The 72,089-nt window shown below is 31.2% G+C and overlaps 2 protein-coding genes and 1 pseudogene across 2 annotated transcripts; 1 reads left to right on the top strand and 2 right to left on the bottom strand.

Annotated features, from left to right (window-relative positions):
* Positions 1 to 17,646: 17,646 nt before the first annotated feature.
* Positions 17,647 to 19,960, bottom strand: LOC134691606 (uncharacterized; annotated as a pseudogene).
* Positions 19,961 to 22,177: 2,217 nt separating this feature from the next.
* LOC134691682 (uncharacterized) lies at positions 22,178 to 36,014 on the top strand. Its single transcript, XM_063552243.1, has 5 exons — positions 22,178 to 22,549; positions 26,450 to 26,599; positions 27,693 to 27,840; positions 28,535 to 28,783; positions 35,405 to 36,014. The coding sequence occupies exons 1-5, from the start codon at positions 22,182 to 22,184 to the stop codon at positions 35,615 to 35,617; spliced, it is 1,128 nt and encodes a 375-aa protein (XP_063408313.1). The 5' UTR covers positions 22,178 to 22,181; the 3' UTR covers positions 35,618 to 36,014.
* A 965-nt stretch (positions 36,015 to 36,979) lies between these two features.
* On the bottom strand, positions 36,980 to 41,910 carry LOC134691681 (uncharacterized). The gene is made up of 5 exons (XM_063552242.1): positions 41,764 to 41,910; positions 39,723 to 39,853; positions 39,083 to 39,189; positions 37,629 to 37,718; positions 36,980 to 37,169 (listed from the first exon to the last, which is right to left on the bottom strand). The coding sequence occupies exons 1-5, from the start codon at positions 41,887 to 41,889 to the stop codon at positions 37,006 to 37,008; spliced, it is 618 nt and encodes a 205-aa protein (XP_063408312.1). The 5' UTR covers positions 41,890 to 41,910; the 3' UTR covers positions 36,980 to 37,005.
* Positions 41,911 to 72,089: the final 30,179 nt, after the last annotated feature.

The raw sequence follows: 72,089 nt of genomic DNA, 5'->3' as shown, positions 1-72,089 counted from the left end.
AATAATTAGGGGCCTTGGTTGGCGACTGGTCTAAGTAGTTACTACTGTAATCACTAGCCAGTCAACACTAAGGTTGTGAGTTCGGATCCGGCTCGTGCGGGTGCACTCGACTGCAATCTTAATTGACTACGATTGTCAGTTTTCCTATCGAAGTTCGGTGGTTTTCTCCAAGCTTTACAGCTTCCTCCGCCATTGAAAACTGACCGCCACGAAAAAGCTAAAATGCGGTGCTTACAAGTGACGTTATAACACCAAAAATCAAATCAACTTATAAATGATAAGTTTTGAAAAAAAACATGTACCCGAATATGTTAAACTTTTAAAACTAAACTGTGGTTAAATTCTGTGACAAAGGCATTCATGAACAATGCAAGCACCTGCTATACGTATGACTATTCTTGATGTATTTCTGCTAGATTAAACTCTCCGCTTGATAGTTTTGAAACAGTATAAAATTCATTTAATTGGAAACTGTGAATATTCCATTAGGAATCATTTAATCAGTATATGAAATCTATTTGATTTTAATTGCACAATTAACTGAAACATTCACGTGCGTATAAAACATTCAAACGACTTGTTAAAAGTATAGAACCTATTTTGTTAGTGCTATGTAATGAATACTGTTTACAAGTTACGTGCAACGCTTGTCGGAAAAGGACAAAAACATAACTACCTTTTGTGATGAGTCAATTGATTAACATGTACCGCTTGACATGTGTCCTAGTTATCACTTCTGTTTGGGCATTATGTGAAATAGTTGTTATAAAGAAACAAAAAGACCTAATTTACACAGGTCATGTGCTGTTTGAAGTAGAAATGCCGATGTGGTCTATATGTGCTCAGTACTGCTCGAGAGTTAAAGTTTGCAAGTCTGTCAACTTTATATCATTGAATAAAACTTGCCAGATAAATGATGCTGAACCCGGAATTGATGATTGCGAACTCCACGAGAGTGTTGGACACAGCTTTGTTGCGGCGTCGACTTTTTCACAGGTAAAATAAAATAAATTCGAAAAACTTTATTTAAATATTCCAAAAAACACAACATGAAAAATGTATAATTAATTTTTCCCATATTGTTCTCTAGAAACAGGAAGTTAAGCCTAAGATTGTGCAGAGATATATATTTAAAACTTTGAACTTTTTTTAAGTTATTGCAGCTCATTTAGACAAGTAGTTTTTCAAACGTTATTGTTGGGGAAAATTAACCAGTTAATTATTATTTTTGCAGACAAAGATGTGCTTATTGAATGCTTTGGTATACTGTCATTTAATAATTGATAAATAAATACCAAACACGTTAGATATACCTTATAGTTAATATCAAGTACGATTTACGGTATATTTTAAAACCTATAAACATTAAGTTCAATAGAACATCAGAGCATGAAATACGGCACTGAAATTAGTGTGACATAAACTTGCATACATTTAAGATTTAAGTTTCATTTTCATGTAAGTTTGGTATATCTACATTGCAGAAACTAGCTGGTCAATGCAATGATAATGATTGTGAACTAAATCAGGCATGTATGCCAAAAGGAATGGATTACTACTGTGTACCATTACCTATCCATGTATATAAAAGTACTTAAGTAGGTTTAATTTAGCTAATTTATCAAATCATGCTATGGATACATTAATATTCGTTGGATACCAATTTTCGTGGATTTTGTGAAAACAGGAGAATCACGAATTCAAATCTTCAACGAATTACAAATTTTCTGAAGGAATAAATGCAGACTTTGCCGAAACCACGAAATTAAATAGCCACGAATATGCAAGTTTTACTCAAACCAAAATAATTAGTATCTACGAAAAGAGATGAGTCCACAGTATAAGTTTATTCAATGAAATCTAATAATAATATGTTGTCATTCCCGACTTGAAATGTGTTTGTCCTAAATATTAAGTGAAATCCTGTATTCAAGATGCTGTATAGTCATGTTAATTTCTGCGAATAATGAAAAAATGAAATTACTTATAGTTTAAAAATTGTTCATTAACTATTTCAAATTACTGATACAAACACATATTAAACTTAATAATTATCTATCATATGTTTCGCTTGAAAAATATGACATTTCAAAATTTCAATCTTCATTTTTACGCCACTTTAACAACACGAAAAGATAAGGTCATATATAACGGAAGTATAAAACAGGTTATTTAGAACGAGTATATGAATAGGTCAAAAGTCTAGGAAATATGTGGCTCATATTGCCATGTAAAACATTGTTATCAGAAAGTATTATCGGTTATTCGTTCTTCGTGTACTCAATATGCCACAAAACAAGGTTCGACCCACTATTTGTTTCTTTAAATATCCGGTACCAAGTCAGGAAAATGACCATTGGCATATTATACATGTTATATAGCGTTTCTGTTTTTGTTACATTTTAGTGTTGCGTTTCTGTTGTGTCGTAGTTCTCCTCTTATATGTTATGCGCTTCAATCAGTTTAAGTTTTACAGTGCTGTACAACTTTGTACCTTTTTCACGTTCGATATTTTATATCTAGGCGTTATGTATTCAGGTTTAGTTTTCTGTAATTAGTAAATACTTCAGTTTCTTTGTGTATATCTCTTTCATATTCATTTGATAAAATTTACTGTTTGCAATAGCAGGAATTGTTCTATATAATAAGAATGGTCTTATCCCGGGCATAAAAACAATGCCGTATTTGGCGAAACCTTTTCAACTTTTGATCTTCAGTGCTGTACAACTTTGTACTTTTTTCACTTTCGATCTTTTATATCTGGTCGTCACTGGTGAGTCTTGTGTGGACAAGGCGCGTTTTTGGCGTATTGAATTTTAAACCTGATGCTTTTGGTTATCTATTAATCATATTTTTCTTTGTCTAATATGTTCTCGTATTTATTTATATTGTAGTGCTGTAATATTATGTTGTCATTTCAATGTTATATTTAACTTTGCCATTAAAGTGCGAGGTTTGGCATGCCATAAAACCAGGTTCAACCCACCACTTTTATTCCCCTTTAAAAGTGTCCTGTACCAAGTCAGGAAGATGGTCATTGTTATATTATTGTTCGTTTCTCTGTGTGTTGCATTTTAACGTTGAGTCGTTTGTGTTTTCTCTTATTTTTGAGATATTGAGATAAGACGTGGCACGGTACTTGTCTATCCCAAATTCATGTATTTGGTTTTCATGTTATATTTGTTATTCTCGTGGTGTTTTGTCTGATGCTTGGTCCGTTTCTGTGTGTGTTGCGTGTTGGTGTTGTGTCGTTGTTCTCCTCTTATATTTTATGCGTTTCGCTCGGTTTTGGTTTGTTACCCCGATTTTGTTTTTTGTCCATGGATTTATGAGTTTTGAACAGCTGTATACTACTGTTGCATTTATTTATTGTTATTTTTCTCAATCTATTTATGAATTCAGAACAGCGGTATACTACTGTAGCCTTTATTTATGTATATATCGCCTGATGGGTAAAATAAATAATAAGAACATGAAGGATGTTCTGCTCCTTTTGGGTTTGAACATTTGTCTGATATTCTGATTTATGCATGTAGTTCTAATAGAAACATTTGCCCACGAACCTATGTTTTTCATGTTCCAAATTTTATGACATATTGCAATTGTTTAAAAGCTGTTTATGAAAATCTGAAGAAAAAAAAATGCACAGTTAAGAAAGGAAAATGATTACAATGCTATTTATGAAAAGCGAGAGAAAATAATTTCCCACGAATTTTCTGCTTTTTTAGTTCTTTATCGAGGCATCAACTGTTTATTTATATCTAGTTAACAAAGGTACCAGAATTATAATTAAGTACGCCGGACGCGCGTTTTGTCTACATAAGACTCATCAGTGACGTATCGCTCGTGTTAAAATATTTATAAAGCCAAATAAGTTACAAAGTTGAAGATCATTGAGGATCCAAAATTCTAAAAAGTTGTGCCAAATACAGCTCAGGTAATCTATGCCTGGGATATGAAAATTCTTAGTTTTTCGAGAAAAAAAATAAAGTTTTGTAAACAGGAAATTTATAAATATGACCACATTATTGATATTTAGTACAAGGTTGAAAAAGTTGTAAAAGCGATTTCAGAAACTTTTTATTTTGTAAAAGATGAGCGAACATCCTTAGGTCATATACAAACACATATCCTCTTTTAATATTATCAGACATTCTACCACGTGACTGCAGTGATCTTCCAATAGGAAGCCAATCAGGAGTTTATACTATAAACCCAAAAAACAAGACGTTTGATGTTTACTGTGATGTGGATATAGCAGGATTTGGTTGGACTGTAAGTATAGTGGACACGAAGTATTTTATTAAACTATTAATGTAATTTATCACATATGTTGTACTGATGTGTACGTTTTTGCATGGCCATAGCCGGAAGTCAAGGTTGGTTATCAGCCTTCGGGGCCGATATCTATATCAGCCCTGGAAATCCATATCAAGCCCCGAGTTTAAATTCCGGTAACTTGTCAATCAAAGACTATTTGTAAACAAGTTGAACACAATGAAAAGAAATTGAGAAAGTTACGAATCTGCTGTAGAAGAAAAAAAAGTAGAAATCAAAGGGGAAATCACAAAAGTGTTCGTAAAATTTTGACGTCATAAAGAATTAAGAAATCATATGAAGCCACACTGGAATGAGTAGCGATATAGGATTCTTCTTATGCATTTTTTAACATTAGTAATGTAACATGTGTAACACTTTAAAGTTGTTTAATATTTGCAATTCTTCGAAATAATATATTTATTGTTAATAATTTCTTAAACTTTTCACAAAACGTTGTTTACCTTCTATGATACGAACTTTTTTTTAACTCACAGTGATGCATTAATTTTTTTATCGTTAAACATCTTTTTGATTTTTGAAGAAATATCAAACATAATTTGATGTAAGCTTTTTGTTTTCTCTTGCTTTAAAAAATGTGATAAATAAATTATTACATGTCATTTTCCATATGGTCCATGGTATCAGCCCACGACCCATATCAAGCCCTCTGGCTTGATATGGGAGTCTAGGGCTGATACCAGGGCCATATGAAAAATGCCATGTAATAATCTATAAATATCAGTTGATACGTCCAGAAAAAGCTTTATGTTTGGATAGGTTTTTTTCTGTGAGTGATATATTTTATTAATGTTTGACGTTTCTGTGGGTTTTTTTCTTTGTATATTTTGAAGGAAAAATACGAAATTTTTGATAGCTTTCTGTATTTTGAGGCTTTTCTTAGTCCTCTCAAATTCAACCATCTATACAAAGTATCGCTACATTTAATCATTAAAATCTAAAGTCATATTTATTGTTTTGACTTTCTTACAATTGCATTCATGTGTCAAAAAGAATAAAAAGAATAGAATATAAATCAATTGTTTAAAATAAATTGTTAACGGTCTTTCCCCTCCAAAACATGATTGCTTGATTGTTTGATTGATTAATTGATTGATTGATTGATTGATTGATAGATTGATTGACCTATTACACACGTGAGATATGGTAGCTTGAAACAAGCAAACACGAACAAATGAGATCCTGGACCCGTATTAAACACAAGGGACCACAACATGCATGTAATGGTTGGTTTGTTGGTTATTGGTTAAACACATGGACAACGCGAAAAGAGAATTGAGAGTCAAGTGTCCGTGTTTAAACACGGAACACGTGAATAGGGTATTGACAACCCACGTTTAAACACTGAGGACCTAGCCCCTAGGAATACGTGAAAAGCGCATTGAGAGCCTAGATCCCGTGTTTAAACAAAGGAGATCTAGCCTCAGGGGAACACGTGAAAGAGACATTAAGAGCATAGTGCCCGTGTTTAAACACAGGAGACCTAGCATCTGGGAACATGTGAAAGAGACATTGAGAGCCTAGTGTCCGTGTTTAAACACACGAGACCTAGTCTCTGGGAACACGTGAAAGAGGCATTGATAGCCTAGTGGTCGTGACGTGTTTAAACACGTGAGACCTAGACTCTAGAAATACGCGATAAAGGAATTGAGAGCCTAGTGGCTGTGTTTAAACACTTCGGACCTAGGCTGTAGCAGCACGCAAAAACGGGTCCGTGCAATATTTTAATTCTATTGAAATTATGTAGAAACATGCAAAGATATATTCATCATGTTCAGGCCTAACAAAAAATATCCTTGCATCTTCCTTTATAAATGTTTTTTATAGGTCTTCTCAGAATGTGTGTCGTGTCGTATTTGGGTGATTTTCAATAAAAGTGAAACTTTCAGACCTAAAAAAATGGAAAATCAACTTGTCTAAAATTTAATTTCAAGAGTTATATTGAATACCTCTATTATAGACCTGTTTGTAAACAAAAAGTGCAATCTTAAATATTCTTTGAAATGATATTATTTTCATAATTTGTGTACTGTTTCTTCTTCTAAACACACATATTTTTTGCAATTTTAAATGTTTCTTATAGACATTCCAGTTTGTTTACTTTAAATACTAGAACAATCTTATTTTTTTCTGAATTGGAAAACTATTTTTATCGATAAAGATTAGACAGTACTATACATATGAAGGTACAACTCATGTTACGTAGTGGACATTTTGATGCGTTTCGTAGTGGACAAATATATTTATATTTTCCACGGAAAAGTGGAAAGACCTAATTAATACACGTAACTCTTTATTATATCGAACTATACATATGACATGTATAAAATCAATTAATGTTTACCCTTATTTAACTTCATCGGGAATGCCAAAAGCCCACAAAAAAATAGCCCACAAAAAATAGCAAGATATGTTTGATAACGTACATACACCAATTAAAGATACCAGGATTAAATATGTGTACGCCATTCGTAACTCGCTGTAAATACAAGAAGTGGCCCTGATAAAACAAAACGCATACTACAACTAGTCAAACAATGAATTCATTTTTAAAAAAAAGACAAACACAAATCTTGTGAGGTGACGGGAATGTATTGTATTTAATTTTATAAAAAATATATTGATGTTATTTTACCAAAGGTTTTCCAGAACAGAATTAATGGAACTGTCGATTTTAACAAAGGATGGTGTGATTATGAAATTGGTTTTGGAAACTTGGAATCTGAGTTTTGGTTGGGTAATTTTCTTTATATTTAATAACCGAACACTTCTTTTAGTAAATTAACTTGGGTTTTAACGCGTTGACCGAAGGACATTTTAAATATGAAATCACTAAAATTAGCATTCAATACTTAAAATTGTATTTCTTCGCTATGAACGCGAAACACGAGAACTATCAAGTTTTTTTCATTTACCTGTGCTCTTTAAAGTGGAAACGTTTGTGAACATGTATGTTTTCATTTTTAAATGAAGAATAACGCGAGATTGATTATCGTCTAATAATGAAACCATACATGTAATTTGATTATAACCAATTGAAAAATAGGTTTTCCGTTCGACACAGCTATAGTTAATGCAGATTAGATAGGTGTTTTTTATCCAAATTTATACACATGTATCTCAGGTTTATAAAAAAAAAACATGATAGGAAAATGATTTCTAAGGATAAGAATTTCAACAAAAGCCTTATGTTTGGTGTGAAGATTAAGAGTTGAATGTAATACTAAATAGGCTTTTACTTTTGAAAAACATAAAAAGTTAACTTTTCTTTTTATTAAATATGTTGATCAGGTTAGATTTACAATACGGTGTGATCAAATCAAATTGTATTCAGAATGAAACATTAAGGATATATGTGATCATTCTCCACGAGATCGACTCACTTTACTTTTCTTTTTTTCAATAGAAAATAAAAAAATAAAAAAATGATACTTATATAATTAAATTTTATATGTCAAAGATTAAATCTGAATAATGATTTCAACATCAATCCAAAACAAGTGTGTTTTACAAAAAAAATACTCACTTCACAACATATGAAAACAGTAATTAACCAAGAAAGGTATTTTGGTGTGTTATTATTTGCTGTTGTGGTGTTGCCCTATGGTGTTTATTTTTGAGTAACTTTAACAAATGACCTCATCAAGTATAGACATTTTAAGGACAGTTTAATTTGGTTTTCACTGTTCGCAAATGTGACCTACAGAATTAAACTATTTACCAGATTTTTTTATAACATAAGTAACACGACGGGTGCCACATGTAAAGCAGGGCTTGCTTACATTATCGAGGCTAGTGAGATCACCCCGTGTACTTGTTGTGAGGTTCATGTTGCTTAGTCTTTAGTTTTCTATATTGTGTCTTGTTTACTATTATTTGTCTGTTTGTCTTTTTATTTTTAAGCCATGGCGTTGTCAGTTTATGTTCAATTTTTGAGTTTGACTGTCTCTCTGGTATCTTTTGCCTCTCTTTTTAAATTATAGAAATGAAGAAAAAATCATTTGATCAATTGGCCTTCTTCTGCTGATTTAAATAAAAACTTTTTCACAGGAAATAAATTCATTAATCTTCTGACGTCATCCGGAAACTACAAACTTTACATTCACCTTAAAGATTTTAACGGGAATTCGAGATATGCAGAGTATAACGAATTTATTGTCGGTGATGCCTCAACACACTATACTTTGAAAATAGATGGATTTAGCGGAAATGCAGGTAAACCTTTTGAGATTTTTTATCTAAAACAAAGTGTGAGATATTTTTCATACCGGTGTTTCGAAGCGCAAAATCATATATATATGAAATATATATTCATTTTAGCATCAGTAGAATGAAATTGATATTAAAGGCTATATTATGTTTGTTTTTAACATTTCCAACGTTTTGTAATCAACCCATGATACTATATAATGCATTATATATTATATGTAATTACGGTACTCAATTCCTAAATGATTCCTTTATGCTGACGTCTTTGTATTAGTTAAAACCATTTCTAGAACCATCATAATTGGAAACTAAATTTAAAAGTACTTTATTATTCTAGATTGGATTGTAACAGAACACATTACAAGTTGAAATTGAATATCTATATGAACATTTTGAGATAGAAATGTATTTCATTTAAATAATTCACAAGTCGACGACAAAACCACCATCCATGTCTCAAAACGGGATAACGACAAAAAGTGAATAACAGTCCATAGCAAATAAAAGATTCAGCAACATCAGTCCAACCAAAATATCGGTTGTGATCTTCGTTGATCCTGATGAGTACACAAGCAGATTACGTGCCGCTTATGACACTATTCTGTTATTTTGTTTGGTAGGCAAGCGCTGTTGGAAATGTTTGTTTAACAGAAATGAAACGTTCAGAACGTTTTTATTATCTCCTTTGTTACAAATAGCAACCGCACCTCATTTTCAATTACTCGATGCGAGTCAAGATATGAGGCAGAATATACTATATCTGTTATATACCTCATTTCAAGTTGCAGTCAACCTAGTCCTTGAGTTCTGAATAACACAGTGCAGGACATCATTTTATAGTAAATAGTGGTTGTGTTTCTTCTTAAAACAAGATAGATTTAGTATTTATGTTTGATTGTTTTGGTTTATGAAACAAAGTTAACCCAATTCTTTTAATTTGTCTAAAAGTTTATTTCATGAAATGCTAGTGTAAAGTTAAGAGGAGATGAAATTTGTTCAGTACTGCATAGGAAAAACGACTTTGATTGCATTTGAAGAATTACAACTTCAGAACTTTAAAGTATAAAAAATATCTAAGAATTAGCAATACCAAGCAAACAATAGTATTAAGTGATAGATGTTTTATTATGACTTTCATTTCAATGTAACTTCACCATGCAATTAAATGATCTCATTCCAAAACACAATTGGTCTCATTAACATACTTAATTACTATATATCGATATCCGAATTCAGGGAACAAAAACGTGATCTTTAATTACATTGTTGTGTTACTCTGTAATTGTGTAGATTTCCCTAACTCGATAAACTATATACCTTATGTGTATCTACAACATGTCCGTGTTTGTTTTATTTTGTATAGGAAATAGCATGATGGTTGCTGGTTATACAACCAACAACATGATGTTTTCTACCTCAGACAAGGATAACGACAAAAGTAGCACCTCATGCGCATTCCGGTATACCAGTGGATGGTGGTTTAATGCTTGTTTCACATCCAATTTGAATGGGGCATATTTAAAAGTCAGTGACGTGGTCTTCCCTGGAGGATCTGGAATCAATTGGTTAACAGTTACAGGAAATCATAAATCGCTGAAGTCGACTACAATGATGATAAAACAAAAATAAAATAAAAAACTCGTTTGTAGAAATGTTAAAGTTTATTTAACCCGAAACATTTAGTGGTTTTAAATAGTATATTATTCATTTACAAGCTAGAATTGATAATTCATTGGTGAAAAGTATTAAATAGTGAATGATAAATAATTGATTTCAAATGAGCGAAAGATACCAGTCTGAGCAAAAATAAACCCCATTAAAAACTGGCAGTGATCTCAGGTGCTTCGGAAGAATAAGCAGATCCTGCTCCTCATGTGGCACCCTTTGTGTTGTTCATTTCATTACAAAACCGGTAAATAGTCTAATTCAGCAAATATATTTACATGTTTGATCATCTATTGTCACTTTTTTACAAGTTTGGGACAACCAGCTAAACAGGGAACTGTTCGTCAAATGATTAATATTCTCTTATTTGAGTAATAATGGTAAAGTGCATAAAAAAAATCTGTTTTTCTGCTTACAATTGCACATATTCGTGAAAAATCCAGCATTTTTTTTAAAAAAAATGAATAGCCCGATTGTTATTAGCTGAGAAGGTACAATCCTATGTAATTTTGAAAAACTTACAATTTGCAAGGATTTTAATCCCATTATAAAAATATAGGGGATCTTTTTCAATGTTGGATTTTGAAGAAGCAGATAACAATTGTTTTAGATCTTCAATGAAATGATTTTAGTTTTGACCTTAACTAAAATCTATATTTAACATTTATTTCTTTGCTTTTTTTTTGGATAAAAAGTTAAATGGGTTAGAGTCATATTTTCAATTTAATTCAGATTAATTTTGATAATCATAAAAAAACCTTGTAATATGTTTTTTGTGTTTATAAAATATATGTTACATTGCTCTACATGTGAAAGCCAATATTTTTGTACATAAAATTTAAAAACATTAATACATGTTATATATGACGAAATTTTAGAAAATCCAAATTTACCTTTCTCCCCAACTTTGGGATAAATAAATGATATTAATGTAGCCAAATGGTTTCCAAATATATCTGTTGTACATATTAACTCCAAATGTTTGTTTCTGGCTATCTTCGTCTTTGTTTCTTTTTCTCATTTTTCAATTTTCAATATTTTTTTGTAAAATTTATGTTGTGTATACATGTATTATAACATCCATGCTCACATATAAATTTGTATTGTTATCTATGTATTGTATAAGTATGTTTTACTTGTATCTGTTAATTTTTACTTTGAGGGAATAAAATATATTATAACGTATGAAAGTTGTTGATTTCTGAACATCCTCAGTTTCTAGATGAAACTGTTGGGAGATAGGAGAAATATTTGTGATATATGAGGTTAATATTCTATCTTAACTACCAATGTCTTGATAGTCCATGAAATCTTAAATATTCTTTTTCCAACTGAGATAAACCCAACAATATTAGCAAAGGAAATGGTCACCAAAAGAAGGTAAATTTTGACAAATTTTGAAATAAAAATAGAGTCACAATTTCCTTATATTCTGCATGTTCTGATAACAAGTCGTTTTTCATATCTAAAAATATAACTTCAAATATGTCTGCTACTTAAATCTTCTATAAATATTAGAATACATCAATTCATCAATTGTTTATTATATATTGGTATTTGTTAATAATTGAAAGATGTATTTTTGCAATTTGACAATTTTTCATGGCATTAAGGGTATATATGTTAATTTAAAGAACAATCGTGAACAAAATATCTAAAAACCTGATAATATTTTGAAAGATAATAACCTGGGTTTTCATGTTCATGCATATGCTGTACTGTATGAGATAACCCCCAGTTTTTGGTGGGGTTCGTATTGCTTAGTCTTTAGTTTTCTGTTTTGTGTATTCTGTACTATTATTTGTCTGTTTGTCTTTTTTTATTTTTAGCCATGGCGTTTTCAGTTTATTTCGATCTCTGAGTTTTACTGTTCCTCTTGTATAGTCAGTCCCTCTTTTGTATAAAGAATGTTTTTTTGAAAATATGAAACAATTGTAAAGTACAGACGAATACACATTTCATTAAATATTTCTACATATAATATAATCTCTCAAAGTATCTTTTGTAAAGATAACGAACACGGATCCAATGTTAGAATGAAAGCAAGACTATTTCTCGAATGATGAAAAAAAAATAGTTCATCAGAAATAAATTCCTTTTCTGATATAAAAAAAATATTATTACAACATCAGTACATTCTGTTTGCAAGTATACATGGAACATATATAGAGCTTTTAAAGTACACGGATACCAACACATACGAATCGCCATTACACAAAGGAATCATGACCATTTAAAATGATGTAGCTTTGATGTTACCTTACTGTACAAATATCTTAATTATTATTTTTAATCTCCGAATCTTTAAATCCTTATTAACTGTACTTTATTAGTTTATATCAGTAATTTGCTGATCAGCAAAATGAGATATTTGAAAGAAAAAGAGTATGCAACATTTTATTTTACAAAGTCCGAAACATACGATCATGTAATTGAAAGGATTATTTTGTTTATCTGCAAGTTTTTTAACTGCAGAGACAATTACTTGTATCTGAATTATGAATATGATAAAAGCAGATGTGGTATGTGATACCCAATGAGACACTGATCATCCGAATGAAATTAAATCCGTGTATAAGGGAGAAACTATAAGTCGGCGCACGGCATTTAACAATGGACAAAATCCATACAGTATTGTCCTGTCTGAAGGGTCATGACATAACAAAATGTAAAATAATTAAAACAAGGAACTCAATTGTTTGAATGTGATAAAACAATAAATGAATACAAAATATGACAGACAGCTATCCATTGAAATACAAGCTCCTAATTTGAGACCAACACAGAATGTGTTAAGCTTGAAAATATTTTTCAGCGCTCAACTCTCACTTATCAAGGGACAGTGGCGTAAATGTAACAGCGCAACACAAAAAAAACATACTGTGCAGTTCCGATGGAAAGAAAAGACTCTCTAGATCGAAATGAAGTACAAACAATAACTAACAGAAAAAGTTACGTACACCCTTAAGTACTGATCAAAGAGTACTCGCAATTATTGAAAGCTATTCCAAAGCCAGTTAAAGCTAATTAGTAAATCATGATTTCCAAGACTAAAAACATAAGTATCCATTCAACGGATTTTATAGAGGAAAGACATCAGTAGCATGCAGAATGAGAAAATATCCTATGGCTGTGTGCAATGTCAAGTTATTAGTATCGACAGTGATTGATTAGTGTACTTTCATTATCACTGAGCTAGTATATATTTATTTAGGGGCCAGCTAAAGGACGCCTACAGGTGCGGGAATTTCTCGTTACATTGAAGACTTGTTGGTACCCTTCTGCTGTTGTTTTTTCTATGGTCGGGTTGTTGTCTCTGTTATACATTCCCATTTCCATTCTCAATTTTATTTAAATATCTTTATTTATAGTGGATTTGGAAACAAGTTATCGCACCTTATATTAATCCCATTCCACTTTGCGGGTGTGACTGCTTCCTTTCGAAATCTACAAGGGTGTCGTTTACGTGCAAGAAATATGACTCTCTCTTAACACAGGTCAGCCATTTAACGTCCCCTTCCAACTGACTACCATCAACTCCTCGAGACCATACGCGCAATTGGTGTGGTATAGCAACAAATTAAGCCAGAAACGGATTAGGACAATTTGTATTAGTAGTATGATGCCCTAACCATTACACCACGGCTCCCTTAATTGATTTAGTTCTAATTTAGTTCATAACGAGAAGAAAACATATTTGTGTTTGGATGTAATATTACAAAAATGTAGCAGATCTAAGAAATCAATTTTAGATCAGGTCAATTCAATGATCGTATTACATTGCTAAATTGACTTTTGTTTTAAATAATATTTTTCTAACTTTGAGCTTGAACAAGATATATGTTTAAGGATGTAATTAGGTGAGGTTATTGAATTTTTGTCAGACGTTCGAACTTATTGATTTTTTTCTGTGTCATTTGATCTCGTATTGAGAGATGTCTCATATACAATCATACCAAATATATATCTTGTGCATAGTAACTACATTTTTTGTTAGTCTAAGAGCATAATTGTACAATTAAATGAGACTTACCTTAAGTCGAAATTTGATTGTAATTTTGTTGAACCTATTTATGCTGAGAGTTAACATGAGATGCGCACGCAGATCGAAGAGGTCACTTTTCAGAGAATGTAACAGAGCACATAAGCACATGATACACCGAAAGAAAACTGGGTGGGAATACGAGTGATAGAGAGGGCATGTTAACTCTCAGCATAAATAGGTTCAACAAAATTACAATCAAATTTCGACTTAAGGTAAGTCTCATTTATTTGTACAATTTTATTGAGCCTATATGCTGAGAGTACCATGAGATTTCAGAGATATGTAATCTGTTACTCAAGTTCATTTACAGCCTTATCAATCATGATTTATTATAGGCTTAAAAAACACAAGATGTTGTATCAACTTTGTATTCTATCAAAGTACAAAAGTAAATTAAATCAAACCACATTGACATATAATGCACGTTATGCTAAATTTTAAAATGTCATTGATAGTAAATCTAACATATGTATTATCATAATTATGTTATACATGAGAATTATCAGCATTTGATAAAATATGACTTCTCAAAACCTTCACACTATAATTATCATTATAATTTAGTTTTTAGGTTTATCATAAAATTTTCTGAATGTTGATTCATTTGACCAACCTGCCGCTTTTACAATTGTATCAATTGAAGTAGCACACCGTAGTGCTGCAGGTGTACTTGCTGATCTAGTACTATGTGGTTAATATATAGTTATGTCTACACCAGCCGATTGCAATACAATTTTAACCCAACGTCCAAGCGTGTCTTTAGACACATGCGAGTATGGTTTTATACAGCTCAAAATTAACTTTTGAGTTTTCCGAAAACAAGATGTTCTAGCTAAATACTCTTTTAGAACAGTTACAATACACAGACTTTTATCCTCAACAAAAGCTGGCAACTCTATTGGTTGTAAATGCCTCCCTGGCTTTGAACATTTTAATTAACTTCTCACATCTATATATATGTTACTATCTGTAACAGTGATATCATCTAAATCTAAGCTATGAATTGTTTTTAACCTTTGACCTGTTAACAATAATAGCAGTGTAACTAGCTTATAGGTTAAAACACGCAAAGATAACATATAAACTGGTGATAATGTTTTCAAATATTTAAGCACTACTTCAACATCCCAGGTTCTTTGATATCTGGGTAATGATGGTTTCAGATTGAATATGCCTTTCAAAAATCGCTTAACCAATAGCCATTGTCCAACAGTTTTCTCTTGATTTACAGACATAAACGACGATAACATACTTCTGGCAGTATTAATAGCACTGTAACCTAAACCTATTTCATATAACGAAGTTAAAAATTCTAAAACATTTAACTCAGTGGCTTTAAATGAATTAATTTCCCGTTCACTGCAAAATAGCAACCATCTTTTGAAATATGTCCAATATTGTTGTCGAGTAGCTGGTTTCCAAGATGCAATGATGATTTCGGAAGATTCCTTTGATAATCCATAATTTTGCAAGATTTCCCCGATATCCTGAAAACTGCTAATCGCAATTTCACCAAATGATGCTCCTTTGTTGGAGTCTGGGGTTGATACAGAAGATTTTTTCGATTGTTTATGATGAATGACTGTGCCACAATCCGCTGAAGTATTTGTGGAAACCAATTCTGAGTGTTCCACAATGGTGCCACTAATGTCATGTCTGCTTGATCCTGGTCCACCTTTTGCAATATCTTCCCAATCAGACTGAAAGGTGAAAAACAATAACAATTAATATTTCTCCATTTTACAGAAAATGCATCTACTGCTTCAGCATATTTATCAGGCAAATAAGAGAAATAACGTGGTAATTGATGGTTGAATTTAGATGCAAAAAAATCCACATCATGTGGTCCAAATAAACAATCAATAATATTAAAAACATCATCATGCAATTTCCACTCAATATCCACATTTATTGATCTTGATAGCCTATCTGCTTCTAAATTAGCAACTCCTGGCAAATGACAAGCAGTAACCCAAATTTTCCTTTGTATACACCAAATCCACAATTCCTTTGTCAAATTGTTTAACTTTACAATGCGGCCACCCATTTTATTAATGTAATTCACTGCGACCATGTTATCTAAATACACGTTTACATGAATGTTGTTTCTTGACGAACAAAACCAAATTAAAGCTAAATATACTGCCTAAAGCTCTAGAAAATTAATATGGTTTTTCTGTTCTTTATTTGACCAAAACCCTTTGGTTTTGAACAATGTATCTTGCACAACTGCACCCCAACCAGTGTTTGAACTATCAGTGTTAAGAATAAATTGCGGATCTGTTAAAGTCATTGGCTTGAAACTACTATTTATATTATTAACCCACCAATTTAAATCTGAAATATTTCCATCTGACGAAGTCATTTTTGCATCAAAATTTCCATAATTTTGTTTTAACAACACATCTTTTGTAATTTCTAAAGACTTTATGTATAATGGTGCATACTGTACACCTGGTTCCGTTGCTACTAATTTTCCAATAACTTGTGCAAACTCTCTTATCGTAATCTCTTTCTTGAGAATTAACCGACTACATAATTTAATTATATTGTCTGCATTTTCTGTTGTTACTCTAATAAACATTGTAATTGAATTAATTACAAAACCCAAAAATACAATAATTTGAGTAGGTTGAAGTACAGATTTATCTGGGTGTATGGTAAACCCAAGATGATCTAATAATTGTACTGTGTCAATTATATTACTTTGACATCCAGAAAAGGTCTTGCTCACAATTAAACTATCATCAATATATGGTGTGTTGCAATGTCCTTTATTTCTCAGTTTGGAAAATACAACTTTTAAAATTTTTGTGAAAATTCGCGGTGCTGTTGTTAATCCATTTGGCAAACAAATGTATTTATACAGAACGTCATTCCAATAAAATCTAAGATATTTCCTATCTTTTTCATTGATGCTAACAGAATAATATGCATCTTTTAAATCAACAGAACCAAACCAGCAATCTTGTGTAATATTTGTTCAATATCAAGGTTTAACTGCTTTAAATTTAAAATTACTCGATAAGTACCATCTTTTTTGGGTCTCACAAAAATATTTGAAACATACTGATCCTTAATTGGAGTAACAGGTTGAATAATTGTTTTTGAAATAAACTTATCTATTTCTGTTTGTACATATTCATTATCTTCACTGCTGGATACAAGTAGGTATGGCATAATAAGCTGTGTAGGAATGTTTTCAAATTCTAACTGATAACCTTTAATAATATTTAAAATCCAATAGTCTGATGTTAATTCCTTCCATCGATGAAAAAACTTTGAAATTTTCCCCCCAATAAAATTATTAGGAAGATTTTGAAGTTTTAATGCAGTTTAATCAATCAAGTGATCATTTGTACTTACACCACTTTCAGAAATAACATGATCTACTTTTTGTCTTTGTTTTTCTTCTTGTTGAAGGTCTTGCTGCGGTCTAAAAAAACATCATCGTCATATTTTCTCGTTCTTTTGATTGGTTTTCCTCCATCAATTTGGCGTTTCCTTTTCCCAAACTTATGAGGAAATACACGCCCTCCATGGCCATGATGGCTACGTCCCCTGTTAGAAGACTGATATGAGTTCTTGGGATTATCATATGTATAATTATGGTCCTTCCCAACTTTTTTGCACACACTATGCTCTGCATCTAGTTCTTTGATTTTTTCCTTAATATCATCCCCAAACAGCATGTCAGTGACTGGTGTGGTTTCATCACATAGACCTTTATACTGGGGTTGAATGTCGTCTTTGATGAAACTCCTTCGCCTGAAGGTTATTTCACTATAACAAGCTTGAAATAGCTGGTACGTATCTCTGCACGTGACTGCATATGCTTGCAGTTCCTCTCTGGACATTCTTTCTTTCTTTGAAGATTTTTCCACAAACATATCCATCATATACATCAATGGACACGCTGTTTTAGACAAGAGATTCTGTAATCGTTGTAATTTTATATCCACATCTTTATTTCTTAGTGACATTTGTTTCCAAATACCTACAATTATAATATAAATTTAGTAAACATATTCACTAAAAAAAATATAGTGTGTATGTAAATGATTTTTACACAATATTCATACGTGTACACATTTCACATATTATTGCGAGTTTTTAATCATTTATAAAACTATATTATTTATAATAAATTGATTTGCACACTTGATTTTTCAAAAAATATAATTTTATTAAATTGCAATTTAATTGCATTTAAAATCCTCACCTATGTTGACTCGTGGAACTTTTAGACTACTCACATTGGCAGGCTTATCATATTTCTTTGTGAGGTCTTTGTATTTTCCTCATTGACTCGTGTCCTCAGTCCCTGGTTCATGTATGAGGCTAACCAGGATTAATTTTTGGACCGGTCTTTTCGTCTGCAATTCATTAACAATTGTTTGCTGACAACGTGACAAATTATCCATCACCAACTACATCGTAAGAATATTAATCCATCCAAAAACTATATCAAATCGTAAAGTTTGTATTCCAAATGTCACAATTATATTAAATTCCAGTTCAAAACAATTAAGATATCCATTATTTTCAAATAAACATTAGAGGGATAAATTCCATGACTTGACCTCATACGACCAAATACGCTAGTGACCTCTTCGATCTGCGTGCGCATCTCATGGTACTCTCAGCATATAGGTTCAATAAAATATCTCTGTGGCAGTTTCTTTCTCAAATGTCCTTTTTAGATATAGTTCAGTAACCTAGATGTATGTTGTTTATATAATATACAAAAGAGATGTGGTAGGATTGCTTATGAGACAACTTTCCTCAAGAGACCAAATGACACAGAAATTAACGACTATAAGTCACCGTACGGTATTGGACAAGTAGCAAAGCCCATACCGCATCATCAGCTATAAAAGGCACCAAAATGACAATGCTAATCAATTCAAACAAAAAACTAATGGCCTTATTTGTGTACAAAGAATAAACGAACACATATGGAAAGGATTGACTCTTCTGGTCTGCACGAAGCGTAGACAAATATTATTTATTAAATGTACCCAAATGGTTTCCAAATATATATGTTTAAATTTAAACGTATAAAAGTTGTTGATTTGTGATTATCTACAGTTTCATGTTGAAACTTTTGGGAGATAGGAGGAATGTCGACTTTTGTATTTTGATTGCTTCTTTGGAATGGTCTTTAATTTTTTCAATACAAGTAGATGAATGGTGTCTCAAACATTGATATTGCATTACAAAAATGTGTTTATTTCTCTGGACGTTTTGAACATTGGTATTATATTATGGACACGTGTTTATTAAATTCTTACATTTTGAAATATAGACGAATACTGTTTTAATCAAATATTTTTACATATAACATGTATAATAACTCAAAGTATCTTTTGAAAAGATAATGAACACGGATGTATGTGAATCCAATTTTAGATTCAAAGCAAGAACATTTCTAAAATAATGAAAAAAATAAATATGTCATTAAAAATAAATTCCTTATCTGATAGGAAAACAAATTACAGAGCTTTCAAAGTACACGGATACCAACTAATATGAATCGCCATTTAAACAGACGAATCATGACCATTTCTAATTACTATATAGCTTTGATGTTACCTTACGATACAACATATTTCAACCACTAGTACTTGATTTAATCGCCAAATCTCCAAATCCTCATATTGACTACATTTTATGGCATTTACCGGTATCTGATGCCAGCATTATCAGATAGTTTAGAGGGAAAACTAAAAAAAGGGAACTATTGTTAAATGTATAAAAATTATTTCCAGCCAACTATTCAATGGCTTCAATATCAAAACAAGAACACGGACCCTACAAGTTTTTTCTACTTTTTAGTCCCTAGTTTTTGCAATTGCAGGGGAAACTACCGATAAATGAGTGGTATGTGATTCCCAATGAGACAGCTATCTAATTGAGATAAAATTCCGTGGATGTAAGCAGCTATAGGTCAGTGCACATGCCTCAACAATATATGGATAGAACTCATATCGTATTGTCATGTATAACAGGCCCAGACATGTGGCAAATTGGAAAAAAAATGTTTGATTGTGATAAACCAATAAAAAAAATTAATACAAAATATGACAGACAGCTACTTACAACGTATCCACTGAAATACAAGCTTCTTACTTGGGACACACACATAATGTGGTAGCGCTAAAAATGTTTGTGTGCGCTCAACTCTCGATCCCTTAACCAGCTGGAACAATGGCCGGTGTAAATGTAGCAACACAATACGCCAAACACAGCCTGTTGTTCAGTTGGAAAGGATTGACTCTTCGGGCCGACACGAAGCATAGACAAAAACAAGATCCCTGATGGGGGTGTCCAACTTATCATGTAATCGCTAATTGTTTGCCAATTTAATCATATATTCATTACCATTTAAATAAAACAAGATAATCAAATTATTATAAAATGTTGAGTCTGGTAATAGAAAAATCACTATAAAAACAGCCACGTAAGCACAATTAACACAAACGACACCAGGAGGCTCACATGATAACAAACAGACAATATAAACCAAGTGTCGATCTAGAGTCGGAACTCATAGTTCAAAGCCATGCAGCTACTACAATGTACTACTAATAACTAAATCATGATTTTCAAGACTTACACATACATGACTATACCAAATAACTCATCATAGATACCAGGACTAGATTTAGTACATGTATATACGCCAGACGCACGTTTTGTCTACATAAGACTCATCAGTGACGCTCGAATTCAAAAAAGTTAAAAAGGCCAAAAAGAGTACAAAGTTGAAGAGCATTGGGAACCAAAATTCCTAAAGTTTTGCCAAATACAGCTAAGGTAATCTATGCCTGATGTAGAAAAGCCTTACTGGTATTTCAAAAAATTCAAAAAAATTGGTAAACAGTAAATTTGTAAATATAACCATATCAATGACAATTCATGTGACTGTCAGCACAAAAAGTGCTGACTACTGACTACTGGGCTTGTGATACCCTCGGGGAAATAAATCTTCACCAAGTACACATCCAATAAATTTAGAGGAAAGACATCACCAGCAGGCAGTATGAGGAAATATCCCATGGCTTTGTGCAAGGTTATGTTATTAGTATCGAAAGGATGTAGGAACAGAGGAGTTAATAACAGTATCATGTATACATGGTATATGAATAAAACATGCGTGTTTCTATTAGCATATCAATTAAAGTTCAAATTACAGAGGTCTTTTATGACGGTGCTAAATTGGCAAAGTTTAAAATCAGTGTACTAGTATAATTATAACTGTAATCAATAAGCTTTGATACAATTAAATTTAAATCTTGGACACGAGCTTGGACATAATATATTTTAGTATACTATTACCAGCTTTTAATAGTGATCAATACATCTTTGTTTTGTGGCTCTTTATTTGAGTCATGTTGTCTGGATTTATTGCATCAACCCTATCCTATTTGAGCAGCTTATGCACATTTCAAGATGACTGTCCTAACAAATAAATATGAAAGTTACGAACAAAACATCTAGGATATGCAGTAAACAAGTGAATAAACTTATGAAAGTATGTTACCTTCAGTATAAAATAATATTCACGATTCTGTTAGAATTGGTACCTTGGATACGCGGAACCCATGCCGTGTGTTATAGTGGAGTCCTTTATTTCTATATTCGTTATTTTTTATTTGCCATTTTTCTCTATTTAATTCTTTATTTGTTTTTGCCATTACTCTCTATTCTTTATTTTTTGTGTCAATTTTTTCTTTATTCGACATTTAATAATCTGGCTTTGTCAGTCGCTTGTTATTCCCTTTATAAGCCTTTTTAATAGAAGTGTTTAAACGACACTCACATGTCACGATGTGCACAAACGCGTGGAAAAATTTAACAAAATACAGAAGGGACGAGACGATTTGGGTACGAAAATAACTAAGTCGTCACAAAAAACAAAATGTCAGCCTCCATACGCAAAAGGATACGAAGAGAAAATCCAGACGATTCAGAAGATGAATGGACAAACGAATCTTTTAATTCAAGCCAGAAATGTATAGCTCATGACACGAATGAATGGACTGATACTACTCTTCGTGAACTTAACATAAGTTGGGACCAAACCATAATAAACAGTCCTAATGAGTTACTAGATTTAGTGAATGTTCCTCCCTTGTCGGAGGAATTGGAAAATACTTCTACGTATATTGAGAAGAAACTTGATTTCGACATGACATTTGATGATATTGATCTTGACTTCAAAGATGTGTATGATAAATTCTCAGACTTACAACAACTTCTGCGAAATTCTTCTGGAGAAACACCAAGGTTTACATTTATATAAATAAATGTCAAATTTATAAACATATTTCCACTTTTGGTAGTCCAAATAATTATGAGGTCTTGCAAGGCAAAACAGCCGTTCAGACGTCAGAGTAATCTCAGACTAACTGTATTGGTACAGATTTAATAATGTGAGCATTTGCCTATCCAGTGTCCAAGCCTGGCCGTGACGGGTCTTACTACCAGGAAGTTAACCTTCCCCAAAACAATAAGTACAATGTAATAAAGCATACGAACACACCCACTCACCTGACTCGCTCATCCTCAAAAATATAAAAAATGCACAATATAAAAAAACATTAAATACAAAATAAAGGATAAGGTCACTCCGGATGCCGCACAAATGCCTAGACAACAAACTGGAAACCAGAGAGGACATACTTGAAATCCAAACCGATACCGCTAAACGCCCAGCTGTATTCCTGGTAGAGGAAATACATATAAGTAAATAAATATTGTTTGAATAATCTCCCCTTAATTTTTACAAAAATTTACTTGTGAACACAAATAAAAAGATTATGCCAAATGATATAAATGATATAAAAGCCAGAGTATACAAGATAAATAAATAAACTGATCTACAGCTCATTGAGATCTGCAGGAGGAACACTGACATGAACTGCCCTCCCAATTACCAACCAAACTTTTAAACTGACACAACAGCATTTCTTCCCTCATTTTATTTGGCAGTTTGTTCCAGAGTTTGGCTCCTGCATATCTAAATGAGTGTAGCCCATGGGTAGTTGTCCTTACCCTGGGAACATCTGCTATGTTCTTATTTCTAAAAAAGTTATTACACTTTTTGATCTAAATAAGTTCATGTAGATATAATGGACATTGTTTATTAATTCTTTTGTATACATTTACCTGGATTGCTATCATTCTAATTCTTCTAGTTTCTAAGCTTGGTAATTTTGATTTAATTAATAGTTGTTGATAGGTACTCCTGTATTTTTTCTATTTTTCTGGGGTTCCAATCACCACAGAGGTGCCATAATACAGGACAATAATTAAAACTTGACATTATAAATGAATTTATAATATATATAGTAAGTCTACCTAAATTTGTTAAATGTTTACCAATACGTTTAACATGTTTAAGGTGGTATGGGTGTCTTTCGCCATCTTGGATTGTAAAAAACAGAGAATCTAAGGTCCATCTTTTCTATTAAATTAGCAAAATTTGATGCAGGAATGCAGATATTTAATGTGAATTTTCATTTAAAAGAACCAATTTATAGAATATCACTTATAAATATTGATATATATTTGCAAGTGTAGATTATTTTTGGTCGCTTTTGAATATTTTCAAATTGGCGATTTCAGGGGAGATAACTCTTAAACAGTGCATTTTCTGAAGGACTCTACATGAAATTTCCTAATTTGTCTTTTAGTCGGAAAAAAGGTACGGTGACCCTATCTTTTTTTTTTATAGTCTCAAAGCATTGTCTGAAAGCAATCTTTTCCTAATTTATTTTACAATTCTATCATTTTGTTTAGTTTCTATTCACAAAATGTAGTTTTTTCCTGCATAATGCATACAAAATTTGTCATTTTGTCACAACCTGTAGCTTGAGAAAATGCCCGGTGACCTATCATTTTTATAATATTTTTTAACATGTATCAATAGATACTACATTTTGACAAAGTATGAACAAATTCTATCATTTTTATTAGCTCACCTGGCCCGAAGGGCCAAGTGAGCTTTTCTCATCACTTTGCGTCCGGCGTCTGTCGTCGTCCGTCGTCGTCGTCCGTCGTCGTCCTGCGTCCGGCGTTAACTTTTACAAAAATCTTCTCCTCTGAAACTACTGGGCCAAATTTAACCAAACTTGGCCACAATCATCATTAATGTATCTAGTTTAAAATTTGTGTTTTTTTACCCGGCCAACAAACCAAGATGGCCGCCATGGCTATAAATAGAACATAGGGGTAAAATGCAGTTTTTGGCTTATAACTCAAAAACCAAAGCATTTAGAGCAAATCTGACATGGGGTAAAATTGTTTATCAGGTGAAGATCTATCTGCCCTGAAATTTTCAGATGAATCAGACAACCCGTTGTTGGGTTGCTGCCCCTGAATTGGTAATTTTAAGGAAATTTTACTGTTTTTGGTCATTATCTTGAATATTATTATAGATGGAGATAGACTGTAAACAGCAATAATGTTCAGCAAAGTAAGATTTACAAATAAGTCAACATGACCAAATTGGTCAGTTGACCCCTTTAGGAGTTATTGCCCTTTATAGTCAATTTTTAACCTTTTTTCGTAAATTTCCATATCTTTTACAAAAATCTTCTCCTCTGAAACTACTGGGCCAAATTAAACAAAAATCAGCGACAATCAACATTGATGTATCTAGTTTAAAATTTGTGTTTTTTTACCCGGCCAACCAACCAAGATGGCTGCCATGGCTAAAAATAGAACATAGGGGTAAAATGCAGTTTTTGGCTTATAACTCAAAAACCAAAGCATTTAGAGCAAATCTGACAAGGGGCAAAATTGTTTATCTGGTCAAAATCTATCTGCCCTGAAATTTTAAGTTGAATGGGTCAACTGGTTGTAAGGTTGCTGCCCCTAAATTGGTAATTTTAAGGAAATTTTGCTGTTTTGGGTTATTATCTTGAATATTATTATAGATAGAGATAAACTGTAAACAGCAATAATATACAGCAATTTAAGACTAAAAAATAGGTCAAAATGACCAAAATGGTCAATTGACCCCCTATGAAGTTATCCTCCTTTATAATCAATTTTTAACAATTTTCATAAAATTTGTGAATTTTTACTAACATTTTCCACTGAAACTACACGGACAAGTTCATTATAGATAGAGATGATTGTAAGCAGCAAGAATGTTTAGTAAAGTAAGATGTACAAACACATCAAAATCACCTAAACACAATTTTGTCATGAACTGTCTGCTTCCGTTGTTTAATTCACATATACCAAGGTGAGCGACACAGGCTCTTTAGAGCCTCTAGTTTTAGACTCCCATACCACCTTAAGTACATTTAATTGTCTTGATACCTTTTTACAAATGTTGGAAATATGGGCATCAAACTCAAGTTGATATAATCAATTGTTACACCCAATAATTTTACTTCTTTTTCACAATTTTTTTAACAGTTTTGGGTATTTGAATATGAGAAGATGTGGTATGAGTACCAATGAGACAACCCTTAATCCATGTCATAATTTGTGAAAGTAAACCATTGAAATAAAATTACAGTCTTTAAAACATTTGTTTAATGAAGCCTAGGCTCACACTGAATAGCAAGCTATACAGAGGGGCGTAAAGGGGGGTATCTGTATGAGAAAACACAATAAAAAGTTGCCATTTCATGATGAACGAACAATTAAAAATGTCTTGCACTTTGATCTTTTACCCATTTCATGAAAAATGGTGAATAACAAACCTTTTTCACAGCTGCATGTCAAATAAAAATGGCAAATAAAGTTGTGCGAAAATAACCATTTTCTGCCCACTATAAAGGGCCCCAACAAACAACTAGCATGACTAGTATAAAACCTATCAATTGGAGAACCAACAGCCTAATCTACATGTATGTAAAAATGAAGAAAAATATCATTGATATACATGCATGTGTACAAAATGGTGTATGTACATGTACTTCCATAATTTGACATGTTTAAGCTTGATTCCTATTATCTAACACAGACCAGACATGTACATGATTGTTAATTTACATGTAACAGTAAAATGTATGAATGAATTAATAAATGTTATCAGTAATGTTGATAATTTCATTTTAGGCCTGTGAATTACAAACTAGATGGACATTTGTATCATTGATAATGAGCTCAACTTCTATTTATTATTTTATAATGTCAAATGAAAAACAATTTGTATTTATTTTTCAGGTCATTTGAACAGGTTAGAACATATGGAATTGAATTTCTAGCAGCCTTAAAGAAACTTGTCGTCAGTAGGGCCTATGCCCTGAATAGTTATAAAGCATCCTTCCTGACCATTTTAGAGTCCTTCTGCAAGATGTGTCAGTTATTTGGAAGGTATGGAAGATATATACTGTTGTTTCATTATTATTCGTTGGATACTAATTTTTATGGATTTCGTAGTTACAGGCGCACCACAAAATCAAATGTTCAATGAATAACAAATTTTCTATAGGCTTGGATGCAGACTTTGGCAAAACCACGAAATTAAATATCCACGAACATGTAAGACATGTAAGATTTCCTTAAATCATGAAAAATGAAAATTGGTAATCACAAAAATAAACACAGACCCACTCAAGAAAAATATCAATCTTGTTGAGATGATCAAAGAATCTAGAAGTATATGAATTATACAGTGCAGAGTTTATGAAAGATAGGGAAGAATTTTATTGACCATGTAGGAGTCATATGGCATTTACTTTTGCCATCCGTCAGTGCATCAACAATTTTTAGGTAAAGATTGCATGCAATCTTAATACAATCAAAACCTTATGGGACTGACTTTATATCTAAATCTTCCAAACCTTATCACTACCTTTATTAATACACAAAATATATTGCATTGATCAAAACATTCTTACATTCTATCCATATAAAAAAGAAGATGTGGTATGATTGCCAAAGAGACAACTGTCCACAAGAGACCAAAATGACACAGACATTATCAACTATAGGTCACCGCACGGACTTCAACAATGAGCAAAGCCCATACAGCATAGTCAGCTATAAACATGATAAAAGGCCCTGACATGGCAATGTAAAACAATTCATACGAGAAAACTAACATACTTACGGTCTTATGAACATTTCAAGAAATTTATGGATGTAATATATGCTCAGATATTCAAGGCTAAAAATATTGTTACACTTGTCAAGAAATTACATAAATTTTGCAAGGTGCAGGAATCTGATATATGTTCTGCCATTGTTAAAATCCTCTATAAAAATCTACTCCAAAATGAATTTTTGTGTCAAAAATTGATTTCTGTGAACATTTTTGAAGGGTTAACATTGAAATTCATGAAATTGTAAGTAAAGCTTTGTTTTACAAGTTTATGGTTTATAAATAAATGGAAAAAAATTATACCCTGCAGTGTTTTGAATTTAATCATCAAGTGTGATAAAATTTCAATAATTTTTATTTCAGTAACGTTTATATGAAAAGAAGATGTAAGATTCATGGACAGGAGGTGAATTCCAAGCCTGACCTCGTTTTTGAGATTGACAATTCACCATTTGAGACAGCACACAAATTAGAGAATTTTAGTGGGGCATCTACATTATGTGTGGCAGAGGTAATTTATTCAAGATAATGGGTAAGGGTTGGGTAGGTATAGCCAATGTAGTGAGAAACTCCAGCACCAGGAGGTTGCTGCTTACAGTTCTGGTAATAAGTAGAATCCCTAATATCGTGTGATGTTTTTTGAAATACAGGAGGATTTGTCATAACAATTAGATTTGCAAACCTGTGACTCTTTTCACAAAAAATCTTATGAGTGAAAGTACTTTTAAGTCATACACATTTCAGTAAAACTTACGATCAATTTTAATTGTAACATTTTTTTTGTGAAAAGAGTTGCTGTGTTATAACATTTGACATCAGATAAGTGTATTACACCATACACCATACACCATGATGCATGGTGATAAAACATTCAAAGAATGACAAAGAAAGAAGCATTTAAAGACATGTCAGAATGCAAACCTACTTTGCTTTAGATACAGATTTTTAGTCCCTCTGTATGGCCTTGTCAATGAGAATCTGCATGAGATAACATGAAGAATTACCTAGAATATAAACATGATAAATATAAGGAGATGTTGTATGATTGCCAATGAGATAACTATCCACCAAAGTTCAAATAAATTAAATGTAAACAATTTAAGACAACCATATGGCCTTCAACAATGAAAAAAAATCAATTGAGAAAAGACAGCCTAATTTATAAACCTGTCAAACACTGGTAGAAGATATTGTATGTTTTACAGGTTAAAAAACACAATCATTCCAAAGTTCATAAAAAAAGAAGAGAAACCAGATATTCAGAAGCTTCAAGTGACAATTCAGAAGTGAACAAAGACTTACTGGAAACCGACGCAATAACAAAAGAACCATTAATACTGCCATATGAAATCAATGGTTCAGCTCAACATGCAGGACAACTGTTACTGGAAACTAAACATTCATTGTTTTTATTTTCCAAGGCCAGTATTGGAATAATGTTTACAGAAACAAAGGTACCATTAACAAATATTTTTTTTATATTTAGTGGATACATTGAAGTTGACATGAACCAACAGAAATCTGTATCCTATTATTGAGGTAGCATATTAAATGTATATCTTGTATTAGTAGATGTATGGACAACTTTCACATTAACCCACTTTCTCTTTTGGTGTTATTTGATGAAGTCATGGCAGTAATTCACTTTTTACAGAACTTTTATCATTTAAGAAATGACTGTAAAACATGAATATTATTATACGACTACAAAAATTGAAAAAAATTTCATCGTATATTGCTATCATGTTGGCTGCGTCGTCGTCGTCATTGTCGTTGTCGTCGTCTGAATACTTTTAGTTTTCGCACTCTTACTTAAGTAAAAGTTAATAGAAATCTATGAAATTTAAACACAAGGTTTATGACCACAAAAGGAAGGTTGGGATAGATTTTGGGAGTTTTGATCCCAACATTTTAGGAGTTAGGGGCCAAAAGGGGCCGAAATAAGCATTTTCTTGGTTTTTGCACAATAACTTTAGTTTAAGTTAATAGAAATCTATGAAATTTTAAACAAACAGTTTATGACCACAAAAGGAAGATTGGGATGGATTTTGGGAGTTTTGATCCCAACATTTTAGGAGTTAGGGACCAAAAGGGGCCCAAATAAGCATTTTCTTGGTTTTTGCACAATAACTTTAGTTTAAGTTAATAGAAATCAATGAAATTTAAACACAAGGTTTATGACCACAAAAGAAAGGTTGTTATTGATTTTGGGAGTTGAGGTCCCAACAGTTTAGGAATTAGGGGCAAAAAAGAGGCCCAAATAAGCATTTTTTTTTGGTTTTCGCACCATAACTTTAGTATAAGTATAAAGAAATCTATGAAATTTTAACAGAAGGTTTATGACCATAAAAGAAATGTTGGTATTGATTTTGAGAGTTTTGGTCCCAACAGTTTAGGAATAAGGGACCCAAACTTAAACTTTGTTTGATTTCATCAAAAATTGAATAATTGGGGTTCTTTGATATACCGAATCTAACTGTGTATGTAGATTCTTAATTTTTGGTCCCGTTTTCAAATTGGTCTACATTACAGTCCAAAGGGTCCAAAATTAAACTTAGTTTGATTTTAACAAAAAATGAATTCTTGGGGTTCTTTGATATGCTGAATCCAAACATGTACTTAGATTTTTTATTGTGGGCCCAGTTTTCAAGTTCGTCCAAATTAGGATCCAAAATTATTATATTAAGTATTGTGCAATAGCAAGAAATTTTCAATTGCACAGTACTCAGCAATAACAAGAAATTTTCAATTGCACAGTATTGCACAATAGCATGAAATCTTCAATTGCATAGTATTGTGCAATAGCAAGTATTTTCAATTGCACAGTATTGCACAAGAGCAAGAAATTTCTAATTGCACAATATTGTTCAAAAGCAAGAAATTTCAATTGGAGTTATCTTTCTTTTTCCAGAATAGTAGTTAAACAATCTTTACCATTCAGGATGTACACCACTAATTCATGGTCCCATTGCTTTCTTTGTTAAATTCCTCCGTTTTAAAAAGGCACACCTCTTTTATTTTAAGTTCAAATAAAGTGGCAATCATTGCATTTCAAAGCAACACTTTATCGTGTCTTGTACTGAAAAAATCAACATACCTTGCATGGCATATAAGAAAGAACTGGTTCCCGGAAGTTCAGATGTACCAAAACAGGTACTTCAGATCTGACAAACAGACAAAATGTACCCTCTTTTTAAAATTTGGTGCAGTTCTTTTAATATTCAAAACTAAAAGTCCAAAAGTGTTCTACAATAATCACCAGTCCTTCAGCTTTCATTTGATACCAAAAATACCTAAATATTCTACATATTTTAAAAGTTACACTCATGCGTAGGAACTATTTTGTGTTAAATATGTACTACTTTCTGGTATGTGCTTTCTGGCCGAGCCTGAATTAGTGGTGTTACACCTTCAGTTATAACAAGCACTTTTTATACATTTTAATATTTTATGATGTATTTAAATGAGTAATTTAATTGTTGCAAACTCCATTAGAAATTTGAATTGAGATCGGTTTTCAAAGTTACACTCATGCGTAGGAACTATTTTGTGTTAAATATGTACTACTTTCTGGTATGTGCTTTCTGGCTGGGCCTGAATTAGTGGTGTTTCACCTATAACAGAACCAAAGTTGCTATATTGACTTGAGCATTACTTTTTTTCATTCTATGATCTATTTCAAGCAATAAAAAACATATAAAGCTTTAGTCCAAAGACTATTTTATTACTTCAAAGCTCAAATTGGACTGGTAGTAACATATGGGTTATTCAAAGAAAACTGCATATGTATATTACCAGTGACCAATATACTTTTTTTATTCTCAATATCATTGTTTTATTTATTAATTTCTATTAGGAAAGCTATGCGCTTACTAATAGTCATATTTTTATCAGAATTTCTTCATTAAATAAAAATATATTAGTCCAAACTTAGGACATAGATGAGAAATTATCCCCCCTTTTTTCTTGAAATTCAAAAAAGGCTTTTTTTTGTATGAACCATAAATTCTGTGGGAAAACATAGATAAATAAGAGCAATTCATATATACCTCAGCTATATAACTTGCTAAACTGGTTCAAAATTGCATGCACAGTGAGATTTTAGAATTCTTATATGAGTATATACCATTTGCCTAGATTGTAAAAGGCTACCATAAGAAAAAAAATAATCTTGAAAATCAGAAAATTATTTTGACCAAGAGCTTTTCTGCTCCTTATACAAGTCATAAAATACATGTTTTATGGATTTCAATCAGAAAAAATGCAAAAATAAGAACTTGGAGTCAATTCCTGACTGCATGCATGTTGTATGACCATAAAAGGCTAACATACTTAAGTATGCCAATTTAAGAGCTTAAATTTCCCATAAGCAGGTTGGTTGACCAAAAAAAGATGATTAAACATGATAACTAACATCATATTGGACTTATTTTCATTGGAATAGGTACAACTTCTAAAAATTGGATTTCTGGTGATTCTCTGTAATAGGAAGTACACCACTAATTCATGGTCCCATTGCTTTCTATGTTAAATTCCTCCGTTTCAAAAAGGCACACCTCTTTTATTTTAAGTTCAAATAAAGTGGCAATCATTGCATTTCAAAGCAACACTTTATCGTGTCTTGTACTGAAAAAATCAACATACCTTGCATGGCATATAAGAAAGAACTGGTTCCCGGAAGTTCAGATGTACCAAAACAGGTACTTCAGATCTGACAAACAGACAAAATGTACCCTCTTTTTATACGACCGCAAATTTTAAAAAAAAATTTCGTCGTATATTGCTATCACGTTGGCGTCGTCGTCGTCGTCGTCGTCGTCGTCGTCGTCCGAATACTTTTAGTTTTCGCACTCTAACTTTAGTAAAAGTGAATAGAAATCTATGAAATTTTAACACAAGGTTTATGACCATAAAAGGAAGGCTGGTATTGATTTTGGGAGTTTTGGTCCCAATATTTTAGGAATTAGGGGCCAAAAAGGGCCCAAATAAGCATTTTCTTGGTTTTCGCACTATAACTTTAGTTTAAGTTAATAGAAATCTATGAAATTTTGACACAAGGTTTATGACCACAAAAGAAAGGTTGGGATTGATTTTGGGAGTTTTGGTTTCAACAGTTTAGGAATTAGGGGCCAAAAAAGGACCCAAATAAGCATTATTCTTGGTTTTCGCACAATAACTTTAGTTAAAGTATATAGAAATCAATGAAATTTAAACACAAGGTTTATGACCACAAAAGGAAGGTTGGTATTGATTTTGGGAGTTTCTGTCCCAACAGTTTAGGAATTAGGGGCCAAAAAGGGACCCAAATAAGAATTTTTCTTGGTTTTCGCACCATAGCGTTAGAATAAGTAAATAGAAATCTATGAAATTTAAACACAAGGTTTATGACTATAAAAGGAAGGTTGGTATTGATTTTGGGAGTTTTGGTTCCAACAGTTAAGGAAAAAGGGGCCCAAAGGGTCCAAAATTAAACTTTGTTTGATTTCATCAAAATTGAATAATTGGGGTTCTTTAATATGCCGAATCTAACTGTGTATGTAGATTCTTAATTTTTGGTCCCGTTTTCAAATTGGTCTACATTAAGGTCCAAAGGGTCCAAAATTAAACTTAGTTTGATTTGAACAAAAATTGAAACCTTGGGTTTCTTTGATATGCTGAATCTAAAAATGTACTTAGATTTTTGATTATTGGCCCAGTTTTCAAGTTGGCCCAAATTGAGGTCCAAAATTAAACATTGTTTGATTTCATCAAAAATTGAATAATTGGGATTCTTTGATATGCGAAATCTAACTGTGTATGTAGATTCTTAATTTTTGGTCCAGTTTTAAAATTGGTCTAAATTAAAGTGCAAAGGGTCCAAAATTAAACTAAGTTTGATTTTAACAAAAATTAAATTCTTGGGCCTCTTTGATATGCTGAATCTAAACATGTACTTAGATTTTTGATTATGGGCCCAGTTTTCAAGTTGGTCCAAATCAGGATCTAAAATTATTATATTAAGTATTGTGCAATAGCAAGTCTTTTCAATTGCACAGTATTGTGCAATGGCAAGAAATATCTAATTTCACAATATTGTGAAATAGCAAATTGTTTTTAATTAAGAGTTATCTTTCTTTGTCCAGTATAGTAAGCAAGAAATATCTGCAAGAATTTTTTTTAATTGGAGTTATCTTTCTTTGTCCAGAATCAACTTAAATCTTTGTTATATACAATATACAATGTATATTCACTATTTACTACCAACTGATAAATTTAAATAATCTTTACCATTCAGTGATAACAAGCAGTTTTTTACATCGTAATATTTTATGATGTATTTAAATGAGTAGTAATTGTTGCAAACTCCATTAGAATATTTTAATTGAAATTAGTTTTGGAATAAGGGAAAGGGGGATGTGATTAAAAAATTGGGTTCAATTTTTCTCATTTGAAATTTCATAAATAAAAAGAAAATTTCTTCAAACATTTTTTTGAGAGGATTAATATTCAACAGCATAGTGAATTGCTCTAAGAGAAAACAAAAATTTTAAGTTCATTTGAATACATTTATTCTGTGTCAGAAACCTATGCTGTGTCAACTATTTATTAATTTTTGGTCCAGTTTTCAAATTGGTCTACATTAAGGTCCAAAGGGTCCAAAATCATAATGTGACATAAACCTATGTTGTGTCAACTTTTTAATCACAATCCACATTTAAAGCTGTATCAAACTTAAAAGTTGTGTCCATACTTGTCCCATCTGTTCAGGGTTCTACATCTGCGGTCGTATAATGCTGCGCCCTGCGAAGCAACTGGTTAAAATTTGGTGCAGTTCTTTTAATATTCAAAACTAAAAGTCCAAAAGTGTTCTACAATGATCACCAGTCCTTCAGCTTTCATTTGATACCAAAAATACCTAAATATTCTACATATTTTAAAAGTTACACTCATGCGTAGGAACTATTTTGTGTTAAATATGTACTACTTTCTGGTATGTGCTTTCTGGCCGAGCCTGAATTAGTGGTGTTACACCTTCAGTTATAACAAGCACTTTTTATACATTTTAATATTTTATGATGTATTTAAATGAGTAATTTATTGTTGCAAACTCCATTAGAAATTTGAATTGAGATCGGTTTTGGAATAAAGGGGGATGTGAAAAAAAATTGGGGGAGGGGGTCAATTTTTCTAATTTGAAATTTCGTAAAAAAAAGAAAATTTCTTCAAACATTTTTTTGAGAGGATTATTATCCAACAGCATAGTGAATTGTTCAAAGGGGCAAAACAAAAATTTTAAGTTCATTAGACTACATTCATTCTGTGTCAGAAACCTATGCTGTGTCAACTATTTAATCACAATACAAATTTAGAGCTGAATCCAGCTTAAATGTTGTGTCCATACTTGCCCAAACCGTTCAGGGTTCAACCTCTGCGGTAGTATAAAGCTGCGCCCTGCGGAGCATCTGGTTTTCTCTATGAAGAAATGACATATATTTAAAGAATATGTTGCATAATCATATCATGAAAAAAGATTGTGATCTTTTAAAGATTTTCTTGGTTTGGGCCTTTTTATTTTATAAATATTTTTTCTGACACGTAAAATGTGTTCCACAACATTTTTTTTTTCAATTGGAAAAACATCAAAGGTCGCAGAAAAATAGTAAGGGCCATTCCAGAAAATGGTACCTCTAACTATCCCAAACTAGCCAAAGATATTATTAACTAAGGTGTTCAGATCAGGAATATTACAATATAAATGGGGGTGCCTTTTTTGTAGCAGGGTTTTGGGACGATTAAACAGTATGTTGTTTGACTGGATTTTTTTATAGATAAAATGAAGAATAATGGCTTTTTTTAACTTCAATTGTATATTCCTTCTTTCATGTCTTTAGTTAATTTTCTTTCAATTTTAAAATAAGAACAAAATTGTGAATAGATTTTGGATTTACTCCCTTTTTACAATTAGATTTACATTGCTGAATATGTTGTTATGTCTATTATCTTATACTTAAATATAATGGCATTGCCATGAAGACTGTGATACCAAAAGTCACCAGTATACTGTTTTGCAATAATTTATATATTTTTCTTATTAGATGATGATGACTTGCCTGAAACTCAGCCGTAACTTCCTCCTTCACATGGAGAAAGGATTAAATGAAACAGACAATGGTATTATATATTATACAAAGATGTATGACATTCTTAAAACTGAGGATAGAAGAGAACTCATTACTGCTTTATTAAGACTAAGCTGTTGTGCAGATGCTGTAAAGATAACAAAGACATCAACATTTTCTCAAGAATAGTTCTGGTATAAAAATGTTATACCTTTTCCTTTAATTTGTAAAATTCTTTGTTTAATACTTGGAAAATAAAAACCACAAAAGGGTCATTAATTTGATAAAAGAAAGGAAGTACTATTTATATCTGTATGTGAGTTGTGTCTGGTAGAAGTCGACCTTAAGCAAATGATTATCAGTACATTTGTTTACTTTTTAAGTGGACAAAAATCTTTATGCAAAGTTTGTAACTGTTTGAAAATTGAAACAATATACAGGATATAAGAACTTTATACAAAACATGCCAACAGTCATCTTTCATTTTGTATATAAATGTAAATGTATACATGAACTTGAATAAGGTTGTTTTCTATCCTACGCAGCTCATACATGTCATATGAAGAAAATCTAATTTTTAAAAACCCATTTTGTCATTAATACATGTATCATCTGAATTATATTAAATTATTGTGTGTGTTACATTTTAGTGTTGTGTCGTTGTTCTCCTCTTATATTTAATGCCTTTTCCCTCGGTTTTAGTTTGTTACCCCGATATTGTTTTTTGTCCATGGATTTATGAGTTTTGAACAGCGGTATACTACTGCTGCCTTTATTTATTGGCTTCTGTATATTTCAGAAGGTTAGAAGATATAGATATTTTATACTTTGTTTACAGATGAATTATGTTGTGAATTTTTCTACTTGCATATGTCAATTGCCCTAAACCCCATGTTCACAGCTTTTGCATTGCATAAAAAATTGTTTAAATTTATTGCCATTTGAATTTCTGATAGGTGAAATGTGTTCCAAAAATAACAGTTTACATTTACCAAATTCAAAGTAAATCCATGGCTGAAGAAATTTAAATAAATGACAGAAATTTAATACCAATAATCAAAAAAGGTTTGAACATATAATCTGAAATATACATAAATGGAAAAGAATTGATTAATGTTAAGGTTTATTTAATTTAAAGTTAACAGTTCTGTTTTCAGCTTTCTTTAAAACCATTTAATACATAATGTTGTCCCAGAATACTTCGTATAATTACAATTCAGTTGTATAAGTAACATAATACACAAAAAGATGATTTTATAACAAATCTACATTTAATCATATTAAAAAGAATATGCGATATGATTGCCAATGATACAACTATCCATAAAAGACAAAAATGACACAAACATTAACAATTATAGGTCACCGTACTGCTTCAACAATGAGCAAAGCCCATACTGCATAGTCAGCTAGAAAATGCCCCGATAAGACAATGCAAAACAATTTAAACCAGAAAACTAACGGCCTTATTTATGTTAAACAAAAATGCACGAAAAACAAATATGTAACACATAAACAAACGACAACCACTAAATTACAGGCTCATTTAATCTCAATCTATTATGTGATCATAGCTGTTACAGTTCTACTTTTTCTGTCTTTGCTTTACATGTTCCTTTACTCTGGTCGAATGAACTGAATTTATTAGCATTAACACCGTACTCGTCCAGTTTTCTTGACAGACGATTCTTGATATCTGAAGTCAGTTTATCTTGTTTTCGTGAATAAATGATAACAAACTCTGAAACATGAAAACAATATAAATTTATTAAGTAGTCGCCTATATTGAATTCATTTATAAAAAAAAATACTTGTCTACACTGGAAGTTAAAACAAGCTCGTCCGACTTTAGAGATTTGATGAATTTGATAATTTGCATTGACAAAATAAATTGTTAACACTTTTTAGTCTGTGATAATTCATATTTTTATTTCTTTACTTTCAAATATTCGATGACATACAACAAAGAGGATGTACAACTAAAAATGCTGATGCTGTCGGTCAAATTTAAAAATATTTGCGATGGAAACTGAAAAAAATCGCAATTAATAAACCTATCTGTATAATTAACCAACTGTAAAATATGTTGCAAAATTTAAAAACAAATCTCTGATTCTGATTTTATTCGTCCTTTCAAAAGACAATAACTTTAATTTTCAAGGAAATAAAGATTTAAGAAAACTCCTAATTGATTATTTACCTAAATTTGTTCCTGTTCTTTTAGGATGGGGAATACAAGTATACACGAGCATATATTCTTCATAATCAATATCAACAACTGTGAATGGAACTGTAAATAGAAATAACCAATAAAATTAATTAATAAAGAAAACCTGCATCAGAATAACGATAATCATGATAATACCTATGACTCACTTTGTTAATTTATCTGTTAGTCTGTCATAATAGTTAAATGAACGATTTATAAAAAAAAAGTTTACCACAAAGAACTATGAAAAGTTAAAAAAAAAATTGGGGGCAAAATGCCTGTGTATCAAAACAAAATGTTTTATAGGATGAATCACCAGAAATTAATTATGAAGAAATTGCCTTATGCCACCCTTCACTACAGGCCTTGTCACATAATGTGTCATCAATATAGATAAGCAATGTTAGAAGTAAGTGAACAAATAGAAGACTACCAATACACCCTCTCATCCGAAATTAATAAAGAGAAAAAGAAAGAACTTAGAAGAAAAACAACTATTTATGATTAGAGATCTTTCCTTTTTGAACTTACAACGGATTTCAATTTTTTTGTGATATTACTTGTTACGGGGGATAGGGCCAATTTCCCCTGATTTTTTTTCACAAAAGGATCAATTTCAAAAAAGTGCTGAAAAAAAAATACTATATAAAAAAAAAATGCTTTTGATCAATATCTCGATTTTCATAAATCCTGATATTTGTGATCAATAGTTAATTCAACCCTCCAAATGGATGAAAAACCATTTTTTTTACGAATATAATTAGTTATCAAAAGTACCAGGATTATAATTTTATACGCCAGACGCGCGTTTCGTCTACATAAGACTCATCAGTGACGCTCAGATCAAAATAGTTAAAAAGCCAAAAAAATACAAAGTTGAAGAGCATTGAGGACCCAAAATTCCAAAAAGTTGTGCCAAATACGGCTAAGGTAATCTACTCCTGGGGTAAGAAAATCCTTAGTTTTTCGAATAATTCAAAGTTTTATAAACAGAAAATTTATAAAAATGACCATATAATTGATATTCATGTCAACACCGAAGTGCTGACTACTGGGCTGGTGATACCCTCGGGGACGAAACGTCCACCAGCAGTGGCATCGACCCAGTGGTGTAAATAGTTATCAAAAGTACCAGGATTATAATTGTATACGCCAGACGCGCGTTTCGTCTACATAAGACTCATCAGTGACGCTCAGATCAAAATAGTTAAAAAGCCAAACAAATACAAAGTTGAAGAGCATTTCTAAGAACCATTTTTTTTGTGTGCAAAACATCCTACCAAACGAACTGTTCATGAAACTTGTTTTAGGCCTTTTTAGCTTTTTTGGATTCAAGCGTCACTGATAAGTCTTTTGTAGAAGAAACGCGCTTCTGGCGTATATATAAAATTTAGTCCTGGTATCTATGATGAGTTTATTTATAACATATTTAAAATATAACTTACAGTATAGATCTTTGGCTGGTCCACTAACAGCTTCAAATACTGCTCTTCCTGAATCAGTAGAACTGGGTGAATATACTCCATAAAAATGGTCATTAAACTCTTTGGACCTGTAAAAAAGGATGACTTAATGATTTCACACAGCAATACAAAGGTGAAGCAACTTTAAACATAATTTTTTGTTTCTACTCCAACAAATTTTTTTCATAGTTATTCTTATCAATTATTCTTGAAATCAAAAAGACTTCCATCAAAATTCCTATACAATGGCGATAAACACAAATAGACAATTACTGAAAATGCATAGTGTTAAAACATTTCGTTTATAGTTAACGATAATCAAAGACAATTCATTCCAGTGAATAGTAGGTTGAGGTTTGTCTACAATGAAATCGCAAGTCTGTCAATTGACAAGAAGCCAAATCTTAACAAGATAATAATTGAACAAGCATGTAGTTAATGCCCCCCCCCCCCCCCAAACCAGCCCCGAGTTTGCGTATATTACCCCTCAACAATTAATGTGAAACATTAAAGGGCACATTTAATGCCATGTATCTTATTGGTCCTACTGTAACAAATGCACTCTTTTAAGACAGCAGTAGAGATCAATACAACTTAAAACAATGTAAACAAAGCTAATTACGTGTTATTCAGATATCCTATGTATACGTCAAGTGTTCCGTTTTCCTTGTCTACTGGGTGTATCTGCAGTTCGGGACAGGATATTTGAGAAGTATCACCGAATCTTTCTTGAATAAACCATTTACCAGAAATCTGAAACGATTGTTCAAAGCGAAAAAAGCTCATTATCGATTATCGAAACAGTTTTTGTTGATGTCTGTTTGACCTTGTTCAACCTAATTTTTTGAGCTGGTATTTGTAACACATTCATAATGTATAGTTTTTTTTATGTTATAGAAAAACACACATTTGTATGATGATAATATTAGGTATGTTGCGATGATAAAAAAAAACATTTTCGTAGGCAGCCCGAAGTAGCTATCGTTGTAGTACCATACGACTGTTGGCGATTCATTTCGGTGTATTTTTAATGAAAGGGGTTTGGTATTTTGTTAAGGTAGATCATAAGTAAGTGTTTTTTGAGAATTTTCTTTTAATTTGCCAAAATGAAGATTTTACTATGCTTTTTTCAAAAATATAATAAAAAGTATGGGTCATCGTCCTTTTCCAAACTATGGGTTGTTGAAAATTGCCAAAATTTGGTTAGTTTGTTCGAGTAAAAACACATAAGAGCGTGACAAAAATTTCTAGGAGATAGAATTTTGAAATAAATTGTGAGAAGATAGGTTTCATAATATGTTTTACGAAAATTAAAAGAAAACATTGGGTCACCGAACTTGTTTTCTTGCCACATGTAAAAATTAAAAACAAATCCTTTTAGCCCAGTATACATTTTGTACTAAAAGAGTTATCTCCCCTTAAACGGCTCATTTGAAAAAAAATAATTTAAAAACCATAAAGATTGATATTAAATATCAAATTAATAGTTAAAATATTTAAATAATGCAAAAAAATAACAAGTTTTCCTTATATAAATAAACACTCTAACCATTAAATTGCAAATCAAATCTTTTTCCAAATTTGCTGATTTGAGCAAATAACTAGACCGATTTTGTACTGTGATTGTACAATCCATGATGGCGGTTTACCATGAAATTACGTTAAGACACAAATTAATGAAAATATAACAATTGATTGCATACTTAATAATTGAATTCGGTTTTTGTATTTTTGCTGTACACGATGTTTTTGATTTAACCAAAGTTATTGTTAAAGCTAAGTGTTTGATGCATTGTATGCTGTTTCGATGACTTTTGAACATGTAGCATGAAACTTAACCTCATCAAAAACTAAGGGTGGTAACAGGTGCAGTGTAATGGTAAGCAGACCCAGCTTCATATGCGGCACCCGTCGTGTTATTCATGTTAGTACGAACCCGGTGATAAGTATTTCCTAGATCTGCAGGTAAAATTTTGGAAAAGGGGACATGATTGTAATTACGACGCTCAGAACATTCAACGTTCAACTCGTGATGACTTCCGTAAAATTTACAATAGGATCATTCCGATTTAAATGATACTGCACAATTCTTTTCTTTCTTGCTAAGAAGTTCAGCCTCATACGAATACTAGTTACGGAACAAGGCAGGCTAGAAGAGGGCACAGTTAGTTCACATTGGATTGTAGATTGATTGTTGAAAAAATGTCAGCTGTTAACTTCGTTTTACACGTTTTTATTTAATAAAAATAATTTGCTTTTTTTGTAAGATATCGTTAAAAAAATCCTTCTTTAGATCTTGATGCAATCATTTTTATTCATTTGAAAGGAAACGTGTTTGATTGATTTTCATTCCTCCGTTTGAGACGCCCTTATCATATCATTCTCAATCAAGTTGATGCCAATGTCTAGGTCATCTAACGACAGCCCTTAGCAAATTAAGGTTATCATATTTTTAAACTCAGGTCTCACTCTAAAATTTAGTGCTTTGAAAATAAAAAAAAACATATATAATTATTTTGGCGGATTGCTTTTACAACCATTGAATTGCACATATAATTAATTCTTATAATTATGACTAAAAATTAATTTACACATATTGTATACAACACATTTGTATTTAATTTTGTAATACATTTTCATCAATTTTCTATAAAATCCCATACCTTGTGCCAGTCACATTTTGTAATAGCGGGTATATCTACACAATCCTCTTCCTTTGGTAATTGTGCTTTGGTTACAGTATTAAATAAAACTAGCATAATAGCTGATTGAAATACAATCGAAGTCATCTTCTCTGTCAGTAGACGAAATATGTATCCTTAAAATATACACATTAATTTTCATTATCAGGTCATGATGTAGAACGATGTAGTACTTACATTTAGCTGAACAGGTTAAAATGTAGATCGCTTCAGTATCTGTAATTATGGTGTACACAAATACATAATTATATTGTGCAGATTAATACGATGTTCTTATGCAAACACATCTTCGGTGTGGATTTGCGCGTTGCAACGTTACACGATAATTATAGTTTATAATTTCTTTTTATTCTCAATGTCAATATATAAAAGTCAATATTTGTGAGGTAATATAATTGATTTATATGATATAGTTTTGGTGTTAAATGATACCGTTATTTTTTTAAATCCATTGACTACACATTAAAAAAAATCAAAATATATCTTATAACATTCCTCGATCAAAAATTGTGTTGCCAAAAAACACTCGTCTTTACAGAACAATGATAACGTAGTGAGTTCATTGCTTGTTCCTAAATTGTTAACTGGAATTTTCTGAAAATCGATTAATCATAACAGGACTAAGATAAAAAATAAAATTTAAATTCACTTGTAAATCTTTAAAATACATTTTTTTTGGAGAGTCAGTTATGAATTACCAAAGTCACCCGAATGCATATCGGCTTTCTTTTCAATAAGCTATTTAATAGCACATGATCTGTTTTAATCATCGATATTGCATGTCTAGCCTTCTACCTTGAGATTGCCGTTGTAAGGCACTAAAACATATATTGAAAAAAGGCATAATTTAGATTGAACAATTGACAAGTTTCAAGTAGATATATAACAATGTGTCACGGTTTATTAATTTGCATGGCTCATGTTTAAGAATAAAATTCTTGTTTTACACCAATACGGACGAATAGATGCTGCAGATGCCCGTACATAACACAATTGAGTAATGTATTTAGTATAAACAAATGGTAATTTCTACAGAAATTCGTTACGAATACGTTTTTATATTCCGAAAAGTTCAGGTCTTTTAGACCCGGAATCGGTTATCTTTCTGTCGATCGTCAAAACTACAAGATCTACAAAAAGTGGGTGTGGGATCAGAAGTCATTTGTGTAGTATAATCTGAGAACATGAACAAATATATAAAAAGACCCAGAATCCATGATAGAAGTAACATAACACAATAGAAATGGTGTACATTCTTTAATTGTTTAAGTGGTATCCTTTATTTCAACAAACAATTCCTCATGAACACTTCATGTGAGAAGTCTGCCAATTTTTTATGAAGGATAAGCTCGTAAACAGTGGAATACAGTTATTTCCAATATGAATGTACACGCGATTTCTCGTGTATCAATGCTGTCCAAAAAAAGAGCCATACGATTTTTAATGGGTGTCGGTAAATATACCCCAAATGATGCCATACATGGAGATATGGGTTGGAAACCACCATCTGTAAAACAATACACAAATGTATTTAGACACTCGAAAAGATGTTCAAATATGACCCATGATAGAATCAATTTTAAGGTTTTCAAATGGTCAATTAAAAAAGCTAGAGGTAGAATTTAGAATTGGAGTCATAGGTTTAATAGAAATGTTTAAAAATCATAATTTTGATAATGATTGTAACTATGAAACTAATGTATTAAATAAGAGTATTATTGTACAATTAGAAACAATAATGTTAGATAAATATAAAATAGAATGGAGTAAAAGAGTATCTGCGTATACTTAAGGTAATAAAATAAGAATTATAAGTTATTTAAATATGATTATTGTACTGAACCTTACTTTAAATATGAAATGCCACCTAAATTAAGAAGTTCTTTTGATAAGTTTAGATGTGGAGTTGCTCCCCTTAGAATAGAAACGGGTTGATATGAAAGAAAAGAAATACACGAAAGAACATGCTTTTACTGTAATAATAGTATTGAAGATGAACTACATGTTTATTGAATTGTCAACCATGTGAGGATCTTAGACATATATTGTTTTATGAAGTTGCTAATATTAATGTGGATTTTAACAATTTATCAGATAATGAAAAGTTAATTTTTTTATTCAATAATGATAAAGTTTTTGAAATTGTCGCCAGAACCTGCTATAGCATTTTTATCAGAAGGAATGTTTTTTTGATATAATTGATTATGCTGTATTTTAATGATATTCATAAGCAAATATATATTATATATAATATGAACAATATCTTATTGTTTTTTAATAGTATTGACTATACAGTCTCTCATAAATCTTTTAAGATTGGCACATACAATGTGAATTTACAGTGTTTTGTTATACATGTATGTTTTATATACCTGTATGAATAATTTAATGTGTAAATATATGTAATTGTATGTGGTGAGACTTTAATAAAATATTGAATCTGAATCTGTCAATTATCAATGGAAAACATGTCGTTCTAACACAACTGTAAAAAAGGGACGACACAACGACAAATAATGGATCTTCATTTCCCCTAATGAGCACGATTAATACATTTTTGGGAAATAAGTAACAACCAACTATGACTTGCAATTATATTGTGTCCATGAAATTATATTCAAGAATACCTTTGAGATTATCAACAAAAATTCAAAAGTTTTGTAAACAGTTCATTTAAAAAATGAACATATCAATGATAATTCATTTCAGCACAGAAGTGATGACTACTGGACTGGTGATAGCCTCGGGGAATTAAAATCCCATCAGCAGTTGCATCGATCCAGGGGAATACATACAAGGTTGAAAAATTAAATTCGTGTTACACCCTTGACCCATGCAATCCACAAAAAATAGTAACGACTGTTTAATGTTCTCTAGCTTCAAACGCCATATGCAAATATTTTCAAAATACCTATTTTCAAACCAAAAAAAAACAAACTTTATTTAACAGTTTGTAAATCGTCTTTGTGAAAAGACGAAAGGAGATAGAGTCAATCGTATATAAAGAGTTAAATTGAAAAAAATAATTCTAAAAAGAGTTGTATAGAAAGTTTAAAACGATTAAGGTTTCTTTATTCCTTAATATTAAGGTTGTTGATCGTTATAAAATGCAAATAGATCTAAACTTATTGATTTAAAAAAAAGCAGACGTCACACTATTTCTATTTTTTATAATCAATAAGAATTATGTTTGTAAAACGCAGAACAAAACATTCCATTTTCCAAAGACTGTTTACAGTTATGCATAGCAACATTATCTTATCATATGCGCTAAAAGTTCGATTTTACCACCTGCGAGACTTACGAATATTCTGTAAAAAATGGACATTCTGACCCTGTTTGGGGTGTGTTTTATTGTCATTTTTAAAATATGTAAGTATTTGATAATTTTGTAAAATTAGTAATAAAATTAAATTGAACAATAAGAACATAAATGTTTTTGTGGTAAACATTATGTAATCATTGATGAGAAAGAGAAAGTAAATAATTTGACTTATATGATGTTATGACACAAAATCAATTCACCTCATCTTTAAATTCTTGTATCTTAGATCCTTCGTATTAGCAATGCAAAAAATAAACATGTTATTTAATATGTTTAATCAGCAATAACTTTCTAGGAGCTCTTTTTTCTTGAATCAAGGTTCATGAATGGAAAATATTGACACTATAACTCAATGAAATGAATGTGTGCACTGTTATCAAGAAAACCAAAACTCATACCAAACTGCAATAATTTTTACTTTAGTTTAAATTGTACACAAATACATAATTATATTGTGCAGATTAATACGATGTTCTTATGCAAACACGTTTTCGGTGTGGATTTGCGTGTTGCAACGTTAAAAAAACGTAGACAGTCACACAAAAATTGTAGTCGAATGACTTGTTTTAATTTCATTTATTTTTGAAAGAACAGGCCACAAAAGGACCTAAAAAAGAGCACATTTGCCTACATTACATGATTAACGAATGGCTGACATTTGCCATATTAACGTCATTTCTCATTGATGAAATGCCCATAACAACTGTGCTGCTTTTCAAATAGTTATCAAAGGTACCAGGATTATAATTTAGTACGCAAGACGTGCGTTTCGTTTACATAAGACTCACCAGTGACGCTCAAATCAAAATATTTATAAAACCAAACAAGTACAAAGTTGAAGAGCATTGAGGATCCAAAATTCCAAAATGTTGTGCCAAATACGGCTAAGATAATCTATGCCTGGGATATGAGAATCCTTAGTTTCTCGAAAATTCTAAGTTTTGAAAAACATGAAATTTAAAAAAAAATGACCGCATTATTAATATTCATGTCAACACAAAAACATTAACTAAATATCTAGACAGTGTGTTTGATCATTGACTGTTTATATCAAAGCATGAACCGTTTGCATACATGAATAATTTACCAAGAAGTCAGAACACACAATAAAACTGACATCTTGACAAATATGCACATGTTCGTCCTTGACCTTTGATCTTTTTGGATTAAAATTTCACAGTACTATTTCTCTACATCCTTGGAAAGGAAGAATCAAAGATATCAAGCTTTCAAATGATATTTCATTTTGCTGTGCTTTACGTGAATGCATAACAATATATTTGTATGGTTAAAGTCGCTCCACTTTAAGCAGGTGATTTCTACTGTTCTTGTATTTCATAGACTCTAACCGCTAAAGTGTTCAATACACAAAATATTTTTTTTCCAATCTATGAAATCAGATTGAGTGAGTATAACATGATTAACAAATGCTTGCCATAAAATGCATCAATAAATATTATAGTAAATGTCAGAGTTAGGAGTAAGACTAATTATTTTTCAAAATATTATTCTATATATTTAAAAAAACAAGTTTCCTTTGTATATTGTTTCTTGCCTGCCATTATTTTTGATAATAGAAATGGCGAACATGACGATATACTTCTAGCTGTTTGAATGATTACAAGAAGTATAAACCAATGTCACAAACTACCTTATCATGATGAAATTTGACAAAATATGTTTGTCCTAATACTAACTGTTTATATTGTACAAAGTAATACGTGTGCGTTATATGGTTTTTCAATCAAAAACCGTTTGTGCGTACATTAATAAAAGTTCATAACTTCCTTTTTATTGCTTTTGGCAATGTCAATATATAAAAGTCAATACTTGTGAGGTATTATGATTTATTTATATGATGTAGTGTTGGTGTAATTGATACCGTTATGTATTTAAATCTATTGACTACACATTTAAAAAAAATATATCTTATACCATTCCTCGACCAAAATAGTGTGGCAAAAAACACTCGTCTTTACAGAACAATGATAACGTAGTTAGTTCATTGTTTGTTTCAAAATAGCAAACCGGAATTTTCTGAAATCTATTTTTCATAGCAGGATGTAAGATAAAAGAAAAATAAAATTTACAAGTAAATCTTAAAAATACATTTCTTTTTTGGGGAGTCAGTTGAATTACCAAAGCCATCGGAATGAATATCGGCTTTCTTTTCAAATAAGCTATAAAATAGCAAATAATCTGTTTTAATCATCGATAATGCATGTCGAGCCTTCTACCTTGAGATTGCCGTTGTAAGAAATTAAAAACATATATTGAAAATAGGCATGATTTAGATTGAGCAATTGACAAAGTTCAAGCAGATGTATTACAACGTGTCACAGGTTATTAATTTTGCATGTCTCGTGTTTAAGAATAAAATTCTTGTTTTACACCGATACGGATGAATAAATGCTGAAGATGCCCGTTCATAACACAACTAAGTAATGTATTAAGTATAAACAAATGATAATTTCTACAGACATTCGGTGCGAATACGTCTTTAACATTTTTATTCCAAAAAAAACAGGTCTTTTAGACCCGGAATCGGTATTTTCCTGTCGATCATGAAATCTATAAGATCTACAAAAGTTTGGAGTGAGATCAGAAGTCATTTTTGTAGAATAATCTGAAAACATAAACAAATATATAAAAAGACCCAGAAGAATCCATGATAGAGGTAAAATAAAACAATAGACATGTTGTACATTCTTTAATTGTTTAAGTGGTATCCTTTTTTTCAACAAACAATTCATCTACGTACATGTAAGGAACCCTTAAGGCGATTTTTGTATTCCTCATGAACACTTCATGTGAGAAGTCTGCCACTTTTTATGAAGGATAAGCTTGCAAACAGAGGAACACAGTTGATTCCCATATGAATGTCAATTATCAATGAAAAAACAGGTTGTTCGAACAAAACTGTAAAAAAAGAACGACACAACCACAAATGATGGATCTTCTTTTCCCCTTATGAGCACGATTATTACATTTTGGGCGAATAAATAACAACCAACTATGACTTGCAATTGTATTTTTGTCCATGAAATTATATTCAAGAATACCCTTTAGATTATCAACAAATGTAATTATCTGAACACAGTTTCAAAATAATTGATAAAAGCTTTATTTTGATTAACGATTCAAAACATTTAGAATGTTGAAATGGGTCCCTAGTATTCAAATATATTAAAGTGATACATTGGGTTCGCTGTATAAGTAGTTATTTTGAATAGATCAATATCTAACAGGTTAATTTTAAGCAAATGAAAGGACCGAAGATACTGCATGTCACCAACCATTAAGTGATTGCTTTCTTTTTTTTCTGCAGTTGTAGAACAATACATGATGTTTTGTAGTATTTTGAACAAGTCGATACATGTAGTATAATTGCAAATCGGCTGTTTGGGTTTCCGTTGAGGGTTTTACTTAACAAGCAGTCATAACAAAGTTTTTTTTTATATACGTCTGAACTACTTCACTACATACCTCGTTTAAAGGTAATAAACGATTGACCAAACAATTAAAAGGTATTATGTTAGATTTGAAAATTTGCGAAATCACATTTTTGTTTTTCTCTACGTAGTATTCGGACCCCTAACTCTGTGATACTTGTTGAAAAGTCTTATGCAATAGCTCTGTCAAGTTCCCTATACCGAACGAAAACCAAACCAAATATGATATTTAAAGATACAGCTAGCGTCAGTTGAGTTTGTATTTTTCCTCAGCGGTTTTATCAGATGTAGAACTTGTTGTTTATCAAAACGAATATTCAATAGATATTCGTGTGACCTTATGGTAAGTTGAATCGTCGCATTTCACGATGGATAAACAACGGCAGATTTGCAAGGTGTAAACAATTATTTGCAGTAATACATGATGCATGTGTTAAAACCAGAGATAAAGTGGACACAGAACTGGCAACTTGTCATGATGTAATAAAAACAAATATTGCTGAGGGAAAACAAAAGTTTGATAACGCAAATTTGCAAAGTTTACGTCGTCGAAATACTTTTTGAAATGAAATAGATACAATATGTTGTGTAAGTCCGTTATAAGCCAAAACAAATATGGTTATTGAGGTAGAAAGTCAATCTTGAAATTGTCTATATCTATACATTTGTGTAATGTGGATTCAATTATTTCAGCAGATATCAATTTTCGTGAGTTAGAACAATACGTTTGGTGAATACATGTACTTGTTTTTTATGATTTAAATAAAAACCCAACTGCATACAACCATATGGCGTATGAATAAACTCATCTTAGATACCCGGATGCAATTTTGTATTTACGCCAGACACGCGTTTCGTGTACAAAAGACTCATCAGTGACACTTGAATCAAAGAAAAGAAAAATTAAAAAGCCAAATAAAGTACGACGTTGAAGAGCTATGAAGACCAAAATGTATTAAAGTTTCGCCAAACACAGCTTAGGTTATCTCTTCCTGTGGTAGAAAAAAAAATCAAAAGTTTTGTTAACAGTTAATTTATAAATATAACGATATCAATGATAATTCATGTAAGACATGCTGACTTATGGGCTTGTGATGACCTCGTGGACGTAAAACTCCACCAGCAGTGGCATCGACCCAGGAGAATACATACTAGGTTGAACAATTAAAATCGTGTTAAACTTTTACCGAATGAAGTCCACGAAAATAAGTAACGCTTAGTAAAGGTTCACTAGATTCAAACGCCATTTGCAAGTATTTTCAAAATACTTATTTTCAAACCAAAAAAAAAAAAAGCTGTATTGCACAAGTTGAAAATTGTCTTTGTGAAAAGATGAAAGGAAATTCAAACCAAGAAAATATAATTAGTCATATATAAAGAATTAAATTGACAAATAAAGTTCTAAAAAGGTTGTATAAAAAGTTTTAAACGATTAAGGTTCATGTATTCCTTAAAACTAAAGTTGAAGAATGTTATAAGATGCAAACAGATTTAATCTTTTAGATTTAAAAAAAAAAGACGTCACACTGTTTCTATTTTTTATAATCAATAATAATGATGTTTGTAAAAGCACAAAAATACATTTTTCAAAAGACTGTTTACAGTTATGCATAGCAACCTTATCGGATCACATGCGCTTACAGTTCGATCTTCCCGGCTGCGAGACTTTCAAATATTCTGTCAAAAATGGATATTCTGACTCTTTTTGGAATGTCTTTAAATGTTATTTTTAAGATATGTAAGTATTTGAAAATGTTGTCCATTTAGCAATATAATCAGATTGAACAATAACAACACAAATGTTTTTGTAAACATTATGCAATCATTGATGAGAAAGAGAAAGTAAACAACTTGACTTATATGGTGTTTATGAAACGAAATCAATTCACGAAATCTTTAAATTCTAATATCTTAGATCCTTCATATTAGTAATACAAAAACAAGTATGTTGTGTAATCATCAAAAACTTTCTAGAAGCTCTTTTTTCTAGAACCGGGGTTCATTGATTGTCAATATTGACACTATAACTCAATGAAATGTATGTATGCACTTTCATCAAGGAAATCATAACTCATACTAACCTCCAATAGCTTTTACTTTAGTTTAAAATGGCAACATGCAAGAAGTAGCATTATCTTCTGGTCCATATCTATCTGTGTATAGTTAATTTTTGTCTGCAGAATGTTTACTAAAAAAAAAAATTTGCAAATGAGTTAAATAAATCACAAAACCTGTATATAATCCGTAAACACAAATCATACTTTAGATGTATATTTGCATATTTAAATTTTAGGTTATGCATAAGACATTACAGTCTTCAAGTTTCAGGCCACATTAAAACTTTGTAGCCCTTACCTTTTAAGAATTGATTTTTTTTCCCTTGGCAAAATTTCAATAAACTACCTATGAAATTACTTCCGATACATACACTTAAAATACGATGATAATTTGAAACATTGCATGTACGTAATATAGAAGTTGATACATATATAACCCTAAAAAAAAGAAGTCACATTGCACACTATATTGCTATATAAGTTTTGTGTTATAATACAAAAGATATGATTATGTAGAATCTTAAACTTATAAGTGTTTTCTTTATATAAATATGAACATTCGGGATACTAAATAGATCTTAGTTAGATTTCCCTAACTGTTTTTCCAATTTCATTTTAGTAAATATATGTTAAAGACGAATTTGAAAATCCAAAAGTGTATAGATGTATATATGGATCATTCTCCCAGTGTTTTGTTATATATTATGTACATTTACATTTTAGATACATATTCATTTGATATCTAGTCATCGATCGATATTTCAATTTGTATATGTATATTACCCGACCAATCTGAATCTGAACTTATTCGCACAGAATGTTTGTAGAATTAGAAGTTCTTGTCAGGCTTTGGTTTTCTTTGTGTACTATTTATTGTCTGTTTGTCTTTCTCTTTTTAGTCATTGTGTTGTCATTTTATTTTCAAGTCTGGTGTCTTTCACCTCTTTTGTACTTATTCCATTGTCCAATTGTGTTATTTACGGGCGCCTTCAAACGATATTGATATATATATATATATATATATTAATGTAAAACGAAAGACCTAGTCTACCGCATAACCAATATCACACATATTTTCAATATTATTCTTAGGTTTCGTTAATTTCGTACACTGGTTGTGTGAATGAAGAACGCAAGGCGTGCAAAATCACTTGCACTTTGTTAGCTTATTTAACTAAAAAGCAGGTAATAATCTTCATGCTTGTCATATCTTATATTCAGATAAAAGGTCATAAAAAAATAACCAATGTTAGTCAAGCAATTTGTTTTGATCATGAATGCAATGAAGTGGAATTCTACATATACATCTGCATTTTTTTAAATAAGAACAAATAAAAAAAAAATTGTTTATCAAATTGATTCACCTTCCTTGATAAAACTGAACAATAATTGAGAGAAATCAGTGCTTTTTCGTTGCAGTTTAAAATTTAAAAAGAAGGCATTTATCATACAAATTGATTTATTTTGATGTAAGGCATACTTTAATTATTACCCTCTTCCTTAATAAAGATTGTGACATAATCCATACAGGAAGAATTCATCTACATTTATGAAACTTACGTAAAACTATGTTTAACAAGTTTATCATGCATAATGTAGGTCACGCAAATAGCTGAAAATGTTATATTTTGCTCAGTTATTTTTGACGATTAGGAAACATTTACTTAAATAGTTTCACTTATATATATATAAGATAATAATGTTAAACATTATACTAAAATACAATTTCTTTGATACTCTTTTAAAAGGGTCGTTTTAATGAGGATTGAACCAGAACAACAAAGAGAAATATTTTACTTTTGTCGAGTCATCGTGATCCTCTACTTCGTTATCAACGTCTTTGTCGTCGTCGGCGGAGGCGTCTTTGTCATCAAATATTCACATTGTGGTAAAAGTTTTTGAAATTCATATATATAATCCTATTAAAGTTTCCTTGATTTCTACCAATCTTGGACAGAAGCTTGTTTATGATCATAAGAAAGTATCCAGAAGTAAATTTTGTAAAAAAAATCCTTTTTTGTCATATTTAAATATAAATGGACTTAGTTTTTCTGCCAGTTAACATTCACTCTGTGGTTAAAGTGTTTAAAATTCTAATCACTTTCATAAACTATCCTGGATTTCAATCAAATTTTATGATAAAATGCTAGTATCTAGAAGGCAATTTTGTTAAAATATATTTCCAGTTGTTCCGTATCTTTCTTACATTTTTTTCTTAATCAAAATCGATAAACGTTACCTATCGAAAAGACACCTTTTACCTTTATTGTATGGTTCGTATGATCCCCTGTACTAAGTAAAATACACATAGGCTAATTTAAAATAAAGCACACTGTCATATGTATTTTTTACATTAATATATTTTTTTTTAAATCTGACAAAAAGTCTTTCACATTACAAGTACTTTAGTTAAAAGCAAAAACACGTATATACAAATACAAAATCAACAATAAGATAACATGTTAAAACTTTTAATACCATCTTAAACTATTGTGAAAAAAAATCATAAATATTTTGAAATTTATGCTAATATCTTGAATTTTTTTTTATTGTTTCTACATAAATATTATGGTTAATCTTGCATGGTATTTATATTAATATGTGTTTTTCTGATATCCGAAAAGTCAATACATTCAACTAAAAAGTAAAATCACAAAAATACTGAACTCCGTGCAAATTCAATCGTAAAGTCTCTAATCAATTGCCAAAATCAAATGACAAAAACTATAAAATGGATGGACAACAACTGTCATATTCCTGACTTGGTACAGACATTTTCAAGTGTAGAAAATGGTTTATTGAACCTGGTTTTATAGTAATAAATCTCTTAGTTATATGATAGTTGCATCAATTTCCGTTATATTTGTAGGGCTCGGAACTTCGATGGTCACGCTGAGATGCGATGAAATACGGTGAAGTACGTAGGTTAACACGCTGACCATGCTGACATGCGATAGTAACATTGTGACGGTCATTTGCTGATATCTACGCTGAAGTGCGATGGTGGTTACGCTGAAGTGCGATGGTGGCTTCGCTAAAGTCCGATGGTCTAACTATGAAATTAAGTTTTAATTAAACGTTTATGTGTGATGTTGTATACCAGCTAAATGCGATGGTATGAAGTAAAAACTCTATTGAATGAGATGTGGTGTAGTGGTTAGCGTACTAGCTTCGCATTTGGAGATCGGTTTGATTTTTAGTCAGGTCTAACAAAAAATACATGCAAACAGCGAAAGGACCATCGCATTTCGGCGTACACCCTCGCACTAGTACTTCAGCGTGGCCACCAAACTTCAGCATCCCCATCGCACCGCACCTCCGAGTCTTACATATTTACAACGATGCGTTAACAAAACGCTAAATTATACTCAATAGTAAACATGCAATCGCAAGAATACTTACTTGATGGATTCATTTTTTAAAAAAATACTCGTAGGTCAGATGTATCGCCTCCGCCTCTGAGGTAAAGTTGAATGTTTCAGAAGGTAAACGGATATATGCAGCTTTATCACCAAGTCAGCAGTAAGCGATACTCTGTCTCTATCCTTCGAATCATTAGTAAAAACATTTTTTGAATTTTATTTCAGTATAAGTTTTGCATAATAAAAGGAGGGTTTGTTTAAGCTTTATTTTATTTAAGAGATCAAATCACATTTTTGGTTTTAGAAACTCCAAAGGGGAATATTTACACGTGCAATTAGAGCAACAGATTTCAAACCAAATGTATCAAACTGTGATTTTTAACGAACTCGTATACGAGATTTTTTGTCTTCATGTTTTTGAAATATATCTTCACAAATGGGGTTGAAACACAGTTGTAGGCTTGGTTGTCTGGAAATTCATTTAGCTTGATAGTATACTTAAGAGCAAGCTACAAGTGAATATATGGGATAACATAGACTCGTTGGCATCAACATATAAACTCTTATCTAACAATTCTACCAGACCAAACAACATGGAAGTAAACAACTATAGGTCCTTAAAATAACAAATATAAAACAGTTCAAACGTGCTTATGTTCTTTTACATCTAGTCATTGTGTTTTGTGTCATGGTATATGTATGTTTATTTTTGTAGTGATTAAGATAATAATACACCGTTGAATGCTGTTTCCACGTTTTTACATGTTTGCCTTTTTGGGTCTGTTTGCTTAAAACACACATCGTTGTAAATGTAAAGGGATTTTATTCAACTGTCAAACAAGTGAGAGGTTTAGCTAGCTTTAAAACCAGGTTTGATCCATTATTTTCTACATAAGAAAATGCTGTGTATGAGTTTTTGACTTTGCCATTTAATAAGGGACGTTCTGTTTTGAGTTTTGCTCGGAGTTTAGTACATTTCTGATTTTACTGTTTCGAAATTTTAACATGTTTAATATGAAATCAATTAATATAAAATATATGACTATACTTTTTGATTAAACATACATGTGCAAGTTATAGAATACAATTAAGACTGACTTCTGAAAAAATAAATCATTAGCTAAAAAAGCATTTTCAAAACAGCTCGACTTGCATGTTATACATGTCCCAAGATAATTTCGTCCATTTGAGTGTAATGCCAACTGTGTATTTTTTTTTGAAACAAATATAAATTCTGCACAATTTTCTGAAAAGTGCAGAAAGTTGCATTTACTTACAGTATATGTTTATCGGAGTAATTTTATTACAGCTTAAAACATTGTTGTGACGTCAATCTATTGTTTTACCTATTCTTTATTTCAATGATTGGACTACCATTTACCTGTAAGAAACCATTATGTCACCTCTAGCTGTCCAATATTTTTAGGAATAGCCGTCCTCTTTCTTAAAAATATTGAATAGCTAAAGGTAGCATAACTGATTCTTACAGGTAAATGATAGATAAATCACTGAAATAAAAAAAACTATTAATTACCCCAATTGTTTTCATCATGTAAACAAAAATACAACCAAAAAACAAATGAAAATTAAATTTTTTTTTTTTTATTGAAGTCACTTTCAAATACAATAACTTGTCACTCATCAATACGGTTTCTTGAGGAAAAAAATCACTTTCAAATTGATTTTTAACACATCCAATACTTATATCACAGCCATGTTCTCATGTTTTGGGGTTGTCTCTTTTAAGACTAATTAAATAAGTTGATTATGCTCGTTGTAAGTCTTGTTTTTTGGCTTTTATGAATTTCTTTTTTTCAAAAGAGTTATCCACATCCGTCTTTAGGCTATCAAAATTGACATCTGGTGTTGCTCTTATTCTTCCTAACATAATGTTCAACTACAATTAAAATGTAAAAAAGCAATGAAGTAATTCTCCTTAAATTTGATTGATCATGCTACAAAACAAGGGCCATGAACAACATAAACCTTATCCTGTGTACAAAGTGCGAATTTTGAACTTCCGTTGTGAACTAGGGGACTATAATAGTTTATATAATTTTCAAGTTTTTAAATTGATTTAGAGGTTCTTGTTTTTTTAAGACTGATAGTATTGCTTAAATATGAATATAATGCTACACCTCGCTCATGAACGACGATGAATATGGGAAGTAGAATAAAGGAAAACATTACCGCATTTTATCTGTCAAACAAACCAATCGTGTTTCCGATTCGTACTTTTTTGCAGTGATCGTTTTATGAGAGATCTTTGTTCAAAAGAAAATCGAGACAAGAATATATTTCGGTAACATTTATAAAACATAACGGACTCAATAAACAAATAAACGAAAACAGAGCGACACGATCTTGCAGAAAGAAAAAAAATAGGGGGGGGGGGGGTATTAGGTGGTACCGTTTGGGTACAGTCTCTTGAAAATTCCAACGAAAGATTGTAACTGATTGCATGTTGCTATTTCTTCATTTGTTAATATTTACTATATATCTGTGATAAAATCGACTGCGGTGCACTCGATATGGTTCGACAAGAACCTGTTTTCATATCCTATTCTTTTTCTTTTTTTCATTCACTTAGTTAAAATAAAACCCAAGAAGAAACAAGAAACTAATAAGAGAGCACCTACATTATGAAATATAATATATATATAACTAACCATTATTAGCTGCTTTGACTATATCCTTTTTGTAATCCACACTGAAATAATCTAACTGAATAAATTCTGAATACACATTTGATTTTAATCCAAAGTTTGAAACAACACATACACCAATACATGCAACGACATCTTTTTCTTCGTTTTTGCATTTAAATTAATATACTTTCATCACTTTATCCATTTTGAAACACAAACCGTATGTAAAGGTATTCACGGAAACTATGAGCAAAAAATGTGAGTAGTCCTTGCGCACGCAAAAATCATGATACGCATACCCTGTGTCTTACTCTTCGTGTAGCAATACATGTTGTTTACCTTCAGCTGTACTTTCTTTTTGTCTATTTGTTTTACGTTAAGTTATTGTTTAAAGGGGCCATCATGTAGGATATATTTTTAGGTAAAGAAAGTTTATTCCCAAAACAATTTTCATACTTGATGAAAATAAATCTTTGCTTGCTTTTTCTTTTCTTTTACCTTTTATCGACGTGTTAAACAATGTTTTAAGTAAGATATAAGCCTCTAACAGTCCATTCTGTAAAATATTGAACAGGTCTTCGGCCTGCGGCCTCAGACTTGTCCATTTTTTTACAGAATGGACTGTTATCGGCTTATATCCCTTACAGAATATAAAACAAAATAAGGAGAAAAAGCTCCTAAATAACTTATAGCTTGTTCTGTCAACTAAAATTCACGATCCTTTTTCAACAAAATGTTCCCATAAAATGTGTAATGGAGACCCAATCTACTCAGATAATTTCATTCTTGTAATATTTCATTTAAATTGCAAGAAATTTGAACACATGAGAGTACTTATAAGTTCAAAGGTTCATGTAAAACTCCCCATAGTCCATGACAGTTCAGATAAAGTTGATTGTATGGACTTGATTGACGTTAACTCTTTCAAACCCTTGAATAAAAATGAATTTAAAGAAAAATAATTAAGAAAATTTTAGTAAAAAAGAATTAATAGTTATAATAAAAATAGTAAGCTTCTACTTTATAAAAAACAAAACTTTAATAAAGATATTTTTTAAGCGTCCAATGACTTTTCTAAAAGGAAATACGTCACTATAATAATCATTAGGGAACAAAATGAAGAAATAGCAAAATGTCACTATTATAAAATTTCAAGAAAGGATAGAACACGTAAGCTATGCCACTTGCTGAAGGATAAAAAGTACCTCGTCCTTAAATGTCAAATTATTGATAAAAACTAAGGGATTAAAATTGAGAATGGAAATGGGGAATGTGTCAAAGAGACAACAACCCGACCATAGAAAAAACAACAGCAAAGGTCACCAACAGGTCTTCAATGTAGCGAGAAATTCTCTATTTGGAAATTGTTGACCTTTTCATATTTATGACTCAGTCTTGCATGAGTAAAATTAAAAGAGATACTGAACCCCCTCTACCGTGAAACAGTTTGAATGTCCCTATCGTACCTTTTGACCCCCCCCCCTTTTTTTTTATAAATATTGGTTCCGTCACAAACCAGTAGTTAGATCTGATGAAGGAATTTGATAAAATGATTTTAACTCATATTTCATAAAATTGACATCAAATTGTTACTTTATTATTTACTATAAATAATGATGTTTATAAAAGTGTGAAACAAAAGGCCGCTTTTTGAAGACTGTTTACATTTTTGCATTGCAACACAAGATGGTCGTATGCGTTAATCATTCAATTTCGTACCTGCGAGCCTATTTACAAAGTTTTCTTATGGATTTCTTTCAGTTTCATTTTCAAATATTTATTTTTCAACAACAACTTCCATACTCAATTTGAATATTCACAACATGATTTATGTTTGTTGTTAACATTATGTTAGCATTGCCGAAAAAAGAGAGTAAACAAAATGACATCTATGATGTTCATGAAACAAAATGAATTCACCGCTTTAATTTTTCATCTTTTATAATCTTTCATATTATTATGAATAATACAATACATATGTTGTTTAATCATCAGTATTCTTGTAGACACCTTTTTATTCTGATCCTAATCATCTGTATATAATATATGTTTTGGGGGAACAACACAGAATTAAAAAAAATGCATTAAGACATAAAGCCTGGATAAATTATTTAAAAAAATTATAGTTCTTTCGTAACTTTCAAAATGATAAAAAGGAAAAGCAGACAGAAAGAGAGTCTCCTTCTACAGTTGTAAACTTAACAGTTATGGTTTTCAATATGAAAATAACAACGTTCAACCTTTGGGGCCACATAAAGACCGTCATAGCACTACTATTTTACGAGTTAAATCTTTCGTCTCTTTGTTAGTTCCCAAAGATATATGAAAAGACTTTCAATACATATACTTGAAATACAATAAGTTCTGAAAAATTTAAGTAATTAAGTATCAATTATATTTCACATGTATAATCTAATTGCATTCGTTTGATGTGTTTGAGATTTTGTATTTGTTTAAGTACTTTTCATATTGAATTTTCGGTTGAGTTCAGGTTTTTTTATTGTACTTGTTGCTTAACTTTTACAAAATAAGCATATGCTGAACAAAATATATTATTTCATCTACAAAAATACATTTTTCTTTTTTTTCAGCTGAAGGTAAATATTGTTTTGATACCTATCCTGGAGGTAAAAAGATGAACACATGTATAGATATAGATACGTAAGTTTGGTAGATATACTTATTGGAGGTGTGATGAGAGGTTTGAAGCTTTAATCATTCTCTTTTACAACTTCTTTGTACGGTTCGTCAATTCAAATATATCGACAGGTTGTATGTATTGCTAAAAAAAAACTAATCCTGTATTGTTCTTGTTGATATGAATGACAGATTACCGCCATATTTAGTAAAAACTCGTTTAAACTGCATTTGAATGATTAATATAAAAGTTTCTATCACATTCTATCACCTTATATTTTTCCTGGGGCTCGTGTTGCTTGGTATTTCATTTCAGTGTAATATGTTGTAGCACCAAGTAAGTGGTACCGTCGGGATTTGTTGCTTTCATTGGTTTTAAACCATTCAAAGAATTATCCCCCAATGCAAAGCTATGATTCCTTGACCGGCTTTGGCTTTACAAGGTGTCTTGATACATCACGCTATTCACTTCTAAAATGCCTATTGGTATTACAAATATTTGGCATTAGGCATTTTCGAAGAGACATCTTATTCAATTTCACAGCTTGTAGAGTTAAATCTGTTAACATAATTGCATACATTTTTTCTCATCTACTCTAAATGATATTGAGATTGAGGTCATAGATTGGAAGACACACGCATAACCAAGTGACGTTGTTAAATTTCAAATTGGGAATGTATTACGGTTGAACTCCCATGTCGCACGCCTTTTATATTATTTCAAAACTGGCTAAAGTTTAGTCTTTATTTATCAACATGTTGAGGATTATACTTCCATATCTTTTCATGGATTCTTAGAAATAGTAGTTCATATACATATTCGATTAAACGGTTAAAGCTCATTTTGAAAACAAAGAAAAAAACTACAGGATTGTTCTATACCCCCAGCCCTTTCTCATCATCTTTTTATGTATTTCAAATATAATCGTTTTAAGAAAAAAGATACTTATGTATAAGTGACGATATATTCCCTCTCAACCACGTTAACATTCTGGTAGATAATCAATATTTTGTTTTTGATTAACCTATCTGTTCGTATTTTTTAACGAACTACAGACCTAAAGTTCTATGCATTGTAAAAAATTTGTTCATACACCTTTGCATAAACTAATTCTTTCGACCAAAAAAATTGTATGTGATTGTATGAATCATATTCAAAACAATTTGAAATACTTTTGTATGCAATTGTTTTTTGTTTGTGCTTGTTGAGGTCACGATTTTCTATCAATCGATCTATGAGTTTGGATGTCCTTCTTGTATTTTTTTTACTCTCTTCTTAACACACAAACGATATTATGTCCATCTATATTGAGAGGCCCTTGACTTACAGTAATTGTTTCAATTATTTTTATTGAAAGCCAATGACAACCACTAAAAGTGTTAAAAGAACCTACACCTTGCTATTAACTTTTTTCTTTTTTTTTCAATACGTAAACAGAGCAATATAATTGAAAAAATTTGTTTTAACATTGCAAAGTAATCATTTAAGAATGCAATGGAATAATCGAAATACCTTGTTTGCATGACGAATATCAGTCATGATTACACATTATACAGTATATATTGGTATTTTAGCCAGATAAATTTTTAAATGTTGTTCTTGTACCCGACAAATGATCTCATACGAAAGTGCATATCAAAGATCGTGTATTTACTGTTTGAAGGCTTTTACATTTTCTATATCAAAATACTATGATGTGGTATATCACCACCTCATGCCTTGAACGTTAGTACCTATGTAGTTATTATTATGATATGCTATGTTTATCTTAAAGTTCATAAAAGAGATTGGTTAGCTAGAATTGTTCGCTTGGTTTAGACTTCAATAGACGATCTTGCCGAAATTCTTTCGTAACCAGTTTATGTTAAATACATATGCATGGAGTTCTGGGGTTTGAAACTAATTAAGATATATAAACTAAGATATCATGAAATTTTTAACCTTTTGCAATGCGTCACATATAGAAATTATGCATAACTGCGTTGATTAATATTAAGAGTTATAATAAAATAAAATTTCGCAAAATTGCACGAGTAATCATGGTCCATTACCGTCATTGCAAACATGACGTCATATGCATTAGAATTATCATGTTAAAGGTTAGTTCGTTACGTGAACGCTTCAAATTCGAATGATTTCGTATCAAATTGGAGTTTTTGTGGTAGCTGTTATTTTATTATTGATTTGATTAAAACTGTCAGTCAAGATAGCGGCTTACTTCTCAGGTTGGACATTTCAAAAGTGGATTTGACAGAAAAAAGATTGAATGTGTATAACAATTGCAAATGTTTAGGTTTCACATTATCAGGTTTAAAAATATTTTTATGAAAGTGATTGTTGTGGTTACATGTACTCTTCGCTAGCAAGCCGTCGGACTTTTATTAGGTATTAAGATAGTCGCCGAGTTCAGTTGCCCGATAAAACGTGTTAATCCGAACGGATTCAAAATCGTTTAATTCAATACAGTTCTCACATTTTATTGGAATCTTTAATTTAAGTACGTGTTTTTTCTTGATAATTGTTGGCCATCTCGAGTGTCAAAATTCAACAGTGTGCTCCCACTCTACAAATGCTCTATGCTGATATTGGCAACCATATCATGTTTCGTGAAAAAATTTCCGCCTGTTTACTTTAAGTAGTTGTTATGATTGTTTACTTATAAGAAAGAATATGTGTTAAGTTTACTGCAGAAAATGTCTACATTGTCCGAAGTGCTAGTGATGTTGATAGTGCTCAAATGATTTTATCCGATACTTTGTTTATTTCAGAAGCCATTTTTTGATAATGATAGGAATTGCAATAGGGACTACCCTTAGTGTATTGATAATGATATGCGTAGTATACAAAATCTATAAGAAATGTACAAATAGAGGACAAACATCAAACAGAAATACAGAAATGATACCCTTGGAAACTTAAGACAAGAGTAAGAACACAGGTAATTACTTTTTAGTTTAACAGTTGCAAATTACTTAGACATGTTCGATATTGAAATTAAAGTAGGTAATGGAAGCATATGAACTAACACTTCAAAAGTGGTAATTAATTAATAGTAATGTATGATTAATTCTAGAGTTTATACTGTAAATTTAAAGAATAACATTTCCTGAGTTCGGATGACTTGAATGACGCCGTATTATATTTTTATGGTATACAACGTATATTTCTTACAAGGTTTGGTATGCCACAAAATCAGGTTCAACCCACCTTCTATTTTTTAAATGCCCTGTATCAAGTCAGGGAAATGAACATTGTTATATTAAAGTTCGTTTCTGTGTGTAATACATTTTAAGTGTCGTAGTTCTCTTAAAGTTTCCCTCAAATTTTAGTTTGTAATTCGGATTTAGTTTTTCTCAATCGATTTCTGGATTTCGAACAACGGTATGCTACTGTTGCCTTTATTTCCATATTTAAAACAAATACAGATGTTTACATGGTTTATTGTTCATTACACTCATTAATCGTTTGATTTTATTTCATAAAAACAAAATACAACAATTTTTTCATCATGTTCTCCCAAATGCAAAAAACAATAATTATCAAAAGCTATTTTAAGGACACTTGTATTATAAAGTTTATAAATCTACACGTTTGTGATTATAATAATCACACAGTTTTCGTAATTTCACAATAAAACTATATTTCATTACTAACCCAGTTTACTTAAAAAATGTATATATGTATGGTGATCCCCTCTATTCCATGTTTACATTTAAAGTAGATGCATTTGATGAGGAAGTACATATTAGGTCAACCGGTTCATTTTATGTTTAGTTGATAATTCTTCATTATTCCACATATTTTTCAATATGTTACAAGAGATAATAAATGTCACACCCAGTACATCCTAATACTCTTGGCAATTAAAAAACTGATATTGAATATATATAAGACATTTCTATTGAAGCCTGCATGTGTATTTTTTATTATACCATTAAACTTTATGCTCTTAGTTATATGATAAAGGCAACAGCAGTAAACCGCTATTCGAACTTCATAAATTGGATGAGAAAAAAACAAATCCGGGTTACAAACTAAAACTGAGTGAAACACATCAAACATAAGAGGAGAACAACGAAACAACAGAAACACTAAAATGCAACACACACTGAAACGACCAATAAGATAACAACAGTCATTTTCCTGACTTGGTACAAGACATTTTAAGAAAACAATGATCAGTTGAACCTGGTTTTGCGGCTAGTTGAACATGGTTTTTCTACTAGCCAAACCGTCCGATTTAATGGCAATGTTAAACATGAGATAGACGGATAAATACACAAATCAACTTTACAATATGACATTTCGACATGCTAATAGTTATCAAAGGTAACAGAGTAATACTGTAATACACCATTCTTGCGTTAAATCTAAAAAAGACTCACCAGTTATGTTCAGATCAAGCTAATAAAAAAGCCAAACAAGTATAAAGTTAAAGAGAAATAATAACCAACAATTGTAAAAAGTTGTGCCAAATACGGCTAAGATATCTATGCCTAGGATAAGAAAAGCCTTATTTTTTAGCATAACTCTTACATTTGCAAACAGTAAATTTATGAAAATGCTCATACAATCAATTTTCATGTCAACACCAAAAGCTGCTATTTTTTTATTGTGCGTCGTGTACAATATGTTTAAAAGCGAGATCACTAAACTAGATCTCTTTTAAATAGCTTCATTTGAAAATAAAATCATATCGTGAATCGAAGCTTGTTCCCTCGGCACATCAAACAATATAGCAGAACGATTTTAGTTGTTGAATATTTACTATACCTAGTTTAAGTGGTGTATTGTTTGGTTAAATGTATTGCCGATCTGATACAGAAATCCTATACATGTCGTATTTGTATGCACAACGAAACGATGTGTTCCTAAAAAAATCGATGACAGAAGATTTTAATCAAGACAAAAATGTAGAGCATTTGATGTCCATTTCTATGTATTTGTAGTTCTTTTTTTTCTAATTTAATTAAAGGAATTGATGATTGTCGTACTTTTAAAAACGTAGACCAGCCCTTGCGGTCATAAAACTTTCGAGCACGATTTTTGTACTCAGACTCAAGAATCAACCAATCAAAATGCTGGATTTCATGTTTCGAGCATGATTTTTGTGCTCCGAGCACTGAGCAAAGTTTTATGACTTCAACCCCACGACTTTTCACCTGTATGTATTGAGATTTTTTTTATTTGGAATTCAACACAATATACGAATTCCTAATGAACCACTGATTTTTACCAAACCATTTCTTGCATTCAAATTTAATATATGCATGAGAGCTATAACAATGAAATGTTTGAAAATTAAAATTTAAGGTAATAATTTGTCCAATGGCTATAAACAGTCTTTTAAATGTGCACATTTTCTAATAAATTTGGTTGGTGTAAAGCTAACGGGAGGCATCAACCATCGGGGAAGCATATAAGTGCATATGGGAATGATGAAGTGTAAAAGGTCAATATAATTGTTATTTAGATATATGAAATACAGAGAGAAACGTTTTATTGAGTACAAATTAGTGACAGAAAACGATCGTTAATTTTTAAACTCATCTAAAAACTATTGTTTTTCATTCAGAATATGCATATTTATATTTTAAATTTGACATATGAATTTTTAAGATATCTTATATCATTAAGATGTTCGTTTGTAATATTGTAACCTTACATTGTTTTCAAAATTATATTTGATTTTTAGATTTAATTATTCAGCTGTCCACAGTTATATCCTTGCAACCAGTTGTTTGGAAAAGAACACAGTTCGTGCATGTTCAAATTCAATGCTCCTCAAGTCATTTTAACTGATATTTTTTTACTAATAAATGATGATGTATGTTTTGTATACAAATTGCGATCGAAGGTATTGTGAGTGGAAATTAAATGCTTATTGTTCACATTTTTAACGTCTTGCCAATGGATTAGTTTATTTCCTGTCGATTGATGATGGTCTTCTGTAGTTTTCTACCAATAAAAACTGCTGAAAATGACATCAAATCAAATTTGATATGAAATGTTTTGAAACGTTAGGATGAAAATATTAAATTATGGTTTCTTAAACATTAAGCCCAGTCTAAATTGATAAACAACAGTAACCTTCATTTACGCTTAACCAATTCGCGTTCTTAATAGGTAGTTACATGTGAGAAGTTTGTAAAAACGAAAATTATAATACAAGTTATGTGCAGAATAAGCGTTTTGATTCAGATAACAAGTTTCAGTTGAAATGCTTCATTTAGCTGTGTTTAAATCAATGTTCAGGTGCATGTGTTTTTGTTGTACCACTTTTCGGAAAAGTTTACACTTATGCAAATTTTCGTTTTTTTTTAAATCAAATCATTTTTTTGGTTTATGTGTTTGAATAACACATTATTTATTAACAAATAATGACGAAATAATTGTCAAAATAATCTGTATAGATAAGTGATTCATTTTCATTTTCCCTGTTATTCTATAGGAACTTAAAGCATGTCGCTTGAGTGTTCGGCACCTTCTATGTATTTGTGGTGTTAACAATATTGATGCTTTTTTTTTCTTTACCATATTGACTGTCTCACGACAAAGTAGAATTTTGTTATTAATAAAATCATCCTAACATTGTTAGCATCTGTATGTTTACAACTATTCCCACTATAACCATTTTGGGACAGAGACACATAAACAAATGTTTATAAGATGAAATGAAAAACAACTATAAAAAAACAACCTTCTCTCATGCGGTAGAATCGCATCACTTCACCAGCAGTTGTAACCCCCCAATTCAAATACAAAATTCGGAAGCTTTATGCATACATATTGAGTGACGTTAGTGACGTTAGGAGTTCTGCTACCGAAATCTACAGCACAGTACATAGAGAAAGAAAGAAAAAAAAGATGTGAAGTAAATAAATTGGTACACAACATCATGACCTCAAGAACATCGTATTGTATTTTTTAAGTTGACACATCATATTTCTCTTCTACAAACATGACATTACTACGCACTTTTTCAACATCACAAAAGCACAATTTTGTCATGAATCCATCTGTGTCCTTTATTTATATGCACATAAACCAAGGTGAGCGACACAGGCTCTATAGGGCCTTTAGTTCTTAGACAGAATTTTTTTTATACTTGTGAACATTTGTAATGATGAACGTTACTATTGATTATTGAGTTATATGCATTGATTGTTAAATGTATTGTTCATTGAAAAAAATGTGAAGGCCTTTTGTTAGATTAACACTTATATGTTAAATGAGTAACTTTCTTTAATAAAGAATTTATTATTATCATACCATATTCTCATACAAGTATTACAAAATAACACAATAAAAACTATCAGGATGTTCCTAGAGACTTGGAAATATGTGGCTGGCTTAAACGAGTGTTTGTTTTACACATTTAAAAACACAAATAACGAGTTTTTTGGTTCATCAATCAACCGGTTGACTAATGGCAGCCGGTGTAAACGATTTCTTTGAACTATCGGTTCTTACTCTGATTCAATGACAACATCATTTTGACGCATGAAATTTACAGGAAAGTGCACGAATTCGGGGGACGTCTACAATTATCATCGAAAATAAATACCGGTGTAATGCATGACTATTTAGATTGTAGATATCTTTTGCTTGATCCAAGTTTTTTCCTCTTGCATATCTAAAATGTTATACATCCAATTATTAGTGTGAGTATGGGAACAGAGCCAACTATACAACCATTGTTATAGCATACGTTATTCCAAAATACAAAATGCATTAAATCAGAATGCAATATGGTACCTGTTAAGGTTTATGACTGAAATTTTATTCCATATAACTATTAGTCAAACATTTTTTTTTTAAGAACTAAACGTCAAGTGAAGTGGCGTATCCCGGATTTTAATAAAAGGGGAAGGAGTGTACTCCGCGCTATTTCTGAATGCACGATCTTGAAGGGTCAACTGTATTTTCCATTACAGATTTCCGCTCTTCTGTATCTTTAAAACTAAAACGACATCTGAATTTTTAACTCTTTGCAAGTGTCTATGAACCACTATGAGACGTCAAGCTGACTTGGGGTTAACCGGCAAATAGTGTCAATGGTACTAAATAGATACAACTCGAGAATTCCAAATATTTGGCCAAAAAATCGCAAACAAGAGGAGCAAACATTTTTTTTTAAGAAAGAAATACTTACGCTTTCTCGTTTGCAGAAGTCTCGTGCACCCTTCCCCCAGTGTATGTTTTATTTCCATGTTCGTTATAACCTTCAACAACTGAAAGATGAACCAAGTCATTAAAAAAAACAACACATTCGTACTGTCATTTGATATAAAAAGAGTAAGAGGTGGCATATTTTGGTGGCAAATTGACTTAATAGCACTTTGTAATCTTTATACTACCACAAAGAGGCATATTATGTTGACCGGAATGAGTAAAGGCTTATATGTCGAAAGTAAGTGGATTTGGGGTAGTTTTTAATACAAAGGACTACGCGAAAAACACAGACAGGGTGGGGCTATAGGGTTTGTTTGTTATTAATTTTTCATTTGGTTTTTGTTTATCCAATAAAAGCAAATATTAAGTTAACATAAGTAATTGACACATTGTCGTGTAAAAACGTGTAATGAATTTCTTTTAAGGAATGTTATAATTGACAAAACCAGAGGAGAAAACTCCAGTTGCAATGATCACGACAAATTATGTATATTCAGAAATTAATGCGTGCATTAACAATTTTAAATCACTGAATATAGGTGAAAACTAGAAATTTTATAAATGCAAATGCAAATCTTTTATGAAATACTAACAATTCTGAAACTATGTGTTTTTGGCATAAATAAATAAAAGAACATCGTAATAATTCCTCTTAATCAAGTTATGAAATTCAGTCAACGTTGTTCTGAGGTTTACGTTTGTGGTGTGGTTTATATGTGTTTTTCGTTTCTCGTTTTTCATATAGATTTTACTGTTGGTTTTTCCTGTTTCAATTGTTTTACACTTGTCAATAGAAAAACCATTAAGGCATATTTTTCATTTGCCATTAACTTTGTGTACCCAAAGTTACATATATATATATAGATATATATAACTCGTCTAAACATCAACCCAACAATGTTAGATCTGTAAATTTGCCTTCGCAAATTTTTGGTTCTTCCCTCGCCGGGATTCGAACCCATGCTTCTGTACATGTGATATAGTGACACCAAATCGCCTGCACTGCAGCCGTCCCGCTAGACCACACGACCACCTGGGCTCTCTAAAAAAAGAGCTTTCGGTGGGCATGTGTTACCTTTCCACGTCAGTTTTAATCTAGCGGCGTACTACAGTACATGATATATAAGGCTAGAAGATGTTATTGTTACAGATAAGCTAAATTATCTATAGTAAAGGATCCTACAAATTAATGTAAGATACAGTCACAGAAAATAATTATATTCATATATACAAGAATAACTGTTGATGAGACGATGCAGTGGAATAAATTGTTCATATAATGTTTGACGATTTGGGATTTGGGAGTTAATAATGTTATAGTAATAGCATTATTGTATCTATAACATATATCTAGCTTGAACGTTTGCTAATACAATTACAATATTTACACTCATTTCGTCTTATAATTTCACAACATGGTTTTCGAAGTTAAATTATCGCACGACAAAAAGGCTATCACAACATCTTGATTATGTTAACGTCTTGTTATGCGCGATGTAAACATGCATGACTAGTTTGTCGACAAACGTGTTTCCGTGTCATTCAGTATAACACATATAAATTATTCGAAACGTGAGCTATTCAAAGATTGTCACGTTATGAAAAATATAACATCATATCGGCAAATAAATTTATTATAGTTTGAATATTTTGCCTTGCATTTTTTTTTCAATGCTGTAAATTTGAATTATTGTTTGTAGCTGTTATCGATAAAACTATATCGAATCCTGTATTTAGAACATAGCATCTAACATGTATAATTAGGGATTAAAGTAATGTATTAAAGACGACGCCCAAACACAGATCTTCTGATCAAATAAGATCAAAGTATTTTATGTTTAGAATAACAAAAGTTGTTGGTAATAAATAATAGAATATATTACTTACCTGAAAGGAAAATCGGTTAAACCGTTACAATACTATATTTTTAAATAACCTTTATCGTACTTTTCAAAAATGATTCATTGCTAGCTATAGCTTAATATAAATCTTTTAGGAATTGAAATTTTCCAAAAACAATATCAATATATATGCAAGACGAAGGTGCAGTTTAAAAAAAAACTTTAATGACCAGGAAATTGAATATTGTTATTGTAGACACCAACAATAGAAAATACTGATTAAATTTCAATATATATAACAGCAAATGTCTATTTGTTTAAAAGATTACTACCTGTGTTTTAGTTTAACTACATGCATAAGAAATTGAAAACTTGATCAAATTTGATTTTGTTTTGTATCTTAAAATAAATATTAAAGTTTTAAATTTTTCGAAGGTTTGTTTTCAAATTTATTTTTCTATTCAAAAAGAAAAACATTTCTCCCTTTTATAGGTATGTTTCCTGGTTCATTTTACCGGTATGTTAATGTCCTTTATAATAATTATATACTATTATAAACAATCCTTGACTTCAAAATATATTTATCTCTATATCGAACTCCTGTGTGAAAATTGAATAAGGTTTGGATCTGGACATCTTCCAATCCAAATACCAGACGTAGTTTGCACCAATATCTAACAAAAGACAAAATCGTATAATTTGTTTTAATTACACGACCAATTAGTACGGTCGATAATTCAAAATTAAAGTTGAAGACAATTTAGAATATGTCTTTGATATTGTTTGTACCAATACTTTTAAAATATGTTACCTGTTGTACAAAATGACGTCCACGTTTATGATTTTGCTATCCCAGCATTTCCATTCATTACAACAACTGTTATTATGACCAATTAACCAAAGGAAATAAACAAAAATTAGAGGGAAACTGTTATGATATTAAATGTGCTACAATTGAAAAAGGGGGAGGGATTATTCACAGCGAGCTTCAAACCAAATAAAATGTACCTGGTCGTAGTAAAAAGATACATTAACGGTCAAAACATTATCTTCTTGCTTTTCACACATGTTCTTTTATTGATATAGAAAGAAGATGTGGTATGATTGCTAATGAGACAACTCTTCACAAGAGACAAAATTACACAGAAATAAAAAAGAAACTATAGGTCACCGTGCGACCTTCAACAAATACCGCATAGTCAGCTATAAAAGGCCAAGAAAGGAAAATGTGATTCAATTCAAACGGGAAAACTAACGGCCTGATTTATATAATTAACACATAAACAATCGACAATCACTACATTACAGGCTCCTGACTTGAGACAGGCACGTACTAGCATATACATAATGTGACAGGGTTAAAAATGTAAGTGGGATCCTCAACCCATCCCCTGACCTTGGATAACAGTACAACATAAGAACGAACTAACAAAATCTGTCGAAAAAGGTTTAAATAATCAGATGGACAAAACTACAAGTGGGTGCGTCCGGGAACGGGCTGTTGAGTCGTGAATAGGGTAACCGGACAAAGAGTAGCAGGAAAATTTGCCACTGGACAGAACTTCACAAGTTTATAATGAAAAACAAAATTATTTCTGGAATTGTTCTATTACATAAGAAAAAGTGAATGTTAAGATGGTACCCAACACTTTTACTAAAATTTCTTTGGCACGTTTAATTTTCATAAAATTTTGCCAAAGTATTTACTTTTACCCAATAACAAAAATATAAAAAAAATCAAAAATTTTGAACCAACCGTTTTGTCAGAAAAATTACACTGGTTATATAGCAATTTGACAAACACCAATTTTGATCATTGAGAAGCTTTATATTCCCTTAACAACACAACGTTATTAAAACGTTTAGCTGATTTTACAGAGTTATCTCCCTGTAGTGTTAGGTACCACCTTAATCATTCAAAGATATATATATATATATATTGGTACCATAAAGCCATTTAATTACCTAGCAAATTTGACAAATTGTATAACAATTTTTCAATCATTCAGACTGATTTTTTTTAATATATTTTATATCCTTATTACGCTTTGTAAACAAAGCCGTGTTGTAATTCGCAGAGCGCATGTTTGAAGAACAAGCAAACTTTAATAGTCAACACATCGGTGTTGACATGAATATCAATAATGTGGTCATTTTTACAAATTTCCTGTTAACCAAACTTTGAATTTTTCGAAAAACTAAGGATTTTCTTATCCCAGGCATAGATTACCTAAGCCGCATTTGGAACAACTTTTTGGAATTTTGAATCCTGAATGCTCTTCAACTTTGTATATAGATAAAGGAAGATGTGGTGTGAGTGGCAATGTACTTGTTTGATTTTACAACTATTTTGATATGAGGGTCACTGCTGAGTCTTTTGTAGACGAAACGCGCGTCTGGCATACTAAATTATAATCCTGGTACCTTTGATAACTTTTAACATCACTGGGCCAATGCAACTACTGGTGGAGGTTTCGTCCCCGAGTGTACTACCAGTCCAGTAGTGAACACCTTTGTGTTGACATGGATATCAATAATGTGGTAATTTTTACAAATTTTCTGTTTATCAAACTTTGAATTTTTGATAAACTAAGGATTTTCTTATCCCAGGCATAGATTACCGTAGCCGTATTTGGCGCAACATTTTGGAATTTTGGATCCTTAATGCACTTCAACTTTTTATTTGTTTTGGTTTTATAAATATTTTGATATGAGCGTCACTGATGAGTCTTTTGTAGACGAAACGCGCGTCTTGCGTACTAAATTATAATCCTGGTACCTTAAATAAC

This window comes from Mytilus trossulus, chromosome 11 (assembly GCF_036588685.1).
Source record: "Mytilus trossulus isolate FHL-02 chromosome 11, PNRI_Mtr1.1.1.hap1, whole genome shotgun sequence".
NCBI lineage: Eukaryota > Metazoa > Mollusca > Bivalvia > Mytilida > Mytilidae > Mytilus > Mytilus trossulus.
The sequence above is the reverse complement of the archived record's forward strand: the minus strand, read 5'-3'. Positions and strand labels throughout refer to the sequence as shown.

Excerpts from the sequence above, each read along its gene's own strand:
- LOC134691682 (XM_063552243.1), top strand. The coding sequence starts at position 22,182 with ATGTCAGCCTCCATACGCAAAAGGATACGAAGAGAAAATCCAGACGAT. Across the intron at positions 22,550-26,449 it reads TCTTCTGGAGAAACACCAAG|GTCATTTGAACAGGTTAGAA; the intron begins GTTTACATTTAT and ends TTTATTTTTCAG. Across the intron at positions 27,841-28,534 it reads CTACATTATGTGTGGCAGAG|GTTAAAAAACACAATCATTC; the intron begins GTAATTTATTCA and ends TATGTTTTACAG.
- LOC134691681 (XM_063552242.1), bottom strand. The coding sequence starts at position 41,889 with ATGACTTCGATTGTATTTCAATCAGCTATTATGCTAGTTTTATTTAAT. Across the intron at positions 37,719-39,082 it reads ACCAGCCAAAGATCTATACT|TTCCATTCACAGTTGTTGAT; the intron begins GTAAGTTATATT and ends TTCTATTTACAG. Across the intron at positions 37,170-37,628 it reads AAGAACAGGAACAAATTTAG|AGTTTGTTATCATTTATTCA; the intron begins GTAAATAATCAA and ends TTCATGTTTCAG.